Source organism: Emys orbicularis, chromosome 22 (genome assembly GCF_028017835.1).
Source record: "Emys orbicularis isolate rEmyOrb1 chromosome 22, rEmyOrb1.hap1, whole genome shotgun sequence".
Lineage (NCBI taxonomy): Eukaryota > Metazoa > Chordata > Testudines > Emydidae > Emys > Emys orbicularis.
In genome coordinates, this window is record NC_088704.1 from 5294786 (window position 1) to 5366713 (window position 71928).

At 47.6% G+C, this 71928-nt stretch overlaps 1 protein-coding gene across 1 annotated transcript; it reads left to right on the forward strand.

The window, feature by feature from the left end:
- Positions 1–12140: 12140 nt before the first annotated feature.
- LACTBL1 (lactamase beta like 1) lies at positions 12141–42368 on the forward strand. Its single transcript, XM_065421158.1, has 7 exons — positions 12141–12161; positions 15989–16133; positions 17819–17928; positions 23230–23387; positions 29541–29788; positions 34749–34854; positions 41390–42368. Exons 1-7 carry the CDS (start codon positions 12141–12143, stop codon positions 42366–42368), a joined length of 1767 nt encoding a protein of 588 aa, XP_065277230.1.
- The last annotated feature ends 29560 nt before the right edge of the window (positions 42369–71928 follow it).

The window sequence follows — 71928 nt, forward strand, 5'->3', positions numbered from 1 at the left end:
CTGGATACCCATCTCGCTCTGTCAATCTGTTTCCTCACTTCCCCAGGTGGATATTGTAGTTTTAATTTAAGAATGCTTGATAAAGATCTTGTAGGTGTTTCTCTCTCTCTCTGAGGGATTGGAGCAAATGCGGTTGTATCTTAAGGCTTGGCTGTAGACAATGGATCGTGTGATGTGTCCTGGATGGAAGCTGGAGGCATGTAGGTAAGTATACCGGTCAGTAGGTTTCCGGTATAGGGTGGTGTTTGTGACCATCACTTATTTGCACTGTATTGTCCAGGAAGTGGATCTCTTGTGTGAACTGGTCCAGGCTGAGGTTGATAGTGGGGTGGAAATTGTTGAAATTCAAGTGGAATTCTTCAAGGGTCTCCTTCCCGTGGGTCCATATGATGAAGATGTCATCAATGTAGCACAAATAGAGGAAGGGCGCTAGGGGACAAGAGCTGAGGAAGCGTTGTTCTAAGTCAGCCATAAAAATGTTGGCATACTGTGGGGCCAGGCGAGTATCCATAGCAATGCCACTGACTTGAAGGTATAAGTTGTCTCCAAATCTGAACTGATTGTGGGTGAGGACAGTCACAAAGCTCAGCCACCAGGTGTGCCATGGCCTCATCAGGGATACTGTTCCTGACAGCTTGTAGTCCATCCTTGTGTAGAATATTGATGTAAAGAGCTTCTACATCCATGGTGGCCAGGATGGTGTTTTCAGGAAGATCACCAATGCATTGTAGTTTCCTCAGGAAGTTGGTGGTGTCTCGAAGATAGCTGGGAGTGCTGGTAGCGTAGGGTCTGAGGAGAGAGTCCAAATAGCCAGATAATCCTGCTGTAAGAGTGCCGATGCCTGAGATGACGGGGCGTCCAGGGTTTCCAGGTTTATGGATCTTGGGTAGCAGAATACCCCTGGTTGGGGTTCTGGGGCTGTTTGTGTAGATTTGTTCCTGTGCTATAGCAGGGAGTTTCTTGAGCAGATGGTGTAGTTTCTTTTGTTACTCCTCAGTGGGATCAGAGGATAGTGGCCTGTAGAATGTGGTCTTGGAGAGTTGCCTGGCAGCCTCCTGTTCATAATCCGACCTGTTCATGATGACTCCTTTGTCAGCCCCTTTGATTATAATGTCAGAGTTGTTTCTGAGGCTGTGGATGGCATTGAGTTCTGTACGGCTAAGGTTATGGGGCAAGTGATGCTATTTGTTCACACTTTCAGCCCGCGCACATCTGCGGAAGCACTCTGTATAGAAGTCCAGTCTGTCATTTCAACTGTCAGGAGGAGACCACACAGAATTCTTCTTCTTGTAGTGTTGGTAGGAGGGTTCTTGTGGGTTAGTGCACTGTTCAGTGGTGTGTTGAAAATATTCCTTGAGTCGGAGATGGCGAAAGTTGGCTTCCAGATCACCGCAGAACTGTATCTTGTGCATGGGGGTCGTGGGGCAGAAAGAGAGCCCCTGAGATAGGACAGACTCTTCTGCCGGGCTAAGTGTGTGGTTGGATAGATTAACAATATTGTTGGGTGAGTTAAGGGTACCACTGTTGTAGCCCCCATGGCATGGAGGAGTTCAGTTTACTGTCCTTTTTCCTCTGTAGAGAAGTGAAGTGTGCGTTGTAAATGGCTTGTCTCGTTTTTGTAAAGTCCAGCCACGTGGAAGGTTGGTTTTGTATGAGAGTCTCCAGTTCTGAGAGCTCCTTCTTGATCCTTAAATGAGATGCTAGACTCGAGCCTCCGTCCACCTCTGGTAGCTGCACGGCAGGAAGCAAAAAGACCCCACGATTTTATCACCAGTATTGCAATATTTGATGTCTTCCTTAAAGCCCCAGCTCTTGAAGTCAGGCGAGGACAGGAGAATCTCCGCTTTTATTTTTAAAATGCAGGTTTCTAGACCTCCTAGTTGCAGAGAAAAGCTGGAAAACACGAGCCTAGTGTGCCTTGAAGGTGCCCAAACCAGAAGGAAAAGTCCCACCAGTTACTTTTTAAAATGTTATGTTTTTAAGCAAGTCTCCTGAATTTGGGGTACTGACTCATGATTTCTGAACACAATGTGTGTGTTCGTGACCCTAGGGTGGAAAACATCTGCCACAGTCACTGTACTGCTCTGAGACAGCCTGGGTAGCAGACGGCACTGGCAGTGGGCATCAAAATAGCTGGAGGAGCTGCAGGTAGCAACTTACACCTGTCCATCTACACACACAGGTATTCATGCATGCATTCACATGTGCACACACAAACACAGACATGCACGGACACACATTCACATGCATACTCACACACAGGCACACAGATGCACATGAACACACATACACATTCTCCCGCTGACTGTATTCCACCTGCACTCAGCCCTGCCAACCCAAGTCAACCCCTCCCAGCTCAGAACCTCCCCATTCCCCTCAGCTCCCTCCAGTCCAACTCTTCCCCACTCAGAACCACCCCATCAGGGCCGGCTCCAGGGTTTTTGCCGCCCCAAGCGGCGGGGAAAAAAAAAAAAAAGCTGCAATCGTGATCGGCGGCAGCTCCACCGCGCTGCTTTCTTCTTCGGCGGCAATTCGGCGGCGGGTCCCTCGGTCCCTCTACGAGGGAAGGACTTGCTGCCGAAGAGCCCAACGTGCCGCTGCTTGGCCGCCCCAAGCGCTTGCTTGCTGGGCTGGTGCCTGGAGCCGGCCCTGCACCCCATATCCCACTGCTGTCTGGCCACCAAGCTCTGAAGGCAATACTGCAACCCCCCTTCAATAACCTTGTGACCCCTGCTTGGCCTCCCTTTGGGTCAGAACCCAAAGGGTTACAACACTGAAATTTCACATTTAAATATCTGAAATTGTGAAATTTATGACTTTGACTTTAACCAAAACGGACGTGAATTTGGTAGGGCCCTACTCATCATGCGAACACACAGCCTTGCTTTGCATGGCATTCTTGGGGGTATCCCAGTGTCCTTTGCTTCGCCACTAAGCAGGGTGCAGTCTGGGGTTATTTTTGCTGTGAATTGTAGCATGTCAAGTGGGTTCTAATTTTTCTAAAAAATCCCATATGTCCAAGGTCTCTGCCTTCTTTCTGGGTGGGTTCAAGCCATTTTCAAATTGCTGTCTGCCAGCCTAGCCCCAGCAATGCACACACCACTATGGTGACAAGCTGGAATACGCAGCAGCTGCTTGGGCTGTATTACAGCAACCTAAGCCAGACGAATTCGGCATTGGACTTTGGCTGTCACACCACCAAGCAGATGATGCGGGAGCAGCGGAATATTCTTCCGCAGCAGCTTGTCTAGAAGTAGGAGAATACTCTGAAGTGATGGCGGCAGGCCAAGAAGGAAGAGAACAATGCCGAGCTGTATTGAAGGATAGCCATGGTCGCAGTGGCGAGCAGCCGCACAGGTTAACCATGATGAATACGTACATATCCACAGAGTTCAGGCAGGTTGGTATTTGGCACAGCGCCCATTCTGCCACTCGCTGCTGCCCATGCTCCTGCATCTGTTGTTACTATGGTAGCTGGATGAGAGTTAGTGCGGTGTGTCTACACACGCTGGGAATCACACCCCAGCTCTGAGCGTAGATGAAGCCCTAGGCTGGTGAGCCACGGGGGACAGTTAGAGCTGGTCAAGGATGTTTTGATAAAATGTTTTTTATTGGACAATGCCAATTTGTCCAAGTCGACTCTTCCGGCAGGAACGTATTAGTTTAATGAATTTTTCCATTCAAAAAATATTTTAAAGAAGCACTTTGAAAATGTCCTGCTTTGACATTTTCAGGATTAAATCTTTTGATTTTTTTTTTTTTTTTGCTTCAAAACAAATTTTGTTTGAAAAGTTTTGTTGCATTTTTGACTTTTCTATTTTTAGATATTTTTAAATTTTCCCAACACAGTTTTTTCCTCAAATATCAAGATTTTGACTTTTATTCCAATTTGTGATGGGAAAAAATTGCAATCTCTTGAAAGGCAACCTGTTTAACATCCGCTCTGGGTGACAGTGAAAGCAGAGTTATTGTGGGGGGGTCTGCTCCATCTCCTTTGGGAATGAACAGGCAGAGGAAGGCCTCTTTCTGGCACCACGGGTGGCGCATTATATGGGCCTCTGGTGCCCGTGCTCCAGCAAATTCAGGGTATAGGGGCCCGATTCCACCAATGTTCGGGGCTGGGTCTCTCCCCCAACCCCGCCTGCTGCCCCTCCCCCACACACCTCCCCCGGAGTGTCCATGCCTGCGCCCTGGGCTGTGGGCGGTTGCCCTGCCGCTCGGTGCTGCGCTCCCTCTCCGGCTGCTGCTGACTACAAAAGGGAGCGGCACCAGCAACAGGCTGAGGCAGCGGTGCAGTCGCTGCCTGCGGAGGGAGGAGGGGAGGAGGCGCACACATGCGGGCAGCCCTCCCTCCGCCAGCACCCACTGCAGGGGAGGCGACGGGGCTTCCTGGACCTGGAGGGGCCCGACCCCTAGGAGCACGTGCAGTGACATTGTTGGGTGAGTGTGCTGCTGGGGGGAAGAAGGGGGCCCCTCCCCCGGAGCTGGGGGGACTGTTGAGGGGAGAGGGCTGGGGAGACTGTGGAGTCCTCCTCTCTGGCCCCAGCCCCAGGGCAGCCTGCCCGCACCCCAAACTCCTCATCCCCAGCCCCGCCCCACCCCAGCCAGAGCCCTCATCCTCCCATTTTTTACATTATTTTAAAATATATATATTGGCTTACAAGGCAGGTATGGGGCGAGGCGGAACTTGGACCTGTTCTGAGCACCACCAAAAATTATACAAACCTGTCGCCCCTGTCTGGCACTGGTGCAGGCCTTTCATCTGGGAACATTAGGGTTTTGAATTCATTTCAATTGGATCCCACAGGTGGAGACCACTGGCAAGTGCAGGCCATGGCTCCATGGTGAGGCCTGCTGTGGCCAATGGTGGCCAGTGCTCTTGGCAAACATATCCACTGCTGCCAATGCCAGAGATGGAGGGGCTGTGTGGCTGCCTGCAGAAGAACTGCTGCAGAGAACAGCACCTCCTATTAATTCACTGAAACCTGTTGACCTTTCAGAGATGTGTAGGCTGAGATGAATGGACAAGACAGCACTTGGGAGTCACTAGTGATCAATGCAATCACTGGGAGATGGATCTGGGGAGCACAGAGGGGGTGTGACTGTCTCACAGAGATGGAGCTTGTCAGCCTGGCCTTTCTGGGAACAGTGAAATTGCACAAGTGTCTGACGAGACCCAGACCCCTCAGCATGCTCCGCAGTGACTGTCACAGCCACTCAGCCTACTTGCCTATCATTCACTGCATTTGCAAGGCAGATGGAAAGAAGACAGCTCCCTGTTCACTTTCATGCTCTTCTCCGCTGGACCCATACTGTAAGGGGTGTTGGGGTGAGGGGATTCCATCCTGTTGCCCATGCTCTCCTCCGGTGTGGTACTCGCACAGCTCTGCATGCTCATAGGGCAGAAAACCCTCTGCCTGGACTTCATGCTCCCATCACTGATGCACTTCTATGCCTGCTGCAGTTGAAGCTGTGAAAGATCCCATGGGTGAGGAAAACATGCAGCAGCCTCCTGGACGTGGCCTGTGTGGAGCTGCTGAAGAGGAGCCTGGGTCTGTGCCGCCTCTGGGGGGGGGGGGGGAGAGGGAGAGGGGGAGAGAGAGAGAGAGAGACCAGTGCTTGAGTAGGGACAGGAATCACAGGACTGTTTCTAAGGGACTTTGCTAGCGACAAGGGGTGGATTACCAGAGCCATGTCTTCCATTTAGCAATAACAGCCTTTAAACTCCTTGTTGCCATGGGACTGCAATTTCCAGAGGCGATGCCCATTATCAGGGAACTGCCTGCCAGCAGGCAGTTAACAAGGGAGCTTGGAAATGGCCTAGTAAAAATCTAGGCCCCCTGCAGACTTCCAAGGCTTGTGTGAAATAGAACAGGGACCCCTGGGCTACATACAGCTGCGATCTATACAGATGCAGGGCAGCTGAAAGCACATCAACCACTCCCCCAAATGAGGGAATCTCCTTTCAGACCTACCGCAAGAGGCTTATTTTGGACTAGTGATGGCTTTAGCAGGGCTTCCTGGGTGCAACTGCACCCTCAGAGACCCCTCCTGCAGGGGTGGCCTGGCTCCCTGGTTAGAGCACTGTGACCTGGTGGCATCGACCACTCACAGCAGCACCCTTTATTCTGGCACTGCAACCCTAATCCCCGCTCGCTGCGGTGTGGAGGGGAGCTCCCCAGCCCCAAGGGACAGGAACTGATGCAGCAGGGTGAGTGTGGGGTGAGTTTACTCCTCATCCCCATCCCCATTCCAAGGCCTCCTATCTGCACTGGGCTGGGTTTAAGGTTTGTGGTGCCAGGCGGAGGGTGGTGGTGCAGGCAGTTGGTGCCCCTTGGCAGGGCGAGGAGGAGGCAGTGGAGGAGGAGTGCACCCACTGAATCAGGAGGATCTTTCTGCCACTGTTCTGGACGCTAATAAATAACCCCATTCCCCACCAAGCCCCTCCCAGGCCATAGAGAGCTCCTCCTCTTCCCACAGGTGGGGCACCAGGACTTGTTCACACCTTTACTAGCACTAAGGGCCCATACAAACCCTGACGGAGAGCTCTGGGCTGTGCCCAAATGGCAGAAGCTGCACGGACATGCCCCAAATCAGGCTTTGGTTCCTGTGTCCATCCCCAAAACAGTGCTGAGTAAACCCAAAGAAACATCTCCCCAGTTACCTGCTGCATCTCCCCCAAACAATACAGCTAATCATGACAAGTACCTCCCAGCACTCCACAATCCAGCAGTCAGGGGACTACAGACAGTTTGTCACCCTGGCTTGGCTCAAGTGGCGTTGGTTTTGTTAGCAAAATCCATAGTCTCCCTAGAGATGGCGTTTGCTATTCTCCAGCCCATACTCTCTAAGGGGAGGTGCCTGGGGACGGGGTGCAGGGTTGCTCTGTTAGGGGCAAAGAGGCAGTGGCACAGTAGAGCAGCCAGTGTTTCAGAAATGGGCTCTGAGCAGAGGAAAATCCTCCCTGTACCTGTCCAATCCTGCCTGGCTGTCAAATCTTCTGACATTGAACATTCATTTTTGCCCAGATGTGTGGTGCTCTCCTTGTGGTAGAGTCCTCCTGAAAGCTGCAATAGTGTCCAAAGAGTCCATCTAAATCCTTCAGGACAGTCATTCCCTAGGATAATGGGAACTCCAATCATGGCATCTTCCAGACGCTCATAACCAGCCTGGGCAAAGAAAATGCACTTCTGAGGCAATACTTGCCCTAAACACTGGATATCTGCCTCCAGACACCCAATTACAGGCGTATCTAATCTGTTAGCTGCTATCAACTTTACCCAGTGGAAATAACAGGAGTACTTGTGGCACCTTAGAGACTAACAAATTTATTAGAGCATAAGCTTTCGTGGGCTACAACCCACTTCTTCGGATGCATATAGAGTGAACCATATATTGAGGAGATATATATACACACACATACAGAGAGCATGAACAGGTGGGAGTTGTCTTACCAACTCTGAGAGGCCAATTAAGTAAGAGAAAAAAAACTTTTGAAGTGATAATCAAGATGGCTCAGTACAGACAGTTTGATAAGAAGCAAGTGTGAAAATACTTACAAGGGGAGATAGATTCAATGTTTGTAATGGCTCAGCCATTCCCAATCCCTATTTAGCCCTGAGTTGATTGTGTCTAGTTTGCATATCAATTCCAGCTTAGCAGTCTCTCGTTGGAGTCTGTTTTTGAAGTTTTTCGATAGCCACCCGCAGGTCTGTCAAAGAATGGCCAGACAGGTTAAAGTGTTCTCCCACTGGTTTTTGAGTATTATGATTCCTGATGTCAGATTTGTGTCCATTAATTCTTTTGCGTAGAGACTGTCCGGTTTGGCCAATGTACATGGCAGAGGGGCATTGCTGGCACATGATGGCATATATCACATTGGTAGATGTGCAGGTGAACGAGCCACCGATGGTATGGCTGATGTGATTAGGCCCTATGATGGTGTCACTTGAATAGATATGTGGACAGAGTTGGCATCGGGCTTTGTTACAAGGATAGATTCCTGGGTCAGTGTTTTTGTTCAGTGATGTGTGGTTGCTGGTGAGTATTTGCTTTAGGTTGGGGGGTTGTCTGTAAGCGAGGACAGGTCTGTCTCCCAAGATCTGTGAGAGTAAAGGATCATCTTTCAGGATAGGTTGTAGATCTCTGATGATGCGCTGGAGAGGTTTTAGTTGGGGGCTGAAGGTGACAGCTAGTGGTGTTCTGTTATTTTCTTTGTTGGCCCTGTCTTGTAGGAGGTGACTTCTGGGTACTCGTCTGGCTCTGTCAATCTGTTTTTTCACTTCAGCAGGTGGGTATTGTAGTTTTAAGAATGCTTGATAGAGATCTTGTAGGTGCTTGTCTCTATCTGAGGGATTGGAGCAAATGCGGTTATATCTTAGAGCTTGGCTGTAGACAATGGATCGTGTGGTGTGTCCTGGATGGAAGCTGGAGGCATGTAGGTAAGTGTAGCGGTCAGTAGGTTTCCGGTACAGGGTGGTATTTATGTGACCATCGCTTATTAGCACAGTAGTTTCCAGGAAATGGACCGCTTGTGTGGATTGATCTAGGCTGAGGTTGATGGTGGGATGGAAATTATTGAAATCATGGTGGAATTCCTCAAGGGCTTCTTTTCCATGGGTCCAGATGATGAAGATGTCATCAATGTAGCGCAAGTAGAGTAGGGGCGTTAGGGGACGAGAGCTAAGGAAGCGTTGTTCTAAGTCAGCCATAAAAATGTTGGCATACTGCGGGGCCATGCGGGTACCCATAGCAGTGCCGCTGACTTGAAGGTATATATTGTCCCCAAATGTGAAATAGTTGTGGGTGAGGACAAAGTCACAGAGTTCAGCCACCAGGTTAGCTGTGACATTATCGGGGATACTGTTCCTGATAGCTTGTAGTCCATCTGTGTGTGGAATATTGGTGTAGAGGGCTTCTACGTCCATAGTGGCCAGGATGGTGTTTTCTGGAAGATCACCGATGGATTCTAGTTTCCTCAGGAAGTCAGTAGTATCTCGAAGATAGCTAGGAGTGCTGGTAGCGTAGGGTCTGAGGAGAGAGTCCACATAACCAGACAAGCCTGATGTTAGGGTGCCAATGCCTGAGATGATGGGGCGTCCAGGATTTCCAGGTTTATGGATCTTGGGTAGCAAATAGAATGTCCCTGGTCGGGGTTCTAGGCATGTGTCTGTACAGATTTGTTCCTGTGCTTTGTCAGGGAGTTTTTTTAGCAGATGGTGTAGTTTCTTTAGGTAATCCTCAGTGGGATCAGAGGATAATGGCCTGTAGAATGTGGTGTTAGAGAGCTGGGCATCCCCTATAGCATGAGGTCTTTCAAAGTTCTTATAAAAGTAACTTGCCTTCATGGTGGTGACTTCAGACCTTATGTCATGTAAAGACCATGTCTTCACCCCTCCAATCGCCACTTCCACGATGGGGCTGGCTCCAAAAGCTCTGGCTTTCTTTTCCTCTATCCATAGGATTGTCCATAGTTCTAGCCATTGTAAATCCACCCCTTTTCTAGAGTCTCTTCTGCCCTCACTTGAATTTTGAACTTCAAATCTCTCCCTATGAGGAAAGGAAATTCTTCCTTGATCCTTTCAGTTATGTGGGGATTCTCTCCAGCTGTGATCGGACTCGTGGCAGCCACAGCAAACCAGGTTGTCCTAGTTATCTCTTAATAGAGATGTCCTGACATTTTCTGCCCCTCAGCATGCATTGTTTGCTTTTGGTCTCAGTGAAATATTTGATTGATGCACTGTTTTAAACAGCTCTTCTTGTTGATCACTAAGTCTTTGTTCAAACTCTCAAAGACAGTGCTTGTATTCTCCAAATCCACCAGGATGGCTTGGATAACGCCTTCATTTTTTCCTCTATAACTATTTTATTTCCAACTTCTTCAATATTCTTTTCATCCTCCTCAGCCCCTCAAAGGCTTCCCTCATCAGGTCAGGAAAAGTCAATGTAGGCTGCTCCTTGAATCTCCTCTTCATTTCATGTCTTAAATCATCATCCCTCAGTCCTATCACATCAGGATGGCATCTGGGTCCATCATTCCCCATACACATTAATCAGCAACTTGAAAATGTTGTCTGTACTCTCCTCTCTGGAAGGAATGGCCCTGTGCATTGCCCCACTGGCAGCAGGCCCAGGATAGTTGAGGAAGGGCATTCAGCTCCTCTGTTTTCATTGCTGGAGGGCAGCAAGACTGGAGCTCCTTGGATTCTGAAGTCTACGAAGGGAGGGTCATCTATGGGTCAGTCTACGCTATGGGATGGGGGTGTGAGTCCTCTGCTTATGTACACTGAGCTAGTGGGAGTACAGATATCAGTGTAGCTCTGGTAGCATGGGTAGTGGCAGCAGAGGCATGGCTAAGTACATACCCACCGGTTTCAGGCTGTGTCCACGAGCCGAGAATCCCACTCCTAGCTCGTCGTGTGGACGTGGCCTAAGAGTGAGCACAAGGGATGGGGAATCAGGACTCGTGGGTTCAGGTCCTGGCTCTGCCACTGATTCTGCATGTGGCCTCGGGTAGATCACTTCCCGCCCCTCTGCCCCAGCACTAGGGGTATCTATAAAGAGCTTCCCAAGGGTGTGCGGTGGGGATTAATGAATGTTTTATCCCTATGGCATGTTGAAACCAGCCACTCCTGCAATCCCCACTCTGCCCTTGTTGCATTCCATGAGAATAGCAATGCCACTCTCTTTTTTGGCAGCTTCCCTGGACAGATGTTCCATCCCCTACGCAAGGGTGAGGCAGAGGGAATAATCTGCACTGAGAGGCTGCCTGCTGGAATTAGTGCTCCAGCCACTCTTAACATCTGCAGCATCAGGAAAGCCCCAAATTCATCAGCACTGGAACCTGAAGGACGACAGCAGCGAGGCGGGTAAGAGCTTTCCAAGGTTCTTTTACCCACCGCGGAAATCACTGCTAATGGGAAACAAGGACAGGAGAGGAGGGAAGCTTTGGTGGCTTGAGGGGCAGTGATATTATGGTCCCTTGTGCGCTTGGAGCCTGTGACACTGCCCCCAGCCCTGAGAGCACCCAGATCAATGCCTCCATCTTGGCTTCTCTAATCATAGGTAGCTGAGATGGGTTCATGTCTCTTCAGGTTCAGTAAATGTCCTGCAGAGAGAGGCCAGGGAAGGGGAGGGGTTTAACCACCCCTGCAGGGCCTGGGTGGGATGAAGGATCATGTCACACCTCGACCAGTGGGGAAGTTTCAGCCTTGAAGAACTCTGTGTGCTCTAATTCTCTGGGGGAGCTGTGTGGGGAAGGGAGAGGGAGCTGCCGCCAGCCAAGGGACTTTGCGGGCAGGGTCCTGGCAGCAGGAGGGAAAGGGGCCTGGGCAATTTGAAAAGGACTCTGTATTGCTAGCTAGTTCCCTTAGGTCAGTGGTTCTCAACCAGGGGTACATGTACCCTTGGGGGTACACAGAGGTCTTCCAGGGGGACATCAACTCATCTAGATATTTATCTAGTTTTACAACAGGCTACATAAAAAGCTCCTGAGAAGTCAGTGCAAACTAAAATTTCATACAGACAATGACTTGTTTATACTGCTCTATATACTATACACTGAATTGTAAATACAATATTTATATTTCAATTCATTTTACATTCAATTTATTTTATAATTATATGGTAAAAATGAGAAAGGAAGCAATTTTTCAGTAATAGTGTGCTGTGACACTTTTGTCTGATTTTGTAAGCAAGTAGTTTTTAAGTGAGGTGAAACTTGGGGGTACACAAGACAAATCAGACTCCTGAAAAGGGTACAGTAGTCTGGAAAGGTTGAGAGCCACTGCTTAGGGGGTGGGCTGGTATCACGCAAAACAAGAGAGAAGCAGACGGTGTGAAGATGCCACCTGATGTCGCAATCTCTGAGCTCTGGCCCTAGGGTCCAGCTTATTTTCTGGAGCAATCCCCTCTTTCCTGCTTCATCCCCTAGCGCTGGGCTCTCCTGCCTAATAGACAGCCCTGCCCTCACTTTCCATACTCTGGCATCTGGGTTCTCTCTTCCCCTTGCTCAGACTCGCCCTGCGATCCCTCTTTTTTCCCCCTGTTCTAACCCTTTGTTCCCTGCTCATAGGATTTTTCAGCCCTGGACTTGCGAAAGCCCACCAGCGCTGGTGATGAGAAGCGACTCCTAATCAGCCATGGAAGGGTTACAGATACGGGTAAGGCTGAACCTTCCCAACATCCACAGCCTCTTCACTGCTCCCATTCCCTTGGCTGCTGATTGTCAGCATCAGATCCCAGGCCAATGGAGAGGAAATAGTCTGACATTGTTGTATCCAAATAAAGTATGTAGCTCACCAACCAAGGGCTGGGCCTGATTCTCCTGCTTACAGCACTACAACTCCATTGACTCGAATGGGGTTATTCCTCACTAGCTCTGGTGGGCGTGAGAGCAGGATCTACCCCCCGTGTCCCCTGTCTCTGCTCATCTGGGCTTGCTCCTCCTGTGTCTTGTAAATGCATTGGGGCTGTATGAGTGAGCTATGTGCCACAGGCATGGAGATGCTGTCCATCACAAGGGTTAATCGCCTCCCCGCGCAGATGCCAAGAGGAGATGAAGATACTATAAATAGTTTGCAAAGCCCAGCTGGTTTCAGCCCCAATTCACACACATGGCAGATAAGCATTAGACAGAATTAATATTCAATCTCACGGGCACTTTCAACCCTGAGAGAGTGAAAAGCAAATTCCACTCTGGCCCTGTAGCTTTAATCTTCTTGCGGGGTGGAGGGGGGGTGAATTACACTTTCTGGAAGCTCTGGTTGGGTTAAATGGACCGAGAAACACAGAGACAAAGGAAGAGTCAGCTAGAGAGCAAAGCTCACTCCAGACACTGCCAGAGAGGCCAAGCAGCTCCTCCATGGGACGGGAGGTTGCAGCTTGGAGCATGGCGAGACAGGGTGGCTGGCAGATCTCTGCTCTGCTGTTGCCACACTTAAGATCAGCTACATCCAGCACATTTTGTGCTTCCTGGCAGTGGCCTGTGTGACTGAGACATCATCTGAGGATGGTACCGACGGGGGCTGTGAATCCTGTTGGACCTTAATAACTTGTGATAAGGTCTGTCACCAGCTAAGTGACACACAGAAGTGTGAGTGTTAATTCACTGGGAGGGACGCAGAGAAATATTACACTGCGTGGTGGAAGAGAGGGGTTTAATAGAGGGCGACTTATCTGAACCTCTCCCCAAACTTTAGGGGCTCGGAGAAAATGGGACATGGATCAAATCACCCTGGGGTTTGTCTCTCCCTGACTGTGTGTGTGTGTGTGTGTGTGTGTGAGAGAGAGAGAGAGAGAGACAGACACACACCACAGTAAGACTGAAAGTGTACTGAGCACCAGGGGGTCTCCTCTCCCACTTGGGACCGGAATTGTATGGAATCTCTCTTTTTCATAGAATATCAGGGTTGGAAGGGACCTCAGGAGGTCATCTAGTCCAACCCCCTGCTCAAAGCAGGACCAATTCCCAACTAAATCATCCCAGCCAGGGCTTTCCTTCTCTCTCTCTTTGGCCAGGTCTACACTAACCCCCCCACTTCGGACTAAGGTACGCAAATTCAGCTACGTTAATAACGTAGCTGAATTCGAAGTACCTTAGTCCGAAGTTACCGCGGTCCAGACGCGGCAGGAAGGCTCCCCCGTCGATGCTGCGTACTCCGCTCGCCGAGCTGGAGTACCAGCGTCGAAGGCGAGCACTTCCGGGATCGATCCGGGGCACTTCCGGGATCGATTTATCGCGTCTTAACCAGACGCGATAAATCGAACTCAGAAAACCGATTGCTTACATCCGGACCCGGATGTAAGTGAAGACGTACCCATACTCTGTTGATGACTAAGAAGAGATGGGTAGAAGGGTGTGTTCCCACAGACTGGGTTGGGAGTTATTTGTGGGTAATTCATTTTCTGTAAATCCCATGGAGAATGAATAGTTCTGTGCAGTCAGTCAGATTTAAGTGCTCAGCATCCCAGTCGATGGCGAGAGGTGTCCCATTCATGTTATTCTGTAAGGGCCGTTTGTCTCTGGGTTTGGAAAGCAGGACATAGTCGCTGGTGCTGCAGTGGGACTGGTGGGTGAAGAGATGGGACTGGGGATGCAGGGCTCTTGCCTGACGGGAGATGAACAAAGGTGGAGTCAGGTGAGAAGGGTTTGGGCGCCCATCACTTTTAGATCAATGTCTAGTGGGCTGGGAAAGTCCGAAGTGCATGAAGTGAGCAGATTGGGGATTACCTCCTCCTCCAAAGATTAAACCAAGAAAATCCCATTTCACTCTGACGTCAGGGCCCTGGGAGTCACCGGCAGCAATGGGGTGGGGGAAGAAGCCAGGAGGAGACAGGCTGGGCAGGAGTGCATCAGTGAAAAGGCAGCTTTACCATGTGGGAGCTAAAAATGAAAAGTGAGGGCCCTGGTCTGCACTCTCAGCTCCTGCAGCAGGAACATGGCATCTCTTTGCAGCTCTAAGGAGCAGCTCTCCAGCATGGACTAACAGACGGGTAAGAGCGAGCTTTGTCACTCAGGATTGCAGGAGGTGGTGGGGAAGTGGGACCCTAGCAATGGACCTGGCTGATAGCAGCATAGGGTCTGATCAATTCCTTCCACCCATGTGAGCCTTTGCTCCTGTCAGCTAGGGCACAGTGTGTTTCTGTGTAGCTCAGGGCTTTGCTGTCTCTCAATGTGGCCCTGGCTTCTCTTTTCTCCTTCTCCCGTATCTATTTATCCTCTTTCCATCACCATCTTCTCTTGTTCTTTCAGACCAGGCCATCTGGACTGAATGGCCTTTGTCCTTCCTCTGTATGTCATTCTCCCTCCTCACCCCTTCCTGCCCTTCACCCTCATCCCCCCCTTCTTGCTGCCTCCATCCGACAGATGACCTGACATCATCCTTCCTGGTGCATGCTGGTTTTCCCCCCCCCTCCCAGTTCCTGTGGGAAACTGGGTCTGTAACCGATCCAGTATGGGGTACTTTTCTGGTACATGTGGCTTTCCTTAGTGTTGATGGGTGTTCCCCTGGCAGGTGAGAGCTGTCCTTGCTCAGGCAGTTGGAGCATGGAGAATGCAAGTATTCTGGCTGTCAGCTCTTTGGTCCATCCAGCATGCATCAGGATGGGTGATGTCAGGACACATGGCTGACAGAGGCAGCGAGAAGGGACAAGGGCTGTTACCTTCCCACTTAGGGATGGAGGAGCCCAGAGTACTACGCAACTTCAAAATCTGCTGTGGAAATGTTTGAAATAGACCAAAAGGTTTCACAAAATATTTGTAACAAACATCTGTTCACATTCAGAAAGTGCCCTGTGAGCTTTGGAGGGGGGAAAGGGGCTAAGTGCTGATGGGGTCTCGGTTCCCCATCAGGATCCTCAGTCACACGGGCCAGAGGGTGAGAAAGGGACCTGCAAGTCTGACCGTGGCTTTCTTAGTTCCCTTGTTACATGAGAAATGGCCCATGCACCAATAGGTTTGGGAGAAATCCTGAATCAGCCAGCCTAGATTCCAGTCCTGGGGAGGAGACCAGGCTGTAGTATAGTCCCCGGGGAGTGGCTCAGTCTATCCTGATCAGAGAGAAGTGAGAGTGCGGACAATTTAATGCAACTTTTTGTGTGTGTACATCTTGCATGCAAATGACATGGCACACGGCATGACTCAGACTGAAGGTGTGGTGGGGATGCTGGGAATGAGCCGTGATTATTCTGTACCAGACAGGGCATGATTTAATAGCATGAGCTCGCCTACTGAAACCCAAACCAGCTTTTTAAGCAACTTCCAGCACCAGCTGCATCAATGGTGGCATAGATTAGTCACAGAATTTTGTGGCATTTCAGCTGGACACATTATAAGCTATTAATGCTACAGTGATTGCACCAGGAACTCATGTCCTTACCTGTAGTTCATGTACATACCTAATTTATAAGCACGGGAGGCAGTTCCTCTCTCTCTCTCTCTCTGTCCTATAAACAGTACCACTGAAACCCCCATTTCTCTTCTTTGCAGCAGGCCTCCAGAGGGAGGAGTCTCCTTAGGCTCTCGATGATGGAAGTGAAGTGGATCCATGTGGCACTAATCTTCTTTTTCCTGCTGTCTGTGGCCATGATGGGCTGCTTCCTGTGGCAGTACAGCCTCCCCAAGGAGGAGCCCGGTGAGTATCCAGCAATCAGCTTGCACACCGTGGGTCTCAGAACCCAGAGGCCCGATGCCATTGACATCAAGAGGTGGTTGTCTGAATCAACTGCAGGGTTGAGCGCTACAGTTAGTTGGTTGGACCCAGATACAGCCCTCCCCCTGGCCCCGTGCACTCAGGGCCTGTATTTCATTACACACAACCTAATTATTTGCCCAGTGGGTTCAATGAGATGGAAGGGTCAAACAGGTGTGAATGAGATTCCAAATGAAAAACAAAGATAACCTGCCAGTGATGATAAGAAAGGGTTGCCTCAGGAAGTCAGGTGCTACACTCAGAAGCAAAGTCGGGGTGGTGAGTAAGGTGGGGCATGATAAGCCCCCCTACACCTAGCTGGATTCCCTTATACCTGCTAAAACCATGCTGGAGTAATTTACATCCTAAAGAGGGATCAGAACGTGCATGTAAAGCTGTGGGTAGCTACTTTAATGTACACCTGCGTACCTCCTCCTGCTAGCAGCGTTACCTGCTACTCTTCTCTCCTGGCCCCTTGCCATATGGGTCATGCCAGTTTAGACCCCATAGATTCCTCACACTCGGTTATTGGCAACGGAGTGGGACAGATTCAGAGGCAGCACGTGCAGGGATGTAATTCATACACTGGTAAGTGGATGTAAGGCTAGGGGAGCCCAGGGAGTTACAGAGAGACACTTTGAAGAGGTCAGAAGAAGGTATTACATCAACATAGACTCCTTCTAAACTCATTTGGACTCACCGCTGAGTCTGGATCTCACTTTCTTCTTATGGGGCTGCACTGGCCAGAATCTGCCTGCGGTATCATGGTCATTGGTCCACAATGGTCGCAGCCTGTAGGTTCTGCAGTGACATTTCTCCTCTGCTACACAGCACCATAACATGGCACATACCCACCCAAAGGGGTAAAAGAAGGGGAAATCACAGGCATTTTCTTTATAGTGTGCAGGGCTGGGGAGCTGTGCTTCAGAAGCTCATTGGAATCAGATGGGCAAATATTGGCCCCAGGTAGGAGAATTCCCATTTTCATTGGGAAATGAGTGTTCTTCATCAGCACCAAAAATTTAAAATGAGAGAGAAAATTATTGGGCCCCTGATTTCGCCCTGGCATGGCAGATGGTCAGCTGTTTTCTGTGGGTGGCCCCATGTGTCCAGTGTGTTCTGTTTTGGAGCTGGTTTGTTTCCTTAGGCATCCAGGTCACTTTCAGGCAGTATTCACAATATTTACTGGAAAAGCTTATTTCGGTTTGCTGCTTCCTTCCCTCCCTATGGAGTCACAGTGCCCTACTTTGGGACACAACCTGGTCCCACTGAACTCAACAGCAAATTCCTACTAACTTCAGTAGGACCAGGATTGAGCCCTGTGTCAACGATGCTCTGCCAGCCGCTGTCACTAGCACCCTCAGTCAAGGATTTCCCTCCTGTACTCGGTACCTTGCTGGGGTAGATTTGAAAATGCACCAACAACGTCATGTGCTGAAATTCTGTGTGAGTCGTAGGTCTGTCAGCCCCCTCCTTTGCTTTACACAAGGCCTCTTCCCAGCTGTGGATGGCAAGCTCTGTAAGGTTCGTGGCCTCATCTGCACTTCTGCATTCTGAGTAATCCTCTCTGTAAAACATGTCAGCAAACCCATCCACTCAACCAGCCTCCTCTCTGGAACTATTTCCAGGCCCATCTGCAATGGAAGTGAGATCAGAAGCAATTCAGATGTGTCCCCGCTATCCAGAACCTGTACCACTGGACCACCCAATCCCAGTCCTGAAGGATGCGCTGGAGAAGGTCTGTGGGGATGGCATGGATGGGAGTGTATATGTCTTAACCTCAGTGACCTGTAGGTGTAGGGAAGAGAGTCTAGGAATGTAGGAAGGAAGAGATCTGGGTTCTTCAGTCTCCTGGGCTGGTCAGAATCAGTGTCATATTAGGACAGGTGACTGTCTCGAGTGTATCCAGGACCAGCTGAACTCTAAGCCCTCCCATAGTGTTGGTTATCCTCTGGATAACACAGTAACAACAACATCCAGTTTGAGGAGCACAACTCCACACTTCCCTTTCTGGTGCCTGACTCCTTCACGGGGAAAATATGAGTGTTTCTCTGTGACTTCAGTGGGAAGCACTTGGATGTGTGGAAAGGTGAGCAGGGCTCTGGGAAAGAAGAGGCAAACTACCAGAAGCTTCTGGAGATTAGTGTGCCCCTCTGATGTAACTCTTATTCCTAATTACATGGATATATAAACACAGGAGTCTCAAGTAGGAGAAGAGGTTATTTTACCTCTGTATTTGGAAGAGGTGTCCAATTCTAGTGCCCACAATTCAAGGAGGATGTTGATAAATTGGAGAGGGTTCAGAGAAGAGCCATGAGAATGATTAAACAATTAGAAAACCTGCCTGATAGTGATAAACTCAAGGAGCTCAATCTATTTAGCTTAACAAAGAGAAGATTGTAATCAAGTCACCCTTTAATCTATAAATACCTATGTGGGGAATAAATATTTGAAAATGGGCTCTTGGGTCTGGCAGACAAAGATATAACATGATTCAATGGCTGTAAATTGAAACTAGATAAATTCAGACTGGAAATAAGGTGCAATTTTTCAACAATGAGGATAATTAACCATTGGAATAATTTACTGAGAGTTGTGATGGATCCTCCATCACTGACCATTTTTAAATCCAGACTGGATGTTTTCTAAAAATACCTTCTAATTCAAACAGGAATTAATTCAGGTAAATTCTCTGGTCTGTGTTATACAGGAAGTCTGACTAGATGAACACAGTGGTCCCTTCTGGCCTTCTAATCTATGAATTACACTTCTTGTTCTTAAAATCACCATCTGGCAGGTGTGTTTCCAGTGCGGTCCTGCATGGATCGGTTCTTGGCCTACACTATTTAACACTTTTATCAATTACCTGGAAGAAAACATAATCATCATTGATAAAGTGTGCAGATGATACAAAAATTGAGGGGAGTGGTAAATAATAAAGAGGACCGATTACTGATTCAGAGTGATCCAGATCTCTTGGTAAACTGGTTGTAAGTAAACTATGTGCAATTTAATATGGGTAAATATAAATGTATGCATCTAGGAACAAAGAATGCAGGCCATACTTCTAGGACGGGGGACTCTATCCTGGGAAGAACTGAGAGGTTATATTCACTAAGAGATGGGGTTTAGGAAAACATTCCCCCAATGGGATAGATTGTTATAGATTATCTATAATTGTCCATGTGATGATGGCAGACCAGGTGCCAGCTCATTCCAAAGCCCCAGGCCGCACTGAACAGTTACAAATTCATAGCTGGGAAACCAGTCTGGCTTATCTGTGTGTTAGTATTATCAGAATAGATATTGGATGTTAAGTTGATAAGAATGTGCTTAGTGTTTAGACGTTATAAAATGCCTGCAGGATGCTGTGTGTATTGATCTCACTTACAACCTCAATAGCCCATGGTATAAAGTTATATTGAGTGTTTGCATTGTAAACCTCTGTATTTGTGTAACTCACCAAACAGTAAAAGAAGCATTAATTAAGGTAAAGTGCTGACCCTGCATACAAGATGGCCCATTGAGGTACTGTGTAACATCAAAGGACAGAGACCCTGTTGATGGCATTCTTAACTCCCTCCAGGAAGGAGATATCTACAATTTATCCCATCATTTGGGACCCTGGAATGGAGGGGTTTAAAGTCCCTGACAAGGAAAAACTGAATCTCTTTCATCCTGTCTGGATTTTGAGAGGCAAAGATTCTTAAACATAAGCAAAAGAGATCCCCATGCTGCTGGCATTGGTTAACCCTGAAAGATGTTTTGAAATGACAGATTGCTACAATGCTGTCACCTTTTGAATCACAATCTGAAACTCATTTGTGTCTATATGCTTGCTTGCTTGCTTTAACCCCTAAATAACTCTCTTATTTCTTTTTCCCAGTTAATACACAGTTAGTTAGTTTATTACAGGATTGGCTAAAAGTGTTCTCTTTGATGTAAGGTACAAATTGACCTGGGGTAAGTGACTGGTCTCTTGGGACTGGAAGCAACCTGAATATTTTCTGATTTTTTTGGTGTAAGTGACCCTTTATCACATAGTCCAGCTTGCCTGGCTGGGAAGACAGACTGGAGTGTCCAAGGGGACTCTCCGTGACTCCATTATAGGACTATTGTAGTACTTTGGAAGCTCACATTTGTTACTGGGTTGGTGGAATCTAATTCTAGAACATCCCACCAGTTTGGGGTGTCCGCCCTGCTTTTTGACAGTCTGCTCTGAGGTTGGCACTCTTGGTCATGAGCCACTCCAGACAGTGGCCCGGCCCATTACAGGAATTCTTGCACCTTCCTCTGTAGAATCTGGTATTGGCCAAAATCAGAGAGAGGATATTGAACTGGATGGGCTACTGGTCTGACTGCATGTGGCAATTCTTAGATTCCCTTGAGCTCTTTATTGGGTTGGACATGGCTACATGGGTACCTCTCAGCATTCCTTGTGGAAACTAAATGTAGGGTTGTACTTGGCCAATGGACTTCCACACTCTGCTCCCTTGGGATGCTGATGTGCCAATCAAGACCATATGGAGCTATCATGGGGTAAAACTCAGGTCTCCAGGGAAGCTGATCTCCCCACTGAAGTTGCACGGCTGCCAAGAGTCAGGCATTTCATTGGGTTTTTCATCAGCTCTAGTAATGAATATGGGGGAGGGGTTTGAGTGAGCGCACGGGGAAGGGTTTGGGTGAGCATGGGAGAAGGGTGTGGGCTGAACAAAGGGAAGGGTTTGGGGGTGAGCGCTGTCCTGTGTGATGGAGGCTTTTATCCATAATGATTCCATGTCCTTTACAAAGCTATTGTATGTAAGAGTCCATCACTGAGAATCACCTCCCTGGGGAGTGCAGTAGCTTCTAACACTGCTCAGCCATGTGCACAGTAGAGCCGAGAAAATCTGGTCAATCCAATTGATACTGCAAGTAAAAAAGAGATTCCAGATTGGAATTTGGACAAGACACAGGGACTGATCTGCTTGATGTGGTAAAAGTCCCATGGAATCTTCTAATGTCCACAGATGGTCAGGACCTTGGCTTTATGCATCTTCCACCCTACGATATTAGTGTGAGGACTCACATTTCATAGAATCATAGAACCATAGGGATAGAAGGTACCGCAAGGGCTATCTTGTCTAACCCCCTGCCAAGTTACAGATTTATTAGATCTCAACCATCCAAGACAGGTGACTATCCTTTTGAAAGTCTCCAGTGAAGGAGCTTCCATGACCTCCTGACTCCCAAGGCAGTCTGTTCCATTGTCCTACTGTTCTGACAGTTAGGAAGCTTTTCCCACAGGAACTGAGTTTTATTTTTCCCAGTGGGTGCTCCACTCCTGCTCCGCCTTGAGGCTCTGCCCTGCCCCCAAGGGTCTCCGCCCTCCTGTGAGAGTCTCCCACCGGTGGCCAAAGAGCTGATCGGCGGCCCCTGCCAAACAGTTGTTTTTTTTTATTTTTTTCTGTGGGGGCTTGAGCTCCAGATCACCCATGGAGTCGGCGCCTATGGTTTTTCCTGAGATTTTAATTTAAATCTGCTATGCTGTATTTTGAATCCATTGCCTCTTTTTATAGCAGCCTTTTAAGTATTTGAAGACCGCTATCATATCCCCCCATAATCTCCTCTTTTCCAAACTAAACATACCCAGTTCCTATGGTTTGCATTCCTTCCCTTTGATCATCTTTGTCGCTCGCCTCTGGATCTTTTCCAGTTTCTCTACATCCTTTCTATACGTTGGTGACCAAAATTGCACACGGTACTCCATCTGAGGCCTAACCAGCGCCAAGTAGAGCGATACTATCCCCTCCCATAACTTGCATGCTATGCCTCTGTTAATGCAACTTAAAATTGCATTTGCTTTTTTTTTTTTTTTTTTTTGCAACAGCAGCGCATTGCTGGCTCATGTTGAAGTTTTGATCCTCCACAACTCCCAGATCCTTCTCAGCAGCGCTGCTTCCAAGCCAGTTATCCCCCATTGTGTATTTGTGCATTTAGTTTTTCTTCCCTAAGTGTAGCACCTTACATTTGTCTTTGTTGAATTCCATTTTATTGTCTATAGCCCAGTTCTCCAATTTATCCAGATCCCTCTGAATTTTAGCTCTATCCTCCAAAGTGTTGGCAACCCCCTCAGCTTTTTGTCATCTGCAAACTTGATCAGTGTGCTCTCTAGTCCTACATTCAGGTTATTAACAAAGACGTTAAACAACACCAGATCCAGAACTGATCCCTGTGGAACCCCATTTGAGACCTCCCTCCAATCCGACATCATTCCATTAATAGTTATTCTTTGTTTGCAGTTGCTTAACCAATTATGTATCCACTTAATGGTAGTTCTTCCGAGCCCACATTTCTCCAGCTTACTTATTAGAATGCCATGTGGGACTGAGTCAAAACCGTTGCTGAAGTACAAGTATATTATGTCCACCGCATTTCCCACATCCACCAAATCAGCTACCCTGCCAATGAAGGAAATCAAGCTGATTTGGCATGATTTGTTCTTGGCAAATCCATGCTGGCTGCTAGTGATTATGCCTTCATCTGCCAGGTATTCGCAAACTGAATGTTTTATACATTGCTCTAGTAGCTTCCCAGGTATTGAGGTCAGGCTGACTGGTCTGTAGTTCCTGGGCTCCTCCTTTTTCCCATTTTTAAAGATGGGCACTACGTTTGCCCTTGTCCAGTCTTCTGAGACCTCTCCTGTCATCCATGAGTTTGTAAATATTATTGCCAGTGGTTCCGAGATTTCTTCAGCTAATTCCTTCAGCACCCTCGGATGAATAGCATCAGACCCTGCTCATTTGAATTCATTCAAAAACATTAAAGAAATGCTGGGACATTCAAAAGCGAAGATTTTGTGAAAAATTCAATTTTCAGAGACAGATCATTAATGAAAAATGCTTTGTTTTAAATATTTTGACTTGTCTTAGTGCAGAACTGTTTGTAGATAAAGGTAATTATCCCTGTTCACTGTGAGTGCATTATTGTATTGATTCATTTCTTTGTTCTACTCTCTCCTCACCTTCAAACTCCTCACCACTTTCTAATCTTCTCCTAGGTGGACATGCTTCTGCGCCATAAAATCCATAGCCCAGGCCTCCCTGCCATGTCTGCCATTGTTATCTACAATGACACTGTGCTCTGGACAGGCAACTTTGGGAAGAAAAATGGCTCTGATCCCTTCTCCGCAATGCCCAATGAGTACACCATTTACAGGTGCAGTTTACCGGTTTATACAGCAGGAACTGGGTATGGTTTAGCTATTGGGTTAGTGGAAAATTACTGTCACCATGCCCTAATAAACAGCAAGTGGGAGGGATGTATACACTTCATATCAATTCAATTACATAAATACGTTTTGAAATCTTAAAAAAACCCTACTTCTTCCAAATGTGGGGCAATAAGAATGGAACAGCCATCACAGATCCTCCCTTTAATGTGCACCAGGTGCAGTTACAATGAAACGGTCTTGTTTGCAGTGTTGTTATAGGACACGAGAGAGACAAGGTAGGTGAGGAAATACCTTTTATTGGGCCAACCTCTATTGGTGGAAGGGACAACCTTTTGAGAGTCACAGAGCTCTTCCTCAGGTCTGGGAACAGTAATCAAAGTGTCTGAGCTAAATACAGGGTGGGACAGATTGTTAAGCATAAGGGTTTCCCACATGCTGTTAGGAGACCATTTGAAATGAAGGGCTGGCAGCAGTAGGATGTGTTGCAAATCATTGTAATGAGCCATAAAACCCATGTCTCTGTTAAGTCCATGTTTTTTAGTGTCCAGCAGAAGTCTGTTCCATATAGTTGCAGTGAGTCTCTGCTTGGAAGTATTACATTGGCTTTGCAGGAGATTAATATCATTACTAATGTTTATTATAGGCCTGCCTCTGGGCCAACCAAGAATGGGGCTCCTTGTGCCAGGCACTGTCCAAACAGAGTAGTAGACAATCCCTGCCCCAAAGAGCTGTCAATCTAAATAGACCAGACACAGGGTGCAGGAGGGGGTAGAATACACAAACAGAGTGAACGGTGGGATGGCAGAAAATGTCATGTTAGTTCAGGGGTCGGTAACCTTTGGCACGCGGCTTGCCAGGGTAAGCACTCCGGCGGGCCGGGCCGGTTTGTTTACCTGCTGCGTCCGCAGGTTCGGCCAATCGTGGCTCCCACTGGCCGCGGTTCGCCGCTCCAGGCCAATGGGGGCTGTGGGAAGGGCGGCCAGCACATTCCTCGGCCCATGCCACTTCCCACCGCCCCCATTGGCCTGGAGCGGCGAACCGCGGCCAGTGGGAGCAGTGATTGGCCAAACCTGCGGACGCAGCAGGTAAATAAACCGTCCCATCCCACCAGGGTGCTTACCCTGGCAAGCCACGTGCCAAAGGTTGCTGACCCCTGTGTTAGTTTCACAATTTGTTTATTGATTGGGTGGGTGGATTTAGTTTGGAAGGGATCAGTTAAATGAAAGAAAAGGCAGAGGAAGAGCATGAGGGGGGCAGGGCAGGGGAGTTGAGGATAAGAGGAGCAGGCGTGGAATGCAGCTACGGCTGTGTCTACACTGTGCACCTTACAACGGCGCGGCTTTGCCGCTACAGCAGTGCCGTTGCAAGGCGCGCAGCGTAGCTGCTCTTTGTCACCAGGAGAGAGCTCCCCTGACGACAAAATAAAACCATCCCCAGCAACGAGGGGCGGTAGCTTCGTCGACGGGAGAGCGTCTGCCGCTGACGAAGCACTGTCCAAACCAGTGTTTCTCATTGTTAAAACTTTTGTCATTCGGGGGGATGGTTTTTCCGCACCCCTGAGCGACAAAAGTTTTAACGATGAAAGTGAAGTGTAGACATAGCCTAAGATGAAGAGATTGTGCGGGAAGGTTGGAGCAAACAGCTAATCAACACACGGCAGGGTAGAATGTTCTCCAAAAGGCTCCTACCTGCAGTAAGTCCATGTGAAGGGGAGGCACTACCTGGTTCCTAGTGCCCCTAGATTGTGGGGGGGGTCTCCCCTGCACAGCTCTGGGTCTAGTGGGTTTTGGGGGGAGGGGTGCCCCCAGCTGGGCCCCATTTTACCACCCCACCCCCAGTGCTGCAGACTCTATAGTTCAGGCTAGATAACAGCTTCTATTATTTTCCCATCTTAAACACGCTCTCAGCTTACTGAAGCATTTACTGTTTGGGATGAAACTTTCAAGGCTTGGTTTCTGCATGCAGGTGGATTTTATCTTATTTTTTAAAGTTTGGGCAACATCAACTGTTTCTGAGTTCCATCAGAGTGAAAAGAAATATTTTTCCACTGCAGAAAAACCTAGTCACCATTTTCTGTACAGCACTAGAGCAAGCGATCTAATGCTTGAAACTTGGCCTGTGCATAATCCATACTGAGGGTTAATGCTTTTGCTGACTTGGGGGGAAAAATGGGGTTCATTTAGCAAAGTAATGAGTCCTGTATTTGGGAAATGTATCCTGAGCATTCCCAGTAGATGAAGCCAGTATGGACATACCAGGGCCGCCCAGAGGATTCAGGGGGCCTGGGGCAAAGCAATTTCGGGGGCCCCTTCAATAAAAAAAAGTTGCAATACTATAGATACTATATTCTCATGGGGGGGCCCCTGCGGGGCCTGGGGCAAATTGCTCCACTTGCCCCCCACCCCACCCAGGTGGCCCTGGGACATACTCCTTCCCCCAGTGAAGTCAACGAAAGGTTAGTCGTTCTCTTAAATGTGAGCAGAATAGGTCCTAGATCAGGCCCTTCAAAAGAGCTGCCCTACACATGGGCATGAAGCAGGGTTTCATATCGTCTTTGCTAAATTTAAATATTTATAACTTTAAATCTATTCAACTGATTTTCCTCAAACTTGATTCTTTGGTAGATCTTATTAAAACTTAAAGGTCAAGCTAAGTCTGATGAAAATCCCTAGTAATTTTAAAGTTATGAACATTTAAAATCAGTTTGAAACTTTTGCCTTTGTTTTTTGAGCCATTCAAAGCTGCAGCAATTCCGAGCACCCTGAGGCTCTGAAGCACTCCAGCTTTGGATTGAGCTAAACGGAGTTCGGATGGTCCCAGAAATTGCTGACTTAAAACACTGATAGTGTCAAAATGACTAAACCGACTTTCTCAAAATGTGGCTTGTTCTGTCAGTCCGTTTAGTGAAGTTATTCACATGTCAATTAATCGCGTCTTAAAATGGGATGATCTGAACTGAAGTCAGCTTGAACCTATTTTGTCTTGAACCCTGTCCGTCCTTGCCTGCTCAGTCTTACCATGAACCCAGCTACCCTTACCCCTCCCTGTTCTTTGCAGTTTAAAGTGCATTTTTACTTCTTATTCAGCGGCTCTGCCCCACTGACCCTGGTGAGCGCACGCAATTGCAAGTAACTCTGTTGACTTCAATGGGGTTCTGTGCACAATCAGGTGCTCACCAACAAGAATAAACATTGCACATCTAGGTCCTATAAGTATCAGGTAATAATATACCCACGGCAGTGACAAAAATATGTTTTTACCTCTCTGTACTCTTTTTTTTTTTTTTTTTTTTTTTAGCAGCCCCACAACAAAGCTCAAGGGCTCAGGTCCTACCAGCTGTGGAAACCCATTGAAGGCAAAGGGATGGGGAGAACAAGGGTCACTGAGGGCAGAATTTTGTCTGCGGAACCAATATCCCTGAGGATGACGCATGATAAGGGAAGACCACAACTTGACTCACAGGGGTCATTTGCAGCACTAGAAGTTGGAAAATACATCCTTTTACATGTAAACTGAGCGTACTTGATCAGGGCTGGCTCCAGCATTTCTGCCGCCCCAAGCAAAAAAAAAAAAGCCGCGAGTGGCAGTGGCAGTTCGGCGGCAGGTCCTTCGCTCCTAGAGGGAGTGAGGGACCTGCCGCCCCCGAATTGCCGCAGGTGCCGCCCCTCTCCCTTGGCCGCCCCAAGCACCTGCTTGTTAAGCTGGTGCCTGGAGCCGGCCCTGTACTTGATCCTGAGTTGCTGAGATGTAATAAATAGGAGACCCACAATGCCATTTTAGACAGTCACTTTTATGAGTAGAACTATCCTTTTAAACCAATCGGTTTAGTAGCTTTAGATCAATTTGTCACTTCAAGGCCTTTGATCCCTTCAAATGGCAAACAACACATTTTGGGGAGGGCAGCAATGGAGCTGGAATGTGTGCATGGGTAGGAGTGGCATACGCTTTCTTCAGGATTTTGTAAAATGCGCACATACAATATAAGGGCATAATTGTATTAAGTTCATGCACAGGTATGGAAAGGATTACTTAACCAGCACTACTTTGGCTTTAGTGATAACCTGCCCTGTATTTAAGGGGTGTTCTTGATCTGGCAAAGAGACAGCAAACAAAGAGAAGAAATGGTTAGCATGGGAAAAGATTAAACATGAGGTACAGGAAGGTTCTATTCTAGGACCAGTGGTGTTTCATGTATTTATTAGTGGTCTGGAAAAAAGTGAGTAGTGAGGTGGCAAAATTTCCTGATTATTCAGGTTAAACTAGCCTAGAGAAGACTGTGAGGAGCTTCACAGGGAACTAACCGAGAATCAAGCTAGGTAAATAGGCAATATGACAGATAAAATTCAATGCTGAAAATACAAAGTTATGCATATTTAAGGGAAAATCTGAATTACTCATACACCTAGAGGCTCTAAATTAACTATCCCAACTCAAGAAGAAGACTTGGGCATAATTATGAAAAGCAGTGTTAAGATGTGTAAGATTAAGGGAAATACGTTGTTTTGTCATATTAGAAAATTCTTACAATTGTTTAGTTGAAAAGCCCTCGTGCCTTTATGCTTTGAAGCAGGGACTTAACCTTAGGGAGATCTCCCTGCTGTTGCCATTAACATTCCCCCAAATTTGGCCCCAGGTATTAGTCTCCTAAAAATTGCAAAAATAACGAGGAGTCCTTGTGGCACCTTAGAGACTAACAAATTTATTTGGGCATAAGCTTTTGTGGGCTAGAACCCACTTCATCGGATGCATGAAGTGAAAAATACAGGAGCAGGTATAAATATATAAAAGGATGGGGGTTGCTTTACCAAGTGTGAGGTCAGTCTAACAAGATAAATCAATTAACAGCAGGATACCAAGGGAGGAAAAATAACTTTTGAAGTGGTAAGAGAGTGGCCCATTACAGACAGTTGACAAGAAGGTGGGAGTAACAGTAGGGAGAAATTAGTATTGGGGAAATTAAGTTTAGGTTTTGTAATGACCCAACCATTCCCAGTCTTTATGCAGGCTTAATCTGATGGTATCCAGTTTGCAAATTAATTCCAGTTCTGCAGCTTCATGTTGGAGTCTGTTTTTGAAGTTTTTGTTGTTGAAGAATTGCCACTTTTAGGTCTGTTATTGAGTGACCAGAGAGATTGAAGTGTTCTCCTACTGGTTTTTGAATGTTTTGATTCCCGATGTCAGATTTGTGTCCATTTATACTTTTGAGTAGAGACTGTCCGGTTTGGCCAATGTACATGGCAGAGGGGCATTGCTGGCACATGATGGCATATATCACATTGGTAGATGTGCAGGTGAACGAGCCCCAGATGGTGTGGCTGATGTGGTTAGGTCCTATGATGGTGTCCCTAGATATGTGGACAGAGTTGTCACCGGGGACTCCTCATTGTTTTTGCTGATACAGACTAACACGGCTACCACTCTGAAACCTAAAAATTGCAAAAGCAGCAAAGAATCCTGTGGCACCTTATAGACTAACAGACGTATTGGAGCATGAGCTTTCGTGAGTGAATACCCACTTTGTCGGATGCATGTAGTGGAAATTTCCAGAGGCAGGTATAAATATGCAAGCAAGAGTGAGTCAGGCTAGAGATAACGAGGTTAGTTCAATCAGGGAGGATGAGGCCCTCTTCTAGCAGTTGAGGTGTGAACACCAAGGGAGGAGAAACTGCTTTTGTAGTTGGCTGGCCATTCACAGTCTTTGTTTCATCCTGAACTGATGGTGTCAAATTTGCAGATGAACTGAAGCTCACCAGTTTCTCTTTGAAGTCTGGTCCTCTCCCTTGGCCTTGGGCTGCTGCCATGAGAGAGGGCTGGGGGAGTCCTCTCTCCCCACCGCAGCCTCAGGGCAGCCTGCACCCCAAGTACTTCATCCCCAGCCCACCCCAGAGCTTTCACCCCCCAGCTGGAATCCTCATCCCCTGCACCCCAACCCTCTGCCCCAGCCCTGAGCCCCCTCCCACACTCTGAACCCCTTGGCCATATCCCTGCTACACATCACCTCCATATTGGTGCACATAACAAAATTCATTCCGCACACGGATGTAAAAAATTAGAGGGAATGTTACTTGGCCTATGGACTAGTTAATGCTGGACTAGCAGCTGGTGGTGAAGCCATGTAACCGTTTGTCCCACAACAGGATTGCCAGCATCTCCAAGATCTTCCCCACTATCATGCTCTACAAACTGTGGGAGTTAGGGAAGGTGACCTCTCTGGATGACCCTTTGGAACGCTATGCCCAGAGCTTCATTATTAAAAATCCTCTGGGGCGACTCAAGGAATCTGAACAAAGATACACAGCGGATGGACTGATCTTCCTGGAGAAGGGGTCGCTGCCCCTCAAGCCATCACCTGTTACACTGCGCAGGATGGCTAGCCAGCTCTCAGGTGAGAGAACCCCACTCCCAGTTCTTCAATCCTCACTACATTCTCCTGCTTGACTCCGTGCATCAACATACCAATTAAAACAACAAAACTCCATGTCCCCAGTGAGAACGGTCATGGCAATGCAAAAACCTCTCTGTGTGTTTGTCCGGCAGTGCAAACAGCCCCTCCTGGTGTGAACCAGGATCCTCCAGCCGCTCCAACAGGCGAGCCAAAAGGGAGCCTCTCTCCAGCCCAGCTCCTGGGAGGTGCACTGAGTTGGTCTATTGTCTGGGATATGCCTCCCACTGACTGAGCTGGTAGAAGCTATGATGAGTAGGTCTTCCCCTGGCTAAGCCAGTAGGAGCTGCTGGATTCCTGGCTGTTTCCTGTCAGAATCATTTTTCTTTGTAATTCAGGCTCCTGCCAGGGCCGGCTCCAGGTTTTCTGCTGCTCCACTCTTCGGCGGCAATTCGGCGGCAGGTCCTTCGCTCGGAGAGGGAATGAGGGACCCGCCGCCAAAGACCCGGACGTGCCGCCCCAATAGCGGCTGGAGTGCCGCCCCTTGGTATTGGCCGCCCCAAGCACCTGCTTCTTTAGCTGGTGCCTGGAGCCGGCCCTGGCTCCGGCATTGAAATCAGGGATGAAATGTGAGGCAGCTTCTACTCGCCAGTTTCGCCCCAGCCCAGAGTGCTGTCACTGTCTGAGAGGCGGAGTTGGGAGGCAGAGAATTGCTAAGCGTTGTTTGTTTTTGAAGGGATATAGCTTCTATAATCGAAAGGTTAGCAGTGCAGCCTCCTGATCTGGGATTCCTGAACTATTAATAGCTGGTATTTGCTGTCAGGGGACGGCTCTTAATCTGCTGTTTTTCTTATCAATGAGTAACTTCCATACTAAAGTAGCTGTAGATGGCAGGGCCTGATGTAATCTGGAAATCCCTCAAAAGGTACAGCTATTAATGCCTGCTGTTAGCTGGCATCAAGTGCCCTGCTTTGACACTCCTTTAGAAGCGTGCAGATTCCATTATTAACCCAGAAGCAGGTAATCTTGGCATCAGCAGGCAGGGATTTGCCTTTGCCTTCATTGCACTTCCTGTAAAATGGGGATAATGATGCTAGCACACCTTGTAAGGTGCTTTAAAACTGAGGGATGAAAAGCACCTTACAGAGTAAACCAACACATGTTATGCATGTTTTTATTGTCAGCAAGGTGTGGTTAGCGGCATATACCGTCCCAGTCTAGTAATTGGGGAAGGAAGATTTTTTAAAAGTGAATCCAATATCAAATGCAATGTTATAGTTGCACAGTTAAACCCCCAAAGTCAGGAAATGCAAAAGTTAAGATTTTAATAGCAAGGTTAATGCTGCAGTATTGCACATGATGTATATCTTAGCGGTGGCTTTTTACGGCATAAACAGTAATATACAATGCAGCCTCACTACCCTGCACTTCTCTGATCTGCACGCTGTAAAATCCACTCACACCTCTGAGCAGAGATAGTGCTGGAGCGAAGTGCTAGGTTGCTAAGATTTTGTTATATTGAAATGTACTTATGTATTTATTATAATATGAAATGCTGTTATAAATAATTATGACTACACTTATTGGCTCAATTAACAAAGTGTGTTGCATAAAGCAATGACCTTGCTTTTTTCGGTTATGCTCGTTCACTCCCTAATTTGTAGATTTCAATACCTTGCTATGAACCTCCCAGTCAGTGGTGCTAATTAGGGAGGCTTTACTGTATCAGCCCCTGACTCTACAAGGGATTGAGCATTGCCTGTTTGGTGCAAGGGTTGCCAATTTTCTAGTTGAAGAAAACCAAACACTCTTGCCCCGCCCCCCTGCCCCACCCCTTTTCTGAGACCATGCCCCCACTCACTCCATCCCCCTCCCTCAGTTGCTTGCTCTCCCCCACCCCCGCTCACTCGCTCATTTTCACTGGGCTGGGGTAGGGGGTTGGGGTGCGGGGGGGGGGGAGTGGTGGCGGAGATGAGGGGTTTGGGGTGTAGGAGAGGGCTCTAGGCTGGAGCAGGGGTGCAGGCTCCAGCTGGGGGTGCAGGCTCTGGGGTGGAGCCAGAGATGAGCGGTTTGGGGTGCAGGAGAGGGCTCCAGGCTGGGGCAGGGAGTTGGGGTGTGGGATGGGGTACAGGCTCTGGGCTGGGGGTGCAGGCTGCGGGCTGGGGCCAGAAATGAGGGGTTCAGGGTGCAGGAGAGAGATCCAGGCTGGGGCAGCAAGTTGGGGTGCATGGGGGTGAGGACTCCGGCTGGGGGTGCAGGCTCTGGGGTGGGGTCAGGGTTTGGGGTGCAGGAGGGGGCTCCGGGCTGGGGCAGGGGGTTGGGATTCAGGAGGGGGTGCAGGCTCCAGGCAGCACTTACCTCAGGAGGCTCCCAGGAAGCTGCCAGCATCTCCTTACAGCTCCTCAGCGGAGGCGCGACCATGTGGCTCTCTGTGCTGCCTGCACCTGCAGGCACCACCACCTCAGCTCCCATTGGCTGCGGTTCCTGACCAATGGGAGCAGCTGAGCTGGTGCTGGGGGAGGGGGCAGCGCACAGAGCCCCAGTGGCCATCCCTCCGCCTAGGAGCCAGAGGGAGATGCCGGCAGCTTCCCGGGAGTCGTGTGGAGCTGGGCAGGGAGCCTGCCTGCGCCGCCAACCAGACTTTTAACGGCCCGGTCAGCTGAGTGCCCTTACTCCCACTGAAGCAAATGAGAGATGAGGGCATTCAGTGTCTCTCAGAAGGTTCCCAGTATGTTGTAGGATCAGGTCATTAAGTTGCACAGGAATAGAAAATATTTAACTATGCAAGTCAGCTATTGTAGCAGCAGCTCCCTGGCTTGCATGAGAGATCGTGGGCCTCCACCCAGACCTACACAGCCCCGTGCAGGCCTCAGACCACAACCACTGCCCAGCAGCTCACTTGAGTGAGGGGAAAAGGGGGCCAGTGATGCTCTAGCTTGCAAAAGGCCCCACCCACAAAGCTCCTGGTTGGGTGAGACATCCAGTCCCACCGATTGGCTGGGAAGCTCTACTTAAACCAGAAAAAGACACAGAAAGTTGTATGATCAACTAGAGGGATCCATGACTGGCTGTGAGTATGGTCTCTGCCTCCTTGCCTGAGCCCTGCCTTCCTGCTTGTTCCTGGTCTCCTTATCCCAGGCCCCTGTCTGTTCCCGGTTCCTGCTTTCCTGCCTCACTGCATGTCCCTGTTTCTAAAGCCTACCCCGACTCTGTCTCCGCCTCTGACCTTTGGCTTGGCTCCTGACTCTGACCCTGGCTTCAATTCCAAGCTCCTGACTCCTACCCAGGGGTAGGCAATCTATGGCACGTATGCCAAAGGCGGCACGCGAGCTGATTTTCAGTGGCACTCACACTGCCCGGGTCCTGGCCACCGGTCTGGGGGGCTCTGCATTTTAATTTAATTTTAAATGAAGGTTCTTAAACATTTTAAAAACCTTATTTACTTTACATACAACAATAGTTTAGTTATATATTATAGATTTATAGAAAGAGACCTTTTAAAAACCTTAAAATGTATGACTGGCACGCCAAACCTTAAATTAGAGTGAATAAATGAAGACTCGGCACACCACTTCTGAAAGGTTGCTGACCCCTGCTCTAACCATTAGGCATGACTGCCTCCACCCTGATCCCTACCGCCTGCCCAACTCCCCCGGTTAGGATAGATAGGGAACTCGTGCATTAATCGAACAAAGAGGGAGGAGCTTCATTTCACTTTGCCCACCTTTTATGGCCTTTTTTTTATACATGTCAGATGAGAATCACAATGGTCCCTTCTGGATTAACAATCTGACTCCTGGCAAGTGCTCACTGACCTTGATGCAAACAAAGTAATTTTTCTATTGCTTTTACCCTCTCAGTCACAAGTCCCCCCCCCCCCGTCCCCCCGTCCCCCCCCAAACCATGCTCAGGCCCTAGACCGCTGAGGATTCTGCCCATGACAAGTTCCAGGTTCTACACTTCCGGATCCTCAGTTTGTGTAAATCATCTCAATGAAGTCACTGCAGCTATGATGTTTTGCTGAGAATTTGGCCTCAGGGTGTTGTTTAATGGAGCCCTGTTCTGAAAAGTGTGGTTAAAATGTATTTTATTTCCATTGGGAAAAGTGAACCGTTTTCACTCTCCTACAACTCAAAAAAAAATCTGGAGGAATTTAGCACAAACTGAAACAAAACATCACTTTGGGACAGAAACAAGTTTGGAAAATGTCAGCAAAATGGATGTTCCATTTGACCCTGGGTCAGATTTGCACGAGCTACTAAGCTAATGGATCATGTTCACTTGAAAGCTCAGGCTGGGATCTATGGAGCCCTTTTAATCCGTCTTTCCTTCCAAAAGGCTCTTGCATATGCCTGGATCCAGCAAGGGTTTTATAATTCTTCAAGACGTTTTACTAAAAGGAAGCAGAACAAGTCTGGCAGAAAAGTGTGGGTCAGCTCTTACCTTATTACCGAATGATTCGCCTGTCCCTGGTATAGCTCTCTACGCTGTACTGTACTGAAGTCCCTGGGTCAGACTGGCAGAGATCCTGGGGGGTGGGGGTTGCCTTCCTCTGCAGTCTGGGGCACGGGTCACTTGCAGGTTTAAACTCGTGTAAATGGTGAATTCTCTGTAATTTGAAGTCTTTAAATCATGATTTGAGGACGTCAGTGACTCAGCCAGAGGTTATGGGTCAATTACAGGAGTGAGTGGGCGAGGTTCTATGGCCTGTGATGTGCAGGAGGTCGGACTAGATGATCATGATGGTCCCTTCTGGCCGTAAAGTCTATGGGTCTATGAGTAGTAGCACATTTGCTGTGTCTTTGGTAGAGAGTGTAATTAGTCATTGCTGTTTTCCTTTGTCTTTGACTCTCCCATTTTGGATCATTATTGAGCAGACTCAACGAGTGAATCTTGATGTTATCCTAACAAAAATCAGGATTTGTCTCTTGCTGTTTTATGTCCTCTTGTTCCCATGGCACAGGGCTGCCCAGGAGGCTGCGGTCCACCAGTCTGCTGTGGAGAGGAAGCACACAAGATGCCCTCGCTCTCCTGAAGGATGATGTTCTGGTAGTTGACCCAGGAACCAGGTCAGGTGTATGCACGACTTACACTTCTCTTGGCTAATATCTGGCAACTATAGCAATGCTTAACTGCTAAGGAGTCAGAACCAAAGCTGCAAGGGGTGCAGACAGCTCCTTCCTGTTACAGTACAGTGCCTGCAATCCTCGCTCTCCTTTAACATTCACTCAGGTACCATTAGATACAGAGAGAGAAGACAAAGTGGAACGGTTTGGATGTCAGCATTAGCAACTAGTGGCAACACAGCCAGAAGGGACGCAAGGCCATTCTCCCACATTAACCCCAGGTCCCATGGCTGATTTGTGTCTGGTAGAATAGGACAGGACAGAATTTACATCTGCAGTGGAGAAGGCACAGGCTGAGGTCTTGGTGATCCATTCCAGAAAAGAATCCAGTTGTCAGGTAAAGAAATTACAAGAAAATCAACACATTGTCAATAATTCTATAAATGTCCATTGCAACAAAAAACCCTGTTACAAGACCATTACCTGGGTTTGCAAAGTCAAGCATTTAACAGTTAGAAAATGCCAAAAATTAAGGTGCCTGATAATAGAGAACTCATCAATCTAAGAGACAAAGGCAGAACAGGATCCAATGGCTGGAAGCTGACAGTAGACACATTCAAACTCAAACTTTGCATATTTTTAGTGAGGGTAATTAATCATTGGAACAACTTGCCTAGGGACCTGGCGGAGTCTCCATTACACGGAGTCGTTACATGCAGAGTGGAAACCTGTTTCTAAACGCTCTGCTGTAGCTCCACCTGAAGTTATGGGATTGGTTCAGGAAACTCTGGGTGAAATCCTGGCCAGGCAGTCAGACTACATGAGCATAATGGTTACTTATGGCCTGCAGATCTGTTAACCTGTCTCACTCGTCACTGAGGTAGATGTGTGCCTCCAGGATCACATGCTGGTCTCTGAGCACCTTGGTACTTCACATGTCAAAATTATTTTGATTTTTTTCCCCTTGTTCATACACGCCCATAGCATTCTGAAAAGTTAATCTTTTCACAGGAACATTTCCTGTCTTTGCATCCATGCAATGGTAACATTTTTCTGGGAACTCTGAACAGAATATTTTCAGCCACTTCTGTGATATTAGTGTAGGGAGGGAAAAAAATATTTTCCTGCTGTTTAAAACGATCATCGTGCTTTTATTTCCAGTTAGTTCAAAAATGGCTGAGCTTGGTGTGTATGAAGTGCCCATGGAGAACTATGGCCATGCCCAAGCGTGGAAATAAAACCTGATTATAAATAACAACATTATGACTGGTGGAAAACATTCTAGAAAGACAGTGTGCCCATGTGTGTTTCTGAAGTGTAAATTTCTGTTTTATGTCAATAGACGCCATTCGAGCTTAAGACTTTTAAAACAGCTTATGGACTTACAGGACTCACGCACTTACACTTCCTTAAGGACTTAACATTGCTGTGATGCTGACTTGCAGACTCAAAGCAATTTAAGTGCTTTTGCCACCTTAAGGTGGTTTAAATGCTTGTGCCATGTTAAGTCTGCAAAGCAGCTTAGCTGGGACTTTTATGGCCTGCTCCTGAGAGACATGGCACATTTTTGCATCTACAGGCCTTCAGCCCAAACCTTCCTTTTTAAAAAAAAAACAGTGAAGAGAAATTAAGTGCAGAAAACTCAATGCACTGTCTGCTGAACAACTAATAACAAGGTAGGAAATGCAGAATTAACTGTTCTTGCAGTGATGTCTTTTGGCATGTATTGGGTGTAGTATTTCCAGTCTCTATTGCTAAATGTGGACTGTGATATCTACAGGTCACACATCGAGATATATTTTTTTCTAAAAGACATGCTCTAGGAATTTTGGGGGGGACGTTCCCTGGCTTGTGTTATACAGCAGACCAGATCACAGTGGCACTTTCTGGCCTTGGAATCTGACTATTTGAATCATTGTGGCTAAGTTAATGCTGCTGTAGGAATCTTCCATTCTACATTTCCTGACTTACCAGCAATTCAGAATGGCAAAACCTCTGCTCCTCTTTCTTTCTTCCTCCTTTCTGCGCTCAATCTGCCTGCCCTTCATCCCTCTGAAAGTTTTTAAGGTGGTTTCAGGGCACAAGAGAGTAGGGTTTGGAAATATCTTTTCTTAGTTCCCATTAGCACATGATCAGACCACATCACAATCTGCCTGTGGCTTTTATAGAATGCCTAATGCTGTGGAATCTATGGAGGTCAGGGTTGTTGCTGTCATGCTGTCTGGAGTGGCTCTGGACCATGAGTGTCAATCTCAAAGCAGACTGTCAAAACCAGGGCGGACAACCCAAACTGGTGGTATGTTCTAGAATTAGATTTCACCAACCCAGTAACAAATGTGAACTCCCAAAGTACTACAATAGTCTTACAATGGAGTCACAGACAGTCCCCTTGGACACTCCAGTCTATCTTGCCAGCCAGGCAAGCTGGACTATGTGATAAATGGTCACTTACACCAAAAATCACAAAATATTCAGGTTGCTTCCAGTCCCAAGAGACCAGTCACTTACCCCAGGTCAATTTGTACCTTAAATCTTACATCAAAGACAAGACTTTTAGCCAATTCTATAGTAAAATTACTAAAGGTTTGTTAGGTAAAAAAAGGAATGAGAGTTATTGAGTGGTTAAAGCAGGTAAAAACACATGTACATGTGAGTCAGTCTATAATTTCAAATGGTAGCACAAATGGTAACCTGGTGAGGAGGGCTTTAAACTAGGTTCGACGGGGACAGGTGAGCAAAGCCCGCAGGTAAGTGGGGAACATGGAGACCTGGGAGATGGGTCGGAAACGAGAGGGAGTGTGGGCTATATTGGCAGAGAGAAAGGAGGGTCAGGACAAAACTGGGAGGAAAGATCAAACCAGTATCTTAGATGCCTATATACAAATGCGAGAAGTATGGGTAATAAGCAGGAAGAACTGGAAGTGCTAATAAATAAATACAACTATGACATTGTTGGCATCACTGAAACTTGGTGGGATAATACACATGATTGGAATGTTGGTGTGGATGGGTACAGCTTGCTCAGGAAGGATAGACAGGGGGAAAAGGGAGGAGGTGTTGCCTTATATATTAAAAATGTACACACTTGGACTGAGGTAGAGATGGACATAGGAGATGGAAGTGTTGAGAGTCTCTGGGTTAGGCTAAAAGGGGTAAAAAACAAGGGTGATGTCATGCTAGGAGTCTACTACAGGCCACCTAACCAGGTGGAAGAGGTGGATGAGGCTTTTTTTAAACAACTAACAAAATCATCCAAAGCCCAAGATTTGGTGGTGATGGGGGACTTCAACTATCCGGATATATGTTGGGAAAATAACACAGCGGGGCACAGACTATCCAACAAATTCTTGGACTGCATTGCAGACAACTTTTTATTTCAGAAGGTTGAAAAAGCTACTGGGGGGAAGCTGTTCTAGACTTGATTTTAACAAATAGGGAGGAACTCGTTGAGAATTTGAAAGTAGAAGGCAGCTTGGGTGAAAGTGATCATGAAATCATAGAGTTTGCAATTCTAAGGAAGGGTAGAAGGGAGAACAGCAAAATAGAGACAATGGATTTCAGGAAGGCGGATTTTGGTAAGCTCAGAGAGCTGATAGGTAAGGTCCCATGGGAATCAAGACTGAGGGGAAAAACAACTGAGGAGAGTTGGCAGTTTTTCAAAGGGACACTATTAAGGGCCCAAAAGCAAGCTATTCCGCTGGTTAGGAAAGATAGAAAATGTGGCAAAAGACCACCTTGGCTTAACCACGAGATCTTGCATGATTTAAAAAATAAAAAGGAGTCATATAAAAAATGGAAACTAGGACAGATTACAAAGGATGAATATAGGCAAACAACACAGGAATGCAGGGGCAAGATTAGAAAGGCAAAGGCACAAAATGAGCTCAAACTAGCTACGGGAATAAAGGGGAACAAGAAGACTTTTTATCAATACATTAGAAGCAAGAGGAAGACCAAAGACAGGGTAGGCCCACTGCTTAGTGAAGAGGGAGAAACAGTAACAGGAAACTTGGAAATGGCAGAGATGCTTAATGACTTCACCGAGAAGTCTGAAGGAATGCCTAACATAGTGAATGCTAATGGGAAGGGGGTAGGTTTAGCAGATAAAATAAAAAAAGAACAAGTTAAAAATCACTTAGAAAAGTTAGATGCCTGCAAGTCACCAGGGCCTGATGAAATGCATCCTAGAATACTCAAGGAGCTAATAGAGGAGGTATCTGAGCCTCTAGCTATTATCTTTGGAAAATCATGGGAGACGGGAGAGATTCCAGAAGACTGGAAAAGGGCAAATGTAGTGCCCATCTATAAAAAGGGAAATAAAAACAACCCAGGAAACTACAGACCAGTTAGTTTAACTTCTGTGCCAGGGAAGATAATGGAGCAAGTAATTAAGGAAATCATCTGCAAACACTTGGAAGGTGGTAAGGTGATAGGGAACAGCCAGCATGGATTTGTAAAGAACAAATCATGTCAAACCAATCTGATAGCTTTCTTCGATAGGATAACGAGTCTTGTGGATAAGGGAGAAGCTGTGGATGTGGTATACCTAGACTTTAGTAAGGCATTTGATACGGTCTCGCATGATATTCTTATCGACAAACTAGGCAAATACAATTTAGATGGGGCTACTATAAGGTGGGTGCATAACTGGCTGGATAACCGTACTCAGAGAGTTGTTATTAATGGTTCCCAATCCTGCTGGAAAGGCATAACGAGTGGGGTTCCGCAGGGGTCTGTTTTGGGACCGGCTCTGTTCAATATCTTCATTAATGACTTAGATATTGGCATAGAAAGTACGCTTATTAAGTTTGCGGATGATACCAAACTGGGAGGGATTGCAACTGCTTTAGAGGACAGGGTCATAATTCAAAATGATCTGGACAAATTGGAGAAATGGTCTGAGTTAAACAGGATGAAGTTTAACAAAGACAAATGCAAAGTGCTCCACTTAGGAAGAAAAAATCAGTTTCACACATACAGAATGGGAAGAGACTGTCTAGGAAGGAGTACGGCAGAAAGGGATCTAGGGGTTATAGTGGACCACAAGCTAAATATGAGTCAACAGTGTGATGCTGTTGCAAAAAAAGCAAACATGATTCTGGGATGTATTAACAGGTGTGTTGTGAGCAAGACACGAGAAGTCATTCTTCCGCTCTACTCTGCTCTGGTTAGGCCTCAGCTGGAGTATTGTGTCCAGTTCTGGGCACCGCATTTCAAGAAAGATGTGGAGAAATTGGAAAGGGTCCAGAGAAGAGCAACAAGAATGATTAAAGGTCTTGAGAACATGACCTATGAAGGAAGGCTGAAAGAATTGGGTTTGTTTAGTTTGGAAAAGAGAAGACTGAGAGGGGACATGATAGCAGTTTTCAGGTATCTAAAAGGGTGTCATAAGGAGGAGGGAGAAAACTTGTTCACCTTAGCCTCTGAGGATAGAACAAGAAGCAATGGGCTTAAACTGCAGCAAGGGAGGTCTAGGTTGGACATTAGGAAAAAGTTCCTAACTGTCAGGGTGGTTAAACACTGGAATAAATTGCCTAGGGAGGTTGTGGAATCTCCATCTCTGGAGATATTTAAGAGTAGGTTAGATAAATGTCTATCAGGGATGGTCTAGACAGTATTTGGTCCTGCCATGCGGGCAGGGGACTGGACTCGATGACCTCTCGAGGTCCCTTCCAGTCCTAGAATCTATGAATCTATGTAGTAATATGCCAGTTTCCCAAAAGTCTTTAAGGACTACCAGCATAACTCTGGGGACCTCCATCTTCCTATTCAGTTATTCTGCCCTGTTAGAATCCAAACAGTCCAGAGATGAAGAATTTTTCCTTGTGTCTATATTTATAGCTTCTTCTCACAGAAACCAAGCTGACAACAGCAGTTCCCACACATGTTCCTTCTTCATAGGACAAGGGGAGAGGGGAACAAAGTCTTTGATCCTTTATCTCACACGACTCATTTGTGTTTAATGAACAGGATTTAACATCTTCTTGTAAGACACCATCATTTGCATTACACCAGGCTTCTTTCTCATTTGATGGATTACTTAGTTACAGAGGTACACCTCTACCCCTATATAACGCTGTCCTCGGGAGCCAAAAAATCTTACCGCATTATAGGTGAAACTGCGTTATATCGAATTTGCTTTGATCCACCGGAGTGTGCAGCCCCGCTCCCCCGGAGCGCTGCTTTACCGCGTTATATCCGAATTCGTGTTATATCGGGTCACGTTATATCGAGGTAGAGGTGTACATACAATGCAAATGTTTGCTGTTACATTATAACATGAGGCATAGTTGAGTGAGAACAATACATGCAGCATCCTACACACATTTTATAAAACACTAAACACATTCTTATCAACTTAACATCTAAAATCTAGTTTGCTGATGCTGACACACGTAAGCAAGACTGGTTTCCAGCTATGCATTTGTGAGAGATCAGTAAGGCCTGGGGCCTTGGCATAAGCGGGCACCTGAACTGCCAGCGTCAGTTACAACCATGTTCGGAGATGACACTGATTTGCATTTCTTTCTCGTTTCAGGTGCCATTACAGTAATTTGGCCTTCTCTCTGATGGCCCACGTGTTGGCAGAACATGCCGCCGAAGGGGAGTACCAGCGGTGGGTCTCAGAGAATATCCTGGACCGCTTGGGCATGGAGGACACTGGCTTTGATATCACACCACCAATCCGTTCCCAAATGGCCGTCGGGTTCTATAGCAGTGGGCAGCCGGCCCCCCTTTATGACTTGGGCTGGTACAGGCCATCTGGCCAGATGTACTCCACAGCTGCTGACCTTGCCAAGCTGGCAATGGTCTTCCTAGGCACCTACCACCGGCGCCTTTTGGAGCCGGACACAGTGAAGACGATGCTGACGCCCCTTTTTAAGTGCTCCAGTGAATACTTTGCCAACAAGACCGGCACACCCTGGGAGATCAATGAGCAGCTGGGCTATGATATTATCAGGAAGGATGGCGACCTCGATGGCTACTCAGCCACCTTCTCCCTTGTCCCCAAGCTCCGCTTAAGCTTCATAGTGCTAATGGCAGGGCCTAGGCCCCAAGGGGGAGATATTGTGACTCAGACATATGAGTACCTTATCCCTGCCATGGAGACAGCGTTCCGGGAGGCAGAGAAAAGCCTGAGCCCTCCCCCAAATCCCACCCCTTATGTTGGCTATTACACTTACTCCAACCTGACCTTCTACGAGATTAAAGTTGGGCCCACTGGGGTTCTGGTCATGCAACAGTTTGGACCCCATATTGAAGAGCTGATCCCTGAAAACTACCGGACAATCAAGCTCCACCACCTGGAAGACCGAGTCTTCCAGGTGGTTTTTGACAAGGAGTTCCCATGCGTTCTGCAGCTGGGCTCTGCCTCAGTCTCACTGGAGACCCAGGATGGGCAGCTCTTTAATTTCTATCCTTTTGACCGCAAGGGTTTGTCTCCCGGCTTTGACGCCCCAGGACTAAACACGTACAATGTGGTGCGCATACATCGCAAGCCCGTGTTCTACAGCTAACTGCCCTTGCTCCTGCGTGACCATGTGTGGAAGTTGGCTTCTGTTCTGTGTGTCCCCGACTCGCCTGCCCCCAAGGCTTTGGGGATGTAGCTTAAAAGGGAACGATGCCGGCAAACTGACTGTTCCATCCAACAAAAACGCTCTCTTCTGAAATGACTGCAATGGTTTGTGTCCCCTTGGCACTGCAGGGCTGTGCTAGCAGCTGGGGCAGCCTGTAGAAACTACATGCTGGATATGTTGGATGTCTGGGATATGGACTCCACTGCATACTTCCCAGCACTTAAAGCTTCCAGTGCTAAAGCTGCCCATTTGGCCACCATCACAAAGCATGACTGGCTTCAATGGACCATTGGGAATCTCCTGTGCTTTTGAGCCAGAGTCTATTCTGGTATCCAAGGGTTTTTCAGGCAGCTATCCTCTTCAGCAGCCCAGCTACTAGGATCAAACTGCCTTGCCCATTCGGGCTTGCCATAATCTGACATCCTAGACCACTTTGTAACATCTAAGAGAGAGTGGGGTCCATCTCTTCCATATGGCTGAGTGGGGTACAGCAAGCAACCTGCATTTGTGTGAGTGGTAGGGAGCCGTGTCGTTTCACTATGGGCTGTGTGGGTCCACAAAGGAAATCGTAGTGTTTAGATACAGAAGGTCAAAGACGATTAGATTGGTTGGTGCTGAAGTACTATAGTGACAAGAGCTATATGAGTACCTAGATAAGTAGATGTACTCTGAGTGCATGTAGATATGGGAGTGTGTGCGCACACTTGTAAAATGTTGGTTTCAGGGCTGTGTCTCTAGGTAGATGTCTGTGTGTAGGGGGTCGTGAGTAGGAATGTATGGATGTGTGTGTGTTGTGGGCATTGGTGTGTGTGCTGTAGCCGGCGTGCCTCTCTGTGGGGGTTTGTAGTTGAGTACTGTGTGTTTTGTCCTGTGTTGTGGCTCAGATGTGAGTGTAGATCCCTGTGTGCGCATTGTGAGCGGAGACTGAGCTATGTCGGGACTGTGGCTCCAATGGCCTCTAACCTCTCCCAGTTTCCCATGTGTGGCTGGATGAAGAATTAGCTAGAACACAGACTGAAGACACATGATAGGGCACTAGCCTGGAACTTGATCCCTTTTAAAGTAGGGCCACCTTCAAGTACCTTGTAATGCCACTGATGCATTTGCCTTCTTCCTTGTACCCACCTGGCTGCCTAGGCAGGGAGGACAGATGACACACAACAAGTTGCTACGTTAAGGCATTTGCTTTTATCCCCCTCCTGGGGGGAGCTGGCAGTGATGGCAAAACATCGTATCAGTGCCAGGGGAGCAGAGGCTGTAGGAACATGACCATCAGCAGAGGAAGGACTCCAGCTAGCAGAGACCTTGGGCTGAGGGCAGCATCACTGCTTACAGCCCTGCCTGGAGCCTGAGTTCAAACCCATCAGAGGGCTGGAGCTAGATAAATGTTACCATTGTGATTAATCAACCTCACTGCTGAGTGCTGGCTCAGACTTGGCATGGGCTGTATAGTCCTGAAATACTTTGGCTGTGGTGCCAGGCAAAGGCATGGTAAGTAAATCTTCTCAGTTCAAGGACTTTTCGGCAGTGCATGTTCTCTCGAACCTGCCCTGGTCTCTTGTGGCCGGTTAATTTCCTCCACTTGGTCATAAGCCCTTGTTAGCAGCCAGCAGTGACTGCAAGGTGTTCTTCTGCTTGTTCATTCTTGCAGGATTTAAGAGAGCCTGGCTCATCCTCGGGAGTTGTCAGAGCTGGAAGACGTGGATCTTGTCCTCTCTGCCTCTCTTCCTGTTCCCCTGTCTCTCTCCTGTCCATCCTTCCCATCTTCAAGTTCACTGGGAAAAGAGGATATGAGCAGAGCCTAGAAATCTGTGATTTACCCCCTCTCCACCTCCCTCGTTCTCCTCCATCTAAGCTCACCATTAAACATAGGATATGATGTAAGGACTGCCCCACTGCTCCATCCGATCCCTGGAGTCACAGTCGTTGCTGCAGTGCAGCCTTGGTCCCAGTGTTGTTCTCTGTAGGCGATCACCGCTCACACCTTGTGCATCTTCCCATGTTCAGATATTTACACTGTGCAATAACAATCCTATTAAACCCTGTCTAAATTCTGACTGCTTCTGGGAGTGCTGGTGCCTGGAACACATGGCTGCAGACAGTGACTATTGGACTGAGACTCTGTGTATATACAACTGACTGCAATGCTCCTCTAGACACTTTCTGCAAAATGCAGCTTTCGGGATTTTGAGCTCATGGCAAGTTCTCTTATGCTGACCTTAAACCACAGAACCAGCTGTCTGGTTCGGTGGCTGGAACTTCTCTGGGCCTAGTGTACAAGGGGTTAATCCTCACTCACCTTCCATTTCCTCTAGCACTGGGGGAAGGGCACAGTGTGCTTGGGTTGCTTAGGAGAAGGGGTAGGATGCTGAGCCCCCCGAGCTGGGCAGTGTCTGTTATGTCAAAATGTTTTACTTTCCTGTTAACATTGACCCCCAAGGAGAAGCCCTTGCTGACAGTGAGCATTTTTATTTTCTACTGAGTCACTCCTCCAGCTTATGCACTAGGCCGAACTAATACTCCTGTTGGCACCTTGGTACCCACAGATGCTACGGAAGCCTGTCCTGTGTATTCTACAGCTTTATTTCCTAAATATAAATGAGACACAATATTCATGGTCTAGTTTTGTAAAGGAGAATTCACTCCATAACCTGAATTTTAAATTAACAGAGCTTTTCTGGGGGGGGAGGGGGGGAAGAGGAGAGACTATAAAAGGATCTGGATTTATGGGATCTGATTTGCTCTCATTCCCACTGGTATAAATAGTGACTAGCTCCATTGATGTCAGTTGAGTAACACTGGCAAAAAAAAAATTGATGGAAGTGAGAGCAAGAGAAAACCTATAGTTTCTAGCACAGGCCCTTTTTTTACAAGAGGAGTGAAATGTCCATGGGAGTGTGGCAGAATGCCCTGTGACTAACCCCTTCCAAAAGGCACATGGACCGGATCCCTTATGACTTCCCTCAAACATGTTGTCTGCATCTCACTGACGTTGGCACACTACTAAAAGTAGAAATGCAAAATCCACCATCTGTGGGAAATAAAAGCTAGGGAGCCTGTAATTTCTCTTTCCCACAGAATTCCAGCAGCAGATTTATCTGATTGCACAGAGATCAATGTGTCTAGATCAAAGCCGGTAAACCAGGTATTGCAGATCCCAGCTCTGAATAAATCAGAAACGTGGGAGGATAGTCTGTAGTCCATGTTTGCCTTGTGCTAATTAATACTGTTACAAAGGTCACTAACACAAGTGTGAAACTTTGGTACCAGCTGGGCATAATCCCTAGGGATGTTTTTTGCCTTATTTTAAATGACTCTTGACTTTTTGACAAAATGTAAAATCATCTGTCAATGACCTACACCCCCAGTGGATTTACTCCTATGTAATCGTGAGAGATTATAAAAGGACCATAGGCTTGATGCTAGATCATATTTTTAAACGTGGTTATAAGTCAGTTTGGCCTCATCCTCACTAGATGACCAAACAACTCTGAAAACCAGTTGAAATGAGGGGGCAGGGCATTTGTTAAAATATAATTCCTCAAGTGAGCTTGAGCCCTAGGACTTAATCCAACTTCCATTGATATCAGCTGAACGACTCTCCCTGACTCTAATGGGAGCCGCATAGGCCCCTAGTGACCTCTGCTTCCATCACTGGAAAGGCAGGTGAGCAGGCATAGGCCACAATTTTTAAGATCCCTCCACAAACATTGCTGTTTGCTGCAGAATCTCAGTTTTCATTTTAAATAACATTCTAGCCTTCATATTAGCCACATTGGACACTGACTCCTGACAAACAACAACAGCTGTGGTGTGAATGCTACTCAACCCCACACACCTCAGTGAGGAATGAATTTCAAAGCGTGGTTGGGACCATTTATTATGGTTTTTTTTAAAAAAAACATTTAATTTATAAACATCTGTGATAGTGACACAGAAACGTCTTGGGGGAAATCACATATTTTACTCCTGGGGGGATTCTGCACCAAAAAAATAAAAATTCTGCATATTTTATTTGTCAAAATAATGTAATATAATCACATCAGTTTCAATTGTCTTGGTAATTTATTTAAACTACAATACAGAAAAAAGTCACAATAACTATTAAGCATTTTCTAAACACCTGAAAGTTAAGTTACAAACACTTGGTAACTAATACCCTGCATTCCAGTTATAATCCTGGATTTTCATTTAAATTACATTACAGAACACAAACAGCCAAAAAGAAGTAGAATGTCATTTTAAATGGCTCAGACTTTCACACATGAAAATCATACGGTTTTGCTAATCATTGTCCTGGACCTGGCTGGGTACTTTGGGAAGTGTTTGCTTCTGATTGTCCTGACATTTTATTAACTGCTTGGCCTGTTTTATTTGCCCTCAAAGTCTTTTAATGGGTAAGTAAAATAAATCCTGAGCTGTAATCTAACTCTATTGTGCCACTTTGGCACAGGAAAAAAGTGAGAAAGCGAATAGATCTTCCTAGCTGATTTCCTTACTGCCATTTTTAAGGCTTTACATCACTCTGGCAATCTAGGGTTCTTAAAACTTTTACAGGTTTTATGCTCCTGGGGGAATTGACTGAGAAAGGGAACAGTTAACTAACAATAGGAACATTAACAATGTTACTGTACAGGCAGGCTGCTACCTTCTGCCTCGGAGAATGAGATCAATTAACTAGCAGGCAGGCTGCTACATTTCTGACTCGTGCACAATAAAAAGACCTACCTCTCCACGCCCTGCGAGTCACAGTAGCAAGCGAGAGGGACAGAGTCTCAGAGTCTCTCTCGCTTGATGGCAGGCAGGCAAGCACGCCCAGTCCCACCCCTGATGGTGATCAACGTTTCCCCCACAGGCGCGAACGCCCAGCCTCCCTCCCCCTGCAGTGATTTGCGTCTCTCAGGCTGCTCCGGGCACGCTGGCACAGCCGCGCTGGCTGGGCTGCCAGGGAAGAGGCACATTTCCCCCCGCAGATTTCTTTTGCATTTTTCTGCGTGGGGGGCACAGAAATATGCAGACCATGGGCGCAGTATTCTGTCAGCAGTAATAATATTTAAACAGAACAGCCGTCAATTTTAAGGAGAGATATGAACAAAAAGGACATCATAGACAAATGTCAGTGGGCCATATTCTGCTCTCAGTTGCATGTGTATAACTGCCAAGTAATTACACTAGATTTACACCCTTGCACCTGAGAGCGGAATCTGACCAGTGAGTTTTAATGTTTTTCATTCACTGAATATCTCGAGTAGTTACTATGTCGAGATAAAAGAATGTTCTAATTGACTGAATTAACCACAGGGAAAAGGGCAGATCTTCAGCTGGGGTAAATCAGCAAAGCTCTGCTGCCCTGAAGAGCCACTGATAAAACATGCAGGCACCATAACTGTGTGGCATCAGCCATCTAGGAACAGCTGAGATCGCCTTGTTAATCTAACATACACAGCTCTGGAAAAATTCCAGTGACAGTAAAATCGCTGTTGAGCACTGGTGTCACAAGTTTTAGCAAGCAACTACTTACCCAATAAGCATTTAGCTTCATCCTAAGCCATACATTTCCTCACCCAAAACAATATGGGCTCAATCGTTGCTATGATTGGGGCACAAGGGGGAGTGCAAATCCCATGATGTCCCAGTGCAGCCTCACTGGCGCTTGGGTCTGGGAACACAGCAGTAAGGAGATGCTGCATGCCTGCTCCTTCCCCCCAAGCAAGTGGGTGGGGAATGGATGAAGCCAGCACAGCTGACTCAAGGACTTGGTGTCAAAAGAGTCCTTCTCTCTCCCCATCAGAGGTGAGCAGCTGGAAGATGAAGTGGCACAGCTGGGAAGCAGCCAGTTAGCTGTTTGAATGCTGCCTTTATTAAACAATTATATCAGAAAACTGCCCTCATGGATCATTCTGTCTTTCTGTTCTCTCCGCCCCTTTACTCAAGATGGGCTCACTCATTCTCCAAATCATTCTCTCACTTCAGAGGCTGGGAGGAGATTGGGATTTGTGCTGACCTGTCATTCTGGGAACTCTCTCCCAATCTCTTCCCTCAGTCAGAGGATGAGCAGACAGCTGCTTTTTTAAACTGCTGTGACAAGTTCCTGTGCAGATCAGCTGACAAAAGGGGGCACTGTAGACTCAAAAGGCCTAGGGAAGTTTGGCTTTGTTACACTAGAACAGTCCAGGAGCCATCCAGTATATAGATCATGCACTTTCTATGAGGGATGTATACAGGCTGCTTCATCTTGGTGTCACTAGAGAGTGGCATGCACTTATCGTTAGTAACAGTGTCTGATAGTCCTGCAGGATTTTCTAGTTGAGAGGGGGACCTCGTATACTTTGTTGAGGCCTGGAGAGCTGTGTGGAAGCCCTGCACGAAGCATGGCAGCAGACCATTTCCCGGAAGGAGCTGCAGAACATGGAGAGGAGGTTGTAGATAATGTGGTTGATGGCAATGCTCAGGCAGAAGACCCTGGAGATGTAGTGGAAGATGGACAGATCTGATGTACTCCCCTGGGTGGCAGAACTTCACACCAGCCTTTTGATGTGGAATGGAGCCCAGCAGACGATGAACGCCACCACCATGACAAGTGTGGAGAGAGGGAGCTGGGCAGAATGCTAGAGACACAAATAGCAGAGCAAAGACAAAGTTTAGTGAGGAATGGCTGATAAACACAGGTGGGGGCCCTGGCTGATAAACGTATGCTGCCAGTAGCTATAGGATACCTGATCACATAGCTTGTTAATGGCTAGCTAATAGCTATCTGAGGCTCCAGAGATTCCCTGGCATTATGATTGGTTAGATGGTTGTAACCATAATCCCACAACGTTTCACAAATTAGAGCCACCAGAAGAAGATACATGAGATGAAGGTGGGTCATGAGTTGAATACTGCGGCTGCAATAATCCTTGTTTAAGGGGTTATTATGAAGGCATTGGATAATTTTATGGCCAATGACTTCTCTGATCACTGACGCTATGGAAAGTTTAGCGAAACCTCACGCTTTAGGGCATATGCTGAGTGCTGCAGGAGCCAGGAAGGAATCTCCCTTCCCCATGTGCATCACTGCACAACTGACAAGATGCATTATGGAGAGATTGAACTTTCTGCAGAAGCATCAGGGACTAGTGGCTACTAGTGGCTGCGTAAGATTCTATGCTAGATGAACCCACAGTTTGACGTGATATGATAAACCCTATACTCCAGTGAGCATCTCTGAGAACAGGAATTGACAAGGTGAACATTGACTCATACTGTTTGGGATTAGAGAGAGTTGCCATCAAAGGAGATGCTGCCCATGAGCATCATAACAGGTCAGTTCACTGATAAATAGAAGAACAATCTGGCCAGTTCCTACAATGACAGCTCTGTACAATGTGTTTTCTGTGCACAGTCTAGGCACAATTCACGCTGTGAGTAGCACACAATCAAGCTGGTTTCCTCTTTGGTGAAGTTGTCCTTAACGCTGCCCTTCTTCTCTGTGGTAAGAGAGTGACATGCAGGAGTACTGGTAAATCTGGTCTTCATTTTCCAACTCCAGTCTCTTGATGTGCCTCAGGACTAGTGTTGTGGCTTTTGCTCTTTACACAACAAATGTAATATGAAGAAAACACATGGGCACAGTGTGGTCAAAGGAACGATGTTTACTAACTATAAACAACATGCATAACCTAGCGGGGTAGGTGCTCTGCTGCTCTGGCAAAATTCTACCTGTTGAACACAGAGAGGTTCACAAATTATTTAAATGAACACTACCCAATTCCTGTGCACTACAGTAAGAAAAGTCTGATATTGCTGTTATGTGACAAGATTCACTACCCCCTGATTCCAATATGCATAATCTGCAATGGGGAGAGCCTGCAATGCAAACGCTGAGATACTCACGTTAACCCACAGATCAGTTATGAAGTACACTTGAGAGCACCTTTTTTACACCTTGCTGACAACGTATCACTGATTTTTTCCGAAGTCCATGGACATTAGCACCAGAAGAGAAGTGGAAAGATGGGTGAAGTTCGAGAAGACAGGTGGCAGAGACGTGATGTAAAGCCATGGGACACAGAGAGTGATGCTAACAAAAGCAGAGACGGTGCAGATGAATGCTGAAACTAGGATGGGGTCAGCTTTCAGGGGTGCTGTGAGGTTTGTAAAGTGCCTTGAAGTCTTTAGATGAAAGCTCCTGTGTACGGACACTGCAAACGGCCTTAGAACCCTGTTTCCTGACGTGTGTTCTTGCTCCTGGGAGAGGGATTTTGTGACTTTTTTTAATTCAAAAGGACAGTTGATTTGGAGAAAACTGTGTCACTGAAAATTCTCTTTCTATTAGTGCCTTTGCTCCTGCAGTACTTGTCTCTAATACATGTTCGAAAACCTCACAGAGTCCTTGGGGTAGAATAATTTATAAGGGAAAAAGCAAAGTCTGCCTATCCTTCCTCCTGACTGAATGCAGGAATATAGTCCCTCCACAGTGCAGCCCCCCCGAGCCTCACCACTGCAGTTTCCGTAATTCAGCCCAGGGCTGGTCCTTTCTCCCTCTCCCCAGCAATTGTTTGGTAAGGCAGCCTCCTGATAGGCTGCTTTTTAAATTTAGGATGTTTCAAGGAGGCATCCAGGCCTGCTAGGGCTGCATCTCTGCTGGTGATAACCCTGTATATACCACACTAATGGTGCAGCGCACCAGTGTGTCCTGAGACGTTCCCTGGGAAAGCGAAACGCTACCTGAGTCACATACCAATCGGTCTCAACCACTGGACTCCTTTTCACATTCATGCCTGTGAAGGCTTCCAAAGACAGAAGTGTCTCTGCAATGGCAGACCACGTATGGAGATGGGTAGGGAGGATATCTGCGCACCTTGGAGTATTGTTCACTTGCCATCGATAGCCAAATATATTAGTTCTCAAAGACCCATGCTCATGGCAATTGCTAAGAGAAGTAATACGTACAATTATCATTAATCTAGACCACAAATGGGCCACCTGGCCCAACAGGGACTGCACAGAGTGGAAGGGAAGCCACAGGGGCCTATGCAAAGTTATGGTGTTGCACACACTCTGGGCCAGAGGGGCTTGTGTTTGACACACCCCCCCCTTACTTTGGTTTAAACAAATGCTATTTTTATGCAAATCCAGCAGTGACTTTTGGAGAAACAGCCACTCTGTCTACGGTCTGACAAAACTCAGGTAATGTTCAGGGAGCAGTCAGGAGGCAGGTTTGTCATGGGACTGGGCCCAGCACTTTCATTAACTGCCCCCAAGCACTCGGCCCAGCCTGAGCCTGCTCAGACTTCTGGAAATATCTAGTTCACACTGGGCATGCTCAGAGATTTAAGGTTTCTCCATACAAGAAAGTTGCATTGATTTAACAATGCATTTTAAACTGATTTAACTAAACTGGTGCAAACCCACGTGTGGACGCTCCGATTTTGGTTTAAACTGGCTGATTTAGCTTTAGTTTAAGTAATTTAGGAATCAGTTTAAGCTAAACTGAAATAAATCACTCTTAAACCAAACTGAGAATGTCCACACAGCCTTTTACCCAGGTTTAACTAAATCAGATTTTTAAAAATCTCATGTAGCAAGGCGTTAACATAGCCTTTCTCCTGGCAACACGTCGTCATCTCATTGGCTTTACAGCTCCCCCGTGCGGTAGGGAGGTGATGTATTACTTGTAGAGTACTGGGAGAGGGACACTGGTCAGTAGTTTTGCTCTTTGCTTCCTCTCTGTCTTTGCGCCAGTGAGTCTTTGGTGACACAGTTGGATGTATAAATATGAAACGAGGTGGATTCTTAGAGGCCCACTATGTGCAGAGAAACGCATCATCCTTCCCTGAGGAAAGCATGACAATCCCTTGAAAAATGTACTAAAGCTGAACAGACTTAGTGATCTGGAGCAAATCTGGGATCCCTCTCCGGGGGGCTAAGCATACTAGGCACATGGGGCATTAAAGATGACACTAGGGTGACCAGATAGTAAGTGTGAAAAATCAGGTCAGGGGTGGGGAGTAATAGGAGCCCATATAAAAAAAGCCCCAAATATCGGGACTGTCCCTATAAAATCGGGACATCTGGTCACCCTAGATGACGTATTCCACTGATTTAGAAAATATTTCCCAGCTCCTTTTCTGGACATATTCACTAGTGGCTGCAGCTGGTTTTCCTGGTTTTATACCTTTTTTTTCTCTATCCCTTCCCTCTTGCCACCCTTCTTGGAGCCCTGGATAAAGGACTTCCTGGATGGGAATTGTTAAGGGAAGAGCACGGAACCTGTAAGGGAGAAGCCCCAGGGGGTATTATGAACAGGGTTGCCAGCAGAACAAGCCGTGCTTGGATTACCCAACACAGAGTTCCAAATCCAGCTTTCTCGGGGGTGATTTGCACTGCCTTCTGCCGTCCTGCTTGGCTGCTTCTGTCTCGCTAATGATTCCTGGAGAAATCTGTGGCCATGACTGGCCAGATCAGAACATAATCCCCACTAGACCCAGATTCACAGTGACCATACCCCTTCCCCCTCCATTTCGAATCTTGCATTGCCACTGCATTTCTCCCTGTCTGTAGCTCTCTGCCTTTAATCTCCTCTAGTGCTCTGAATGCTAACAGTGACATGCTGCCTTGCTTTTTGCCTATTATTTTCATTTCCTTGTCCAAAAGATGCACACGCAGATCAAGGTCATGACGTTTTTCAATGCAGACTGAACAAAATCCTGTAAAAGCTAGCCCCATTTCCATGGAATTTGGGCTGGGGAGAGCTAATTTAGTCTGCTTGGGTTAGCCAAGGCAACTCTTCACAGAGCAAAGGCGCCCCCATCCCCAGGAATGATATTAAATACCATTTTGGGGGCTAACAGGACCGTAGACACAAGCACGGGACAGTGCAATGAAGTTGCAAGATGCTGCAGAAGCTAGAGCGCTATAGTGAGGTGTAGCACGATTTCTTTCCCTGTAGGACTCAGGGTCACCTGACAGGGGGTTATAATTTATAAAGTACAAGGCGAGTGGGGATACAGAAAAGCTCTAAAGGAGCGGGGACTCAGAGAGAGAGGAAATAGGACATGCTAGTGCCAACTGGGGTGGGCTGCTGGCAGGCTACCTGCCCGAGAGCTGCATGGTTGATACCTTTCTATTGCCCTGTCTCTGTTCTCAACAGGGAGCCAGAGCCAGCTGCCCTGGGTGCAGGATCTCAGTACGGGTTCTAGGAGCAAAGTTCTAAAACCCAAACAAAATCACGAAAGGCAGCACATAGGTGTGATGCCAGCAGTGGGGGAGCCACTCTGGGGTGAGTGCTTAGCAGGCTTCCTGGGGCAAATGACAGGAACTGTGGCTACTCATTGGGTATCTTTTCCTGGAGATTTCTGTTGGTACAGTCAAAATCCCTAACAAAGCGACGGCTACCATATTTCAGGTTCCCCAAAAGAGGACACTCCCAGAGAGGGAAGCTGGGGGGAGAGAAAGGAGGGGGAGCAGGAGGAGGGGTACAGTTGGGGGAGCTGGGGGTACCTGCAGCAGGGGCACTCTCTGGAGGTGGGGGGCAATGTCACTCCCTGTCCCAGTGGCAAGGCAACTGGCGCAAGCCCAGGACACAGCGACAGACGTCAGTCAGCGCCTCCCTGCAGGACCCCCTGCCTAGGGCTGGGAGCTGGGGCCTGGGTGGGCTGGATCCAGCAGCTGTGGCTTGCAGGGGACTGGACCAATCAGCTGCAGCTGCAGGGGAGGGACCAATCAGGAAGCAGACCAATCGGGGCTCTTGCTGAACTGCAGCTTGTCTGTTCTGCAAAACCCCTGGACATGTCCTGTTATTTTTTAAATCCCTAAGGACAGAGAAAGGAGGCTCAAAGAAGAGGCTGTGCCCGGGAAAACCGGGACGTACAGTGACCCTAGGCAAAGCAGACAGCAGCGGCTCTGCCTCTTAAAACTGCTTGCACATGGCCCATTGTCAGTTACAATCTGGCCTGGCTCTGGCTCTGTTCAGTCTCATGCAGAGAATGATGGGCAGAGCTCCAGGTAACCTGCATGGCACAGGTGGGAAAAAGACTGGCTCAGGGTCAGGTGTTGGCAGGATTTTACGACTAACTTTTTGTTGTTACCTTTTCTCCTATAAAGGCAAGTAGTTGAATAGCAGGTGTAACACACCAGCTGCACCACATAGATCCATGCCAGGAGAACCAGAATCTATGTAACTCTATCTTCACAGTCTTTTGTTGGCAGAATCATAAATCCAAGCCCTGAATCGGGAGGAAGCACAACTTGGCGAGTGGTGTGTTTGGTCTGTCAGTGGGTTGGTTGGTTGCACGGGTTGTGAGCTGGGCCACAGACAGTGTTCCCTCTAATTCTGTCCATCCATGTGCAAATGAATTTTGTTATGTGCACCACTATCAAGGAAATGTGCAGATGTGCGCCACCACTAGAAACAAAAAACTTAGATATAATATATTTTTTTTAAAGTGACCATAGGGATAATTACTCCAGCCAGGACAGGTTAGGCATTTTAGAACTCACTATTCAAAGAATTAAATTTAAGCATAAGAGAGAAATAAAATTATGAAATGCACAGACCAGTCAAAACCCTAAATTAACACACTTTGAAAGAATAAAATTACAGAGAATATAGGTGCATTGCAGGCAGTACCAAGAACTAACAACAACAACAACAATCCAAGTATGTGTTGGGAGTGATTGTGAAAGACACAGAGTGTGTGTGTGTGTGAGAGAGAGAGAGGTAGTGTGTGTGTGTTTGTGTGTGTGTGACAAAGACAGTGTGTGTGTATGTGTGAGACACAGAGACTGTGTGTGTGTGTGTGAGACAGAGTGTGTGTGTGTGAGAGAGAGACACACACACACACACACACACACACACACACAGAGACAGTGTGTGTGTGTGCCAGCTGCTGGGGAAGTCTATGAGAAACCATGCACTGTCTCTTTAAGGCACTCACCAGAAAGCTTGTTGTTCAGACTGCAGCAGCGGCCAGCAGCAATCCTGCCCCTGAGCCCTGTCCCCGCTCTCCCGCTCTGCAGAGATAGGGTACATGGGCGGGGGAAGGCGGTGGAGAAGGACACCCTGAGATCAGCGCCCTCCTCCCCTCCCCCACACTGCACAGCAAGTAGGAGGGTCCCGGGAGCAGCTGGACAGGGGCTGCAAGGCAGAGGGCAGGAGCAACGTGGCTGCAAAGCAGTGGCGGGGCGGGGGGGCATCTGAACACATGCCACCGGATGTGAGCGGCTCTGCTAATCAAGTGTGCGGCACTTGATTCACTCCTGGGCGGCCGCGGGACCACAGCTTAGAGGGAACACAGGCCACAGGCCCATGATCAAGCAGCTGAGGCAGGTCTGCTTGGTGCCTTCATAAAGGCCACGAGGCTCTAACCCTTGGAGCTTTGATCAGCTCCACTCTTTGAAGTCTCTGAGTGGTTATTCACTTCCTGGTGGTGAGGGGCAGAGCTGAGCTGTGCTAAACAGTGCGACTTGGCATAAAAAGTCACTACCTAAATGAACTCAAGAGCCAAGAAGAGAAGTGGCTAACAGGAGAGTTTCAGAGGGAGTTTAGAGAGGGAGTGTGAGAGGCTTTTCTTTCAGGTTCAGCTCTATGTACAATTTCAATATGGCCAGCAATGGAATAATGATGGTGACCTACAAAGGATGTGCCATGGTGGATTTTTTCTTGCCTGAAGCCAAAAAGGACTGTGCATGAAATGAAAGTTGGTGGCTTCACTGGAGGAGAAGATCTTTGGATTGGAAGGGTAAGTGGAGACACTCCTGAGAATCAGAGAAGGTGAGGAGTTCCTCGACAGCCAGGTTTGTGAATCATCAGTACCCCAGGTTCATGGAAAAAAGGAGCTGGCCACTAAGGAACTGGAGAGAAGGAAGTCAGAAATGAGGCCTCGTAGCTTGTTACTTACAGGGGCAAGAGTTCATAGCGGCCTTCTGGATGGTTGGTGATAGCCAAGGATGGGCAGGCTGTGGCCACCAGAGAGAAGAGGATGGGAAGGAGTTCCACACAGATAGAATTTTCCAATCAATACCAGGCCCTCATGATCCAGCTGGTCCAAGGGAACGGAGCGATGTAAGGGACACACCTGAGGATGGCAGCTCAACCCAACCAGTAAGGTTGCCCACAAAGAGTTCTACAGGCATCCAAGGAAAACAGATGATCCTTGTTGGGGATTCAACATTCAGAACTGAAAAAATATACTGCAAGGGACAGGGAGACAATGTGACAGTGTGCTGCCTTCCTGGAACCATGAGACATCACTTACTCCTGGGGGCATTCTGCGCCAAAACATTAAAAATTCTGCACACAATATTTTAAAACTCTTCAAAATTCTGTAAATTTTATTTGTCAAAATAACACTACATAATCACGCCAGTTTCAATTATTTTGGTAATTTATTTCAAAATACCAGTTAGCAAGTATGTCTGTAACAATACAGACACACACAAACATTCCCCCAGGAGTAGAGAGTTAAAAAAACCCCTATGATAACCCAGTTCCTGTTTCTCTGCCCTCCTCCCCATACCAGAGCCCAGCTGGGGGGCCAGATACCCACAACCCCTCCCTCCCGAGCCCATCTGCACACACCCCCAGCCAATACACTCGATCCCCCAGCCACACAGCTCACCCGGCCCAGATATCCACACCCCGTTCCCCCACAGAGCCCCGCTGTGGGGTTGCCCTCTGCCCAGATACCCATACCCTCTCCCCCCAGAGCCCAGCCATGCCCCCCAGCCCAGACACCTGCCCCCTCCCCTCCCAGAGCCCAGTCGTGCCCCCCAGCCCAGACACCTGCCCCCTCCCCCCCCAGAGCCCAGCCATGACCCCCAGCCCAGATACCCATACCCTCTCCCCCCCAGAGCCCAGCCGTGCCCCCCAGCCCAGACACCCATACCCTCTCCCCCCCAGAGCTTAGCCGTGCCCCCCAGCCCAGACACCTGTCCCCTCCCCCCCCAGAGCCCAGCCATGCCCCCCAGCCCAGACACCCATACCCTCTCCCCCCCAGAGTCCAGTCGTGCCCCCCAGCCCAGACACCCATACCCTCTCCCCCCCAGAGTCCAGTCGTGCCCCCCAGCCCAGACACCCATACCCTCTCCCCCCCCAGAGTCCAGTCGTGCCCCCCAGCCCAGACGCCCATACCCTCTCCCCCCCAGAGCCCAGTCGTGCCCCCCAGCCCAGACACCTGCCCCCCTTTCCCCCCCAGAGCCCAGGGATCCAGAGGGAGAAACAGCCTGATGCTCACTCCCAGGCTTGTGTGGAGTTTCCTGCACGCTGCCCTCTCCTTCGCCCAGGGCATGCTGGGAACTGCAGCTGCCAGGGACCCTCTAGCTCCCTCCCCCTCCCCCAGCAGTGTCTTCCACGTGTGCTCTGCTGGGTCCAGCGGCCCCTAGTGGCGACCAGCAACACTGCAGCCCATTTCTGTGGGGAAAAGGAAATTCTGCACGCATAATGTTAATTTCTGCAAAAGTCTGCATTGCGCAGTGGCGGAGAATTCCCCCAGGAGTAGTCACTCTAAGATTGGATAGGCTTCTGAAACGGATGGGAAAGGATCCACTGGTGATGGGTCATATCAGCACTAATGACACTGTGTCATGGGATATTTTGCAGATTGTAGGTAATTTCAGGGAACTCAGAAGGTTACTGAAGAAGTACATCCAAGTAATGTTCTCTGAGATCTTCCTTGTCCCACGAGCAAAGGAACACAGAAGGCTGAAGTTTCTGGAAGGGAACTGCTTTCTAAGGAAGTGGTGTAGCATGGAAGATTTTGGTTTTGTGGAACATTGGTATAGTTTGGATGGCCTCCACCTCAGTAGAAGTGGATCAGTCTTCTCAGGGACAGGCTGTCTGGATGACTAATAAGAAACGGGGAGGGTAAAAAGAGGGAAGATCTGAGCACTCAGCACAAAACTGAGATATTGAGAACAAAATTAATCAAAGAACCAAAGACATGAAGAGAAGAAATTCTTTAATTGCCTACACATTCCAGGACAGGAATATTAAAATCAATGGTTATAAGTTATTTGATCAAGTGGTCAAAAGGGGATGGAGAGTGGCACTGTAGCGGGGCAGTCACCCCACTCCGGCCCTGAAAGGGTTAAAAGCCAGCCCTTGAAGAGGGCTGGAGCAGACAGCCAATCAGAAAAGGCTGGGAGGCAGCCAATCAGGGCCAGGCTGGGCCCTATAAAAGGGCTGCAGGGCCAAAAGGCAGGCAATCTTTCTCCAGCCTTGGAGAGAGATGGACCTGGCTGCCCGAAAGAGGAAAAGGGTACCTTGGACAGCACAGTGCTGGGGAAGGGCAGGAGGCACTGTGGGAGCTCCAGCCTGGAAAATTCCCAGGCCAAGGCCTTGCTGTCAGGGCCGGAGGAGGTACTAGGGCTGTGGGGAGGCAGACAGGGGAGGAGGAGGAGGCAACAGGTCCAACCCCTGGCCGATGATGAGTGACCACTTCAGACAGCAGTTTGCCCCTGAGGGAAGAGGCTAGATGAAAACTGGCAGTGGGTCACTGAGGCAAGGTGGGATTGGGGTTCCCTGGGGAGGGGAGGACCCCAAGTGTGGGAATACTGCTGCGGGCAGTACCCAGGAGAAGGGGCACCGTGGGCCCGCAGGGATGTGGGGCCTGAAGTACAGTGGTGGAGATTGATAATGAAAGACAAGTAGTGACAGCACCAGAGACACCGGCCAGCAGGAGGCACTCCTAGGCTGGGATGAGCTAATTCCCGAACGACCAGCAGGAGGTGCCGTGGTGGTGAGAGCACAACCTGTTACAGGCACTCTATGTAAAAAATGCCATTACCTGCTTCTAAATCACTGATAACTCTGAAAAAATTGATCTTGAATGCTTACACATCAATGTCCTAACAAATCAAGCATTATTAGTTGGTGTCTGCTATGGACCACCAAATCACACTAGGGAACAGGATAACCGGCTCCTTATGCACCTATTTTTGTTTAAGAAAAAAAAACCTGTGTGATGATGGGGGACTCCACGTGAGGTGACATATGCTTGAAGTTTCATGTTGCCAGTATCAAAACATCTGTGGAATTTCTAAATATTATTGATGATAATTTCCCTACTCAAAAAGATTTACATCCAACATGGGGGAATTCTATATTAGACATCTTCTTGACAGATAAAGAGGAATGGAACACAATACTAAATCAATGGTAGCTTAGGTACAAGTGATCATGACTTGATCACATTTATAATGTGCAAACCAAATAAAGTCCAGACCAGTAATATATATGTATGTATACTGTGACAGACCCAGACCAGTGGGGTACAGGAGTCTGGTAGAGGGCAAATATACTGGTCACTGGATGAGTAGTTTTCTGTTCCCTGAGTGACCAGAGCAGGGGCTGCACTAGAGTAATCAGGAACCTGCTAGAACCAGTTAAGGCAGGCAGGCTAATTAGGACACCTGGAGCCAATTCAGAAGAAGCTGCTAGAATCAATTAAGGCAGGCTAATCAGGGCACCTGGGTTTTAAAAGGAGCTCACTTCAGTTTGTGGGGCGAGTGTGAGGAGCTGGGAGCAAGAGGCGAAAGGAGCTGAGAGTGAGAGGGGGGTGCTGCTGGAGGACTGAGGAGCACAAGTGTTATCAGACACCAGGAGGAAGGTCCTGTGGTGAGACTAAGGAAGGTGTTTGGAGGAGGCCATGGGGAAGTTGCCCAGGGAGTTGTAGCTGTCATGCAGCTGTTACAGGAGGCATTATAGACAGCTGCAGTCCACAGGGCCCTGGGCTGGAACCCGGAGTAGAGGGCGGGCCCGGGTTCCCCCCAAACCTCCCAATTGACCTGGACTGTGGGTTCTCCCAGAGGGGAAGGTCTCTGGGCTGTTCCCCAACCCACATGGTGAATCTCTGAGGCAAGAAAATCCGCCAATAAGCACAGGACCCACCAAGATAGAGGAGGAACTTTGTCACAATACTTGGTGCTTTAAAAGGACCAATTTCACAAAGCTGAAAACAATGAGGAGGAAAATCAGCTGGGAGGAAGTATTTAATCAGAAAAATGTGATTGATAATTATGACTTGTTTATGAACACTTTACTAAATGCCCCAAAAGCCACAATCCCACAATTGAGGAAGAAGGTCATGTTGATTTTTTAAAAAGGCCTGATTTAGAGGGGAAGTGAAGTCGGTTGTAAAATATTGAATAATGTATAACAAATGGAAGAAAGGTGAAGTTGGTAGGAATGAATATAAATCAGAAGCTAGGAATCGTAAAAAATTAGAGCGGGTTCAGAGATGAGCCATGAAAATTATTAAAGGATTAGAAAACATGCCTTCTAGTGATAAACTCAGAGAGCTCAATCTGCTTGGTTTAACAAAGAGAAGGTTACGGGGTGACTTTATTATGATCTATAAGTACCTACACAGGGAACAAATGCTTAGTAATGGGCTCTTCAGGCCAGCAGAGAAAGGTATCACACGATCCAATGGCTGGAAGTTGCAGCCAGACAAATTCAGACCGGAAACAAGGAGTAAATTTTTTAACAGTGAGGGCAATTAACCATTGGAACAATTTACCCAGGGTCGTGGTGGATTCTCCATCACTGATAATGTTTAACTCAAGACTGGATGTTTTTTCTAAAAGCTCTGCTCTAGGCATTATGTTGGGGCGGGTCTCTGGCCTGTGCTATCCAGGAGGCCAGCCCAGATGATCACGGTGGCCCCTTCTGGCCTTGGAATCTATGAATCTGTGGATTGTTGTTTGGAGATAAGGAAGGGAGACCAAAGATGAGCTTTCTGGTTCCTGTCAGTCACTCCCACATTGAACAGACAGGGACCCATCTCTCTGAAGCAGACCCCAGTCCTTGCACTGTCCAAAGGGTGCAGGGCCCTTTGTAATGTTCTCAGCAATTGCCCAGCAAACCAGACCAATGCCAGATGGCAAAGGGCTCCCTGGCCAGCTCAATACACTTCACACACTATTGTGATGACGTTTATTAGTACAAGGTGTCGTGTAATATGTCATTTGAAAACTAACACCGCACTGGTCATTAATATCACTGTGAAATGTTTGTAACAGCACTCTGTGTAAAAGGATGGCTACTCGCTGCTATTATGTTTTGGAGACTGTAAACAGACAAAGGAGGCAAAAGAGGTTTCTTCCAGACAAAGGGGAAGGCAAACACATCTGTGTCAGACCGAACCACGTGTGACCAGAGACAAGGACAATGGACCATTCATTTTCAGCAGTGATTACATGAAAATCATTTGCACTGTCCAATCACAAGAGCCTGCAAAATCGCCATGGTGCCGGTGTGACATTCCAGGGTGTTATCCAGACCAATGAGAGGCCGTGTCACCCCTACCCTGCAACCTTGGGTGCGTTACCGTGCCTTGCTGCGCCGCTCACAAACAGCCACCAGCATGCAGCTGCCCCGAGTGTTGGTGCGTAGCTGCAGCCTGCCAGCCACACTGGGGTCACACTCTGGCCTCTACTCATAGGTGTAGTTTGATGTCTATATCGGGGAGGGGGTAGTGGCAGAGGCGACGCATGGGGGGGCCTGTGGAGTCATGTGCCCCTCCAGATTTCTGTCCTCCATTTAGCACAGAGGTTTTCAAACTGTGGGGCATGCCCTCGATGGATGTTTGGGAGGGCGAGCACTACGCCAGGTGGCATAAGCCAGCCCCATGCAGGGGGGGCTCAGGGAGGGAGTGCCACCTCTACCCCCGACTAACCTCTGTGGCACTAAGGCAGGAAATTTGTCAGCAGTGAGGTCTGGGCTGGCCATCCCCTCACCCTGAGGGCGGCCCTGCAACCCATCTGGATGCAAAATGATGAGAGGCTGGGTGAGCTCTACTGTGTATAAATAATCATTGGCGCAGGGCCTGGAATCACTGGGGAAGACAGCCATTATGCACGCTCCATGAGCCAATGAACAGCTCCCACCGGAGAAGGAGAGAGAGCCCCACCCCAGAATATCCCAGTGGCTGGGGCACTCACCTGGGAGCGGGGAGACCCACCTTCAAGTCCCTGCTCTAAATTGCTGGGGGGAGGGGGAAATTAAATGCAGGTCTCCCACATCCAGGGTGAGTGCTGCTACCTCTGGGCTAAAGTGATAAGGCAGGCTCCGCCTCCTCCGTTTCGTGTGAGGAAGGTCTTAGAAGCCTAGCTCCAGTGCGGGTTTACGGCTGTGAATCCCAAGCAGAGGGAGGTGCCTCGCTCTGGCCCAGAGTTAGGTGCCAAACTCCCTTTTAGGGTTAGGCTATACCCCATCTACAGCATTTCCCATTGGCTAGTTGAGGCTGCTCCCCACCCAGCATGGTGGCTTTTGTGGACCCTATTCCAAGGCACTTCTCTCTCCCCATGCATGTACAGGGACCCTGGGCACCTAATGCAGGGCTGAGGGTTCTACTGGGTGGCAGGACACTTAAAGGGACAGTGAACCCAGATCCCCTTTGTAGATCTAACCCTTGAGACCAGCCGAGATGCTATGAGGGCTTGGCAAGGCAACTGAAACAGTGCTCCCTGCCCTGGCCAGAGGCACAGCATGACCAGTGTGCTGCTGCAAAGATTACCAAGTCCTGGTTCTTAGGGAGCAATCTGTGTGCATGTTTCTATGACAACTAAGGAAAGGCTGGCACCCTGCAGAGCTGGGGTAATTCATTTTTCATTAGGCAAGCAGGGAAAACGGTTCCTTCCCCTCCTCCTGTGGTCTGGTGGCCATTTCGAAGAGGAGCACCGCCAAGGAGCCTCTCACTCTTAGCCTAAGGCCCAATTCAAAGCTGACATAAGAAGGTGCAGCTCCAGTGAAGTTAAGGCAACTGCACCTGCTTGGATCATCCGTGATTCTGACCCGTCATCTGTTCTAAATCCCATAGAACTTTCGCAGACTGGGTCTATTTCTTATTAATGCTCCTGGCTCAGTAGATATCCAGACTCTTCTGGACTCTAACAACTGGGCAGAGAGAACTGCCATTATCCTCCGAGAACTTATGAGATAGGGCATTGACACCACTGATCTTAGCTAAAGTCACTGTGCCCAGGAATCTCAGCTCCAAGAGGTTGGTGCTGGATCTAACTTTTATTGGATCCGTTTGCCTGATGCCGAAAGGTGCCAATCAGGTGCTGGTTTTGCCATTCGAACATCCATCTCACAGAAGCTGGATTCTCTCCCCAAAGGTATCAGAGACAGGTTTATGGTTCTGTGCATCGGTCTGTCTGGTGGAAGAGATGCTAGGCTCATTAGGGCATCTGTTCCCTCTATGAAAAACCCTACAGAAACAAAATAAAAATTATATGAAGACCTAGAAAGCATCATTAGATCAATTCCACTCAATGACAAACACATAATCCTTGGACATTTTAATGCCATGGTCAACTGTAATCATACAGCCTGGAAAAACATCATCAGCCATCATGGCAGTGAAAACTCCAATGGAACTCTTCTTACCACCTGCACTGCCAATGGATTGGTCATTACCAATGCTGTGGTCCACCAAGTAAAACCATGGATGCATCCTCCTTCCCGCCTCTGGCATTTGATAGACTTTGTCATAGTCTGCCAGTGTGATCTGCAGGATGTCAACCTGACCAGGGCGATGAGAGGTCCTGACTGTTGGTCTGACCATAGATGGATGCGCGGTAAAATGCAGCCAGCCCTCTGTTCCAAGAAGAAGTGTCAGCAATGAGCCATAACCATAAAGAAACATTTTGTCCACAAGCTCACTCTCTTAGATAAACAGAAAGTACTGCAGCAAACGTTTGCAGAGGCTTTTCCAATATCAGACAGCACTGTGATGTAGGTTGAGGCTGAGTAGAGTCAGCGTCACAATATAACTTTCAGTTCTGCCAGGGACGTGTTAGGCTTTAAGTTTAGCACAAGGAAACACCAAGATTGGTTCCATGAAGACCACTCAGAGATAATGAATATATTTGACTTGCTGCAAGAGGCACATAAAGCATGGTTATCTGACAAGACTTCGACCAGTAGGAAAGCCTATTACAGCTTTAAGCAATGGATTGGTCTAAGCTGTGTATAATAAAAGATGATTGGTGAAAGCATACAGCAGAAAATATCCAACAGGCTGCAGCCCGGAAGGACCTTAAATGCTTGGACGATCAATTGAAAATGGTTTTTCATCCCACATCTCGTGGTACCATTCCCATCCTAGTGCTGATGCCAGTCTACTGGACACAGACTCGAAAGCTATCATCGATTGTTGGGCCAATATTTTAACAGTCTACTCAGTCATCCATATGTAATTTCAAAAGCTGCTATCGATGGTATACCACAGTTTCCGATACACAAAGAACTCACTAGACCTCCAAGTATTATCGAGACAGAAGCCACCATCAAACAGTTGTCACAAAGCAAGGCACTTGGCTTAGTTGGAATATTGCTAGAATTCTATAAGCATGGTGGTTACTGCACATCTCAAATGCTCATGTGACTCTTCAACATTATCTGGGAGCAGGAGACCATGCCTCAAGGTTTCAAGGATGCTTCAGTCGTCCATATATACAAATAAATGCAAAGGTGACCAAGCAGTCTGCAACAACCATGATGATATCTCATGTCTTTCCATTGCTGGGAAGATTTTGGCATGTGGCTTGCTGAACAGACTCTCCACCATTGCTGGCGATAACATCATCTCAGAAAGTCAGTGTGGCATTCGCATGGGGGACTCAAAACGGTGGGTGTGATTTTCGCTGCTTGCCAATACAGGAAAAGTTGCAGGAACAAAACCATGACCTCTATGTGGTATTTATAGACCTGATGAAGGCCTTCAACACTGCTAGTCACAAGGCAGATCTTGCACAAACTTGGATGCCCACACAAATTCATCACCATCATGCACTCATTCCATGACCATATGCTGGCTAGAGTGCTGGGAAATGGTGCTTTGTCAGAGCCTTTCTTTGTCATGAAAGGCATTAAGCAGGGCTGTGTGGTAGCACCTACACTATTTACCGTTCTCTTTGGTGCTATCCTGCTAGATTCTTTCAAAGACTGCGACCAGGGCATTTGCACGCACTTCCACACAATCTCCAGCATCTTCATGCTCGCACCAACGTCCTTGACTTGCTCATAGGAAGTTCCTCTTCACGGATGACTGTGCACTCATAGCACATACCGCTGAAGACAGGCAGCATCTAACTGACTGCTGTTCTAGTTCAGCAAAGCAATTTGGGCTCGCTATCAGCCTCAAGAAAACCAAAGTACTTTATCAGCCAGGGAAAACGTATCAGCCCCTGTAATTGCAATTGATGAGACACTGCTTAATGCGGTAGAAAATTTTTGCTAGCTTTATCCAATAATGCCATGATTGATGATGAAATCATGTAGCTCATTTCTTAAGCCAGTTCTGCCTATGGTTGACTTTGTCAACACCTGTGGGATGTAAGAGGCATTGAGCTTCACACCAAGATTAGTCTCTATTGTGTGATCATGTTAAGCTCTCTTCTCTACAGCTATGAAGCATGGACACTCTACAATGGGCACTTGAAACAACTTGAGGATTTTCACATGCACTATCTGCATCTCATTTGTAACATCAAGAGGTCGGACAGGACACCAGACATCGAAGTCTTTGACCAGTTAAAATTTTTTAAAAGGATTTAAGGTTGATGTGACACTGGCAGACCAGGTGCCAGCTCATGCCAAGGCCCCAGACCGCACTGAACACTTAGCTGGAAACCAGTCTGGCTCACCTGTGTGTTACCATTATCAGAATAGATACAAGATGTTAAGTTGATAAGAATGTGTTTAGACTTTATAAAAATGCTTGTAGGATGCTGCACGTATTGATCTCTTGTATAACCTCTATAGCCCAGGGTATCAAGTTATATTGAGTGTTTGCACTGTAAAACCTCTGTAATTGTGTGACTCACCAAACAGGAAAAAAAACATTAATTAATGTAAAGTGCTCATTGTGCATAAAAGATGGCCCATTGAAGGCAAATGAGGTATCACGTAGCATCAAAGGACAGAAACTTTGTTGATTGCATTCCTAACTCCCATCAGGAAGTTCAGACCTATGCATGAACTCATCCTATCAATTTTGGACTCTGGAGGGGATAAAATCCATGACAAGGAGAAACTGAATTGCTGACAGATTAGTACATCTGTCACCTTTTGAAACCATAGACTGAACTCAATTGTGTGTATATGTTGCCTGAGTTAACCAATAACTCTCTTATTTCCTAGTTAATAAACCATTAATTAGTTTATTACAGGATTGGCTAAAAGCATTGTATTTGATTTGAGATTTAAGGTACAAATTGACCTGGGGTAAGTGACCGGTCTCTTGGGACTGGAAGCAACCTGAATATTTTGTGATTTTTGGTGTAAGTGACCATTTATCACATAGTCCAGCTTGCCTGGCTGGCAAGATAGACTAGAGTGTCCAAGGGGACTGTCTGTGACTCCATTGTAAGACTATTGTAGTACTTTGGGAGTTCACATTTGTTACTGGGTTGGTGAAATCTAATTAGAGAACATACCACCAATTTGGGGTGTCTGCCCTGGTTTTGACAGTCTGCTCTGAGGTTGGCACTCTTCGTCATGAGCCACTCCAGACAGCCTGACAGTTGATACTATAAATCTTCAAAGCATTAGACATATCACACAGCAACATCCTCTTTGCGTATTTTTGGTTAGTGTTCTTATATGAGATTTTTAGTAATTTCAAGATACTAAGGAAAAACTAAAGAAATTCCCAGGCAAAAAGTTTTGACAGTAGATATCAGTAGTTTAAGATTAAAAAACATTATAGGAATGTTGTAATTATCCCAGAATGAAGCAATGTAAACCCAGGAGATTCAGAGATAAGGTTACATGAAAAAGAAAGTCAAACATGTTAAGGTGAGAAATTAACAGTTTGGGCATCGAAACAACCTTATATCTGCCCTAGGGGGAAATGTGTCTTTAAAAAGTAGTGTAATCAAATGTGGGAGAACAAACACTAAAATCCTTTCATTAAATGTACTTCAAGAAAAAATACCTGGCATGACTCTAGGGCAGTGCTAAGGTAATTTGAGGGCCTTGACCACCCTTTCTTACCTTAACATGTTTGGATTTCTTTTTAGTGTAACCTTAACTTTGAGTTTCCTAGGTTTATAATGCTTCCTTTTGGGATGATTAAAACATCTCCGCAAGTTTTTTCTTTTTGCCTTTACACCCTCAATTGTAACTGTAGGGTGATCAGATAGCAAGGGTGAATAACTGGGGACAGGAGAGTGTGTGTGTGTGTGTGTGCGCGTGTGTGTGTGTGGGGGGGGGGGGAGGCGTAATAGGAGCCTATATAAGACAAAGCCCCGAATATCAGGATTGTTGTCTGGTCATCCTATGTAACTCTATCTTTACAGTCTTTTGTTGGCAGACTTGGAAATATCCTTCTCCAAGTAAGCCCAGAAACTTTGCTGAACAAATATTGTCAACAGATAAATTGAAATGTTTTGTGTGTCTATTAGACAAGGAATGAAGGGTTTAGACACCAGGAAATACTGCTAGGAGCAGGTGCTACTATTTAGCAAAAGGGGCAGATTTCAGTCACAATGGATACTCAGGTAGGTAGCTCAGATCATCCTGCACTGAACAGGGATCGTTATTGGGATGATTTGATTTGATTTTTTTATGTCAAACAATGCCAAGTGGGTGTGAAGCGCTATTGCATCAGAATGGTGGGATTTGACATCCACTCGTGTGGTCCTGGTTAGCAGCAGGGGAGAATCTGGTCTGCTGAGTTGGGCCCATAAGGAAGAGACAAGAGGTGTGAAATGCTACCACATCAGCAGGGCAGCATTTCAGACCCACTCTGTCTCAGTATAAATGACCACACGAGGCGCAGGGCAATAGGGGATCCATGCCTGGGATGTGCTGTTTCACACATCCCCTCGCCCACAGGCCAGGCTGTGAATGTGCCACTCAGCAGAGTTTGGCAAAGCCTCAGACATGGGGCAGGTGAAAGGTTACAAATGCAGCAGGAGGAGTGATGGGAGGGAGCGACAAAGAGATGCAAGGCCCTGTGCGATGAGAGTGAAAACCAGCCGTGGGACGCAGAGTGAGCAAAGGATAGGAGAGGAAGGACTTGTTTATACCTCAATGGTTTCCCAGATGGCAAATGAACAAAACCCAGAGATAAATAAGCCGGTCTGAGAGCTCCAGTTCTCTGCGGGCCCCAGGCCCTTCGGGGAGCACTGTGCTAAGCAATTATACCAGCCAGGGATGCTTTTTACAGTAGCACCAAACCCAGTGCAGGGCAGTGGAGGAGTGTTGGGAACTCTTTGCCTGCCATTCATGATGGCTGCTGGATATCTGTGAAATTATGCGATTTCCCCCTTCCTCCTCCCAAGCCTACCCTCCCTCTTCACACATAATCCATCCATTCCCCTCGCTGCAGCTGCTTGGATACCCTCGTGGTTTAAGTGATGCCACTGCAGAGATTTAAATTACAAAGCTCCTGGCTGCAACAATTCTCTCCAACGTTCCCCGCAGGGCCAAGCGATGGCTCCTTAGGAGGCAGTTCCCAAGCTTCCTTTTATTTCCTTTCCTAGCAGCAAGAAAAGGGAAGAACAAATGTTAAATGAATGCAGTTTCTTGGACTGCTCCTTTTTACACGTGCCTTGTTCCTGGGTCACACTGGTGGGGTCAGCTGAGGAGTCAAGGGGGAGGATGCCATTTTACTGTTGTCGGTAAGTCTCACCCTCTCTTGACTGCATTATCTCACTGGAAAGCCGCAGCTTGAGACTGAGATTTAGAGGATTCCTCGAAGACGCCTGAGGCTTTGTCTTCACTGCTAAAAAATCCAAGTGGAGACAAGGCGCTGAAGTTTTCCTGCAAGGTAAATTAGGCAAGGTCAGCCCTGGGCCAAGGGATCAGTGCTGACCTCACCTAGCTACATCGTGCTAAACACTCCAGGGAGCGTGTCTGCACTAGGGTTTTACAGCGAGATCGCTACTGCATGCTAATTATCTCCCTGAAAAAAGCACCTTTCAACAGGGAGAACAAAACCTAGGTGCGGATTAAGAAGTCAGAACCAGGGCAGCACATTGCTCTGGCGTTATCTGCACGTTCAGTCACACTCTTCTCCCACCGACCTCAATACTGGGTCTGCTTATCCCTTATCCATCTAGGCCGCATATGGAAGCTGCACGGGATACTAGGTGGGTGTATATCAGGTCCCAGTCTCAGAGCGACAAAGCCTCCTTGTTTTCCAGGGCCTGCATTTCAAGTACCATGCTCCCCATCTAGTAATGGGGTCAGAAGACACACATTTATAATGGGACTTTTCCCTTGGGTCATGTGCTGCCAGAAGCCATTGTGAGAGGCCTCGCTGGAAATAGGAAGCAGTCAGGGAGAATGGCAAGGCTACCACCCATCACAGTGCAATACAAAAACAACCCAGTCTAGGAAATACGAAACAATGGCACATGCAGAAACTGCAGTGCTAGTATTGCCTCAGCCAATATTGCTCATGGGCTGGAAAGTTGGTTACAGAGACTTCCCAAGCACTCATTCTTTGAAGTAATGGGAGCTTTCTAAGAGGCAGTATGGTCTAAGTATGGGGCTGGAAGCCAGCGGTCCTGAGTTCTAATCCTGCCTTTGCTCTCTGTGGCTTCATCAGTCTGCTGTTTCCTGGGACATTCTGAGCCGTAGCAGGACCAGGAGTAGCCTTATCAGTTATTTACAGGGGAGGTAGGCTCATAAAAAGAGATTGGCAGAGGGGAGGAATAGTGAAGCCCCCCATTCACCCTCCTGGTAACCCAGAGACTCTGGGTTGGGGTTCTACATTGGGGAAAAGAGAGAATCATAGAACTGGAAGGGACCTCGAGAGGTCATCTAGTCCAGTCCCCTGCACTCATGGCAGGACTAAGTATATCTAGACCATCCCTGACAGGTGTTTGTCTAACCTGCTCTTAAAAATCTCCAATGACGGAGATTCCACAACCTCCCTAGGCAATTTATTCCAGTGCTTAACCATCCTGACAGCTAGGAAGTTTTTCCTAATGTCCAACCTAAACCACCCTTGCTGCATGTTCCTTCTCCATGCCAGTAGTCAGGAGGGGGCCAAGGAGGCTTCAGTTGGATTAGTCACCTACTAGCTAGAGTCTAAGGCCAAAGATCCAGCCCCAGAGGTGGTCCCGGGACCGCATCCCAAGGAATCACTCACTGCACCATCCTCTTTCCCAGTGACTTTAGGGGAAGAATTTGCTTCTTATCTACGCATTCTTTTCCCTGAGCAGTGCCCCCACCCCCATCTTTTGTATCAGTCTTTGGCTGGTTTAGTCATTTGCTTCTTAAGTGTGGAGTAAAACTTCAACGCCCTGTTTGAGGTGAGAGAGAGAAACTCGCAGAGAGGAGAGAGGGTGATGTAGAGAGAGCAAGAGACGGTGCGGGAGAGCAAACGAAAAGAAGAAACAGACCCTGAAGGAAACCCAGTAAGAGATTCACCTTGAGCTGTTACGGGAAGAGTTGAAAGAGTCAGGGGAGGGAGGGACACAAGAAAGACACCCCACCCAACACTTAAATGTGAGAGATGGAAAATTATTGGGCAGTAAGTTACAATTCACTGCAGCACCCACTGCAGTGCACCCCACCCTCTCCTTTATATGAGAGGGCCCATGGGTTAGGGTGTCTGGCTAGAAGATGCGCTCCTTGTGGGAGCAGATGCCTGCCTGGTTATGGGTGCACTGGGTAAGGCTGAGTTCTCTTTTGCACTTAAAGCAGGGATTCGACCTCTTTGTGGCCTCACTGGTAACTCAGCCGATCAGCGCCCTTTCCGGACAGATAAGGTGCATGCAACAGTTCTACTGGTGGTAACGACTCAGTGGTATGAGGGAGACTGGGCACACGTGTCAAGGGCTCTCACTGGTAGATCTAGCCCCATCTGTCTTTAATGATGCCACGGTTGCAGCCTAGTTTGGGCATTAGTACATGAAAGGCCCCCTCTGGTAATGCTGCCTCCGCTCCACTGTGCTTTGAGGCAGCACTGCTGGGGGAACTGAGACAAGAGTATGGGGAGGCTCTTAAAGCACAGAGACAAGGGGATCCGGGGACTGGCTCTCCCTGCCCCCCCTTCCTATCGCTCTGGTCTCACTGACACAGCCCTACACCGACTGGGAATGAAAGGCTCTATTCACCAGTGCTCTTCAGCTGCTGTTCTGACAATAGGTGCTAGGACTAGGGGTTCTGGGGGTGCTGCCGCACCCCCTGGCTGGAAGTTTCCATTATATACGGGGGTTTACGTTTTGGTTCAATGGCTCTCTGGACCCCCACTATAGAAATTGTTCCAGCGCCCCTGGTTCTGACCATTGGGCTCTGGCTGTTTTGCTGTACCCGTGAGCTTATTCTTAAAAGCTAAGATTTTTTCAGTGATTTACAGTTGACACTGCATAACTTCAAACCATCAGACACAGGCACATGGCAGCATTCTCTTTGGGGGGTTTGTTTGCCCTTTTTAATATTTTTAAGAAACCAAGGAAATTCCCATCTTTGCTAAAGTTGAGAGTTTGTATCAGTGACTTAAAGGTAAAAAACATTACAGGGATTTTGTAATTATACCCAAGCCAAACA

Coding starts and splice junctions, on each gene's coding strand:
- LACTBL1 (XM_065421158.1), top strand. CDS start 12,141: ATGGAAGGGTTACAGATACGG. Junction 16,134..17,818: donor CCTCCCCAAGGAGGAGCCCG/GTGAGTATCCAG, acceptor AACTATTTCCAG/GCCCATCTGCAATGGAAGTG. Junction 23,388..29,540: donor AATGAGTACACCATTTACAG/GTGCAGTTTACC, acceptor GTCCCACAACAG/GATTGCCAGCATCTCCAAGA.